Below are 72089 nucleotides of genomic sequence, written 5' to 3' on the forward strand. Positions count from 1 at the left end.
CGTATTGCAGCTAGGACACAAACTCTCTTTCACTGACATCCTTCTGTAGATATTTCCATTTGACGCCAAGCCTTTATTAAGTGTTTTCCAAATGAAAGTGTGCAAGTTTGGGGTGACCTGCAATTTCCACAATAATTTCCAGCTCACTCCAGTCCCACATTACTAATAGGTAATCTGAAAATGGCCGCGGCTTCCTCTTGAGAGAAGATGTCCTGAATCAGATGGTGGTCCCAACTTATTGAGTCCTAGAGGATTAGGTCTAAGACCATAGTGATATTGCTTGGAACTACTGTTGACGGAGCTGCTCCTACCGCTTGCCTCGTAGGTAACCAGGGGTCCTGTCTCACCCGGATACTAGTCCCATTTCTGACCTGCCATCTGAACACCCATATCAAGAACATTTCTACCCTTCAGAATACTCTGCCATGCCCACAACGCGTTGGAATGAGGGGCTGCTTCTAAAAAAGAGACATGGAAAATATTTGCCTTTCGTAACTCTTGTGATAAGAGAATCCGCCAACCTTCCTTTACTAGCAAAGCGAGATTGAAGTGCTCTAAATCTCTGAAGCTCGTACCACCTTCCTCTTTAGAATTGCACATAAACTTAGTTGAGAAACAGTACATGATTTTAAACTAAAAACCTCTGCAATTTCAGGTGATGTATATCTGGAAAACAGTAACTACAATGACAAATATAACCCAAAAAATACATACAAACCAGTGGCGGAGCCACTCATAGACGGTCTCGTCCGCCCTGCCTAGTATCTAAGATCCAAATTTCTTTTAAAAAAAAGAGTTTTGATTTGAGGCGGACCCGTATAATTGTATAAGAATAAAATAAAATACAAAAAAAATCGGTCAGCTCAATTCAGTTCTTAAAACACTCTAAATTATGTTTGTTATGTAAATCAATTGAACAGATTTTTTCATCGACACCCACATTTTCAGATATACTAATGCACATTGAGCTCAAAATAGTTTAAAAATCAGAAAACATATGGAATAATTGGAAGAAGAAACAAACCGAATTAGATCAAATTTGCAATTCAAAGCCAGAATTACACATTACATTAATAAGAACTACTCTCTAACTTTCTTAATTACACAGCATTTCAATTGAACACAAATCAACTAACTCTAACTCTAAAAGAACACAACCACCGTCGCCCATTTCACTTTTCTTGACAGCAAGACTTCTCCGACCACCACCATCACCGTCACAACCACCGCCGCTCAACCGCCGAATCCATAGAGAGTTCGTCCCTGTCTCTTCAAAGCATAAACAACATCCATTGCAGTAACAGTCTTCCTCCTCGCGTGCTCAGTGTAAGTCACAGCGTCTCTAATCACATTCTCCAAGAAGATCTTGAGAACTCCACGTGTCTCCTCGTAGATCAGCCCGCTGATCCGCTTAACTCCGCCTCTCCGAGCCAAACGCCGGATCGCCGGCTTTGTAATTCCTTGGATGTTGTCTCTTAAGACCTTCCTGTGCCGCTTTGCTCCGCCCTTTCCTAATCCCTTACCTCCTTTTCCTCGTCCTGACATTTTTGGACCTAATCGATTGGATTTTTGAGACAATTGAATTTGTTTGATTTGAATTGTGGATTTTGGGGATTTTTGTGTGGGTATTTAAGGAGTTTAATCGATCCTTGTGACGCTCTGAAGAGCGTTTTGAATCGTTGATTGAGTTTGGTTTGACGGTGAGAGATTACTGAGGTTGGCTTGTATGCGGATCGCTGACGTGGATAAATATTTGTGTTTGTTTGATTTTTTTTTTCTTTTGTTTCTTTCGTGGGAAGAAATAAACGGAACGGGGGTTTGTTTTTGTTGTTTGGGTTTTTGGCGGTAATCTGAAACTTTTGGCGAAATTAATGAGATTCATATTTTTAAACTTTAAAGAGTTAAGCGGGTTTTTTTTTTCTAGACTTTTTAGTTTTTATGGAGCAGCATAAAAATGAGAAAATTATATGAATTTTTTTGAAATTTTAATTGTTTACTTTAGTGACCCGTGTTTTTATTTTTTATAAAAAATCTCTTAAATTTTAAAAATATTTTCCATGCTTATTCGAAGTAATTTTTAATAAATTATTTTAATTTTGAAATTCTCAACAACTCAATGTAAACTACATGTCAGTACAAAGTACATTTTTTAATAACTTACTATAATTTTAAAAATTAATTTAATATCAACTAAATTAACTTATATAATTTATTTTGAGTTTACATCAAGTTGATAATAAGTTGATTGTGTTTTTAATACAGTAGTTTATAAAATTTATTTTAACTTAGTTTACTTTAAGATAATATTTAATTTATACTAGTATTAATTTAATTAGAATAAATTAATTTAAATTTTAACAAGCATAATATCTTATTAGTGTTTTAGTAAATATTATTTATAATTAACCATTCTAATAGGTTTATATTTAGTTTACATGCTTTCTTATACATTGTTAAAGAGTAAATCTATATATGTTAAAGATTAAATAAAACAACAAGCATGTCTTTTCTTGATGGTTAGACATATGAACAGAGAGTGAGAGGTCATGGTTTAATTCTTTTAAAATCTCACCACTATAGTTGACCGTTGTTGACCGGCCGGTCGGATCAGAATTTGGCCGGATGGTCGGTAGCGGTTGATTGGTTTGTCTAACCAAAACCATATTTGTCACGTGTCAAGATTTTATTCTTCAAGATTTTAAAGTCCAATACGTTCCTCATCGATTCAACAAAGAGGCACATCAGCATGCTCAAACTGTTAAGGCTACTATGAACTTTTTTCTTTAATGTCTTTAATTGTTGTTGTTGTTTTTTTGTATGATTCTGATTTTATGGTTTGGTAATATATATCTTTTCTGGCAAAAGAAAATATTTTATTGACTCAAATATAGAACAATGAGATGCTGACACATACTAAAAGAAATATTGTCTCATTTTTTTATTTCGAATTATAGGGGATTTTTGAAAAAAAATATTGGGGAAATATTTGCCAAAATGACGAGTAAAAATATAACACTGATATTTTTAGGAATTTATATAGATTGCCCAAGAATTTACTACCCTTTAAATTTTAGAAAAATATCTAAAAGAGCAATATATTAGAGCAATTCCAACAATGCATTCAATTTTAAAAAATATTTTCAAATAAATAAAGAGCATCTTTCATTATTTAACATTATTTAATGGACTTTCTAAATTTGTTTAATTTTACATTCTGAATGGGGGTGTCATTTCATTTTAAGCATTGCTCATATCTAATTTGAGAGCTAATTCAAAACACGAGCTGCCCCGCTGTAATACCCCGAATATTTTTATCGTGTCACGTGTCGTGAATTCCGACAAATTAAATCAAGATAGATTTAATTTAATATATCAGGAATTTGGATTAATCTATATTAAGCTATTTAACGGGATTTAAGGAAATAGTTAAGAAAAATCATATAAAATAAATTATAAATCCCGAGTTGGTAATTATTTCGCCAAATTCCGCAAAATATTTTAAAGTATTTATGGTAAAAGTTACAGGTCAACCGGAGACTGTTTAAAATTTGGACGCATATACGTTTTGGACTAAACTGCAACTTTTAAAAAGTTCAAGGACCAAAATGTAAATTAGACATATTAAGTCTCGAGAATAGAAATTAGAAGATTATTGACGGAAAATAATAATTTTGGGGCTAGTATTATTTATTTGGATATAAATAATACGTATAAAACGAATAATTAATCATTCGGTTAAAAGAGTAAGTTTAAAAGAGAAATGGTTTAAGTTAAAGAGTTAAAGGACCAAAATGGCATATTCGCCAGAATATATAAGAAGTGAATATGAATGAAGTTTATATCCATAAGCCTCTATCAGATGATGAACGAAATGGCGAACGATTTCGATCCGCCGCGGTTTCGCCGTTTCTCGTCCAAATCGCGCGTTCTTTATATCGTTCTTTATATCGATTTGTTCAGAATTCAATTACATATCTACCCCGAGCATCAAATCAAGGTAAGCTTGACATTTTGGTTTAGGATTTTAAGCGGTTTTATCGTTTTAGCGATTTTGAGTTTGAATTCGACGTTTCAAGCATGAATCTTGAGTTTTTGATGTTATTAAACGTTGTGGGATCGAGTTAGAATATTTTAGCACGTCGGAAATGGCCCGGGGAGTGAACCTCGGGGCTTCACGATCGTGCAACACAGCAACTGCACGAATATGCAGTACGCTGCTGCATGAACGTGCAGTCCTTTGCCAATAAGGATTTTCGATGCGGATTTTCCGGAGCTCTGACGCGACGCGGAAACTTGATTTCAGACAATTTCAAGTCGCGTAATCAATCATGATTCGATTGAAATTTCAAAACGTAAACTAGGGCGTTTAAAAGAGAAGTGTGACTAAAAGATTATCAACGTTAAGAGTCGTATTTGAAATACGATTGTGTTAACCTAAGTTTATAACTTATGGTTTGATACTAAGCCTACGTTTATGGATTAAACGTACAGGCAATCCAACTAAGTAACTTACGTACCGACAAATTACCAAGCCGCCTAGTTGGAATAGCTAGTGGATCAAACGATGTAAACTACATGTCAATTCAATGTAAACTACATGTCAATTCAAAGTAATTTTTTTAATAAATTATTATAATTTTTAAAATTAACTTAATATACACTAAATTAACTTATATAATTTATTTTGACCATCAAGTTGATAATAAGTTGATTGTGTTTTTAATATATTGGTTTATAAAATTTATTTTAACTTAGTTTATTTTAAGATAATCTTTAACTTACACTAGTATTAATTTAATTAGAATAAATTAATTTAAATTTTAACAAACATAATATTTTATTAGTTTTTTATAATAAATAATATTTATAATTAATTATTTTAATAGATTTATATTTAGTTTACATGCTTTCTTATACGTTGTTAAAGAGTACATTTATATATGTTAAAGATTGTTGTAAATAAAACAACAAACATGTCTTGTCTTGGTGGTTAGACATATGGACAAAGAGTGGGAGATCATGGTTTCAAATCACACTAAGTGCAAAATTGTGTTTAATTTAATTCTTTTAAAATCTCACCACTATAGTTGACCGTTGTTGACCGGCCGAATGGTCGGTAGCGGTTGATTGGTTTGTCTAACCAAACCCACATTTGTCACGTGTCAATATTTTATTGACTCAAATATAGACCAGTGAGATGCTGACGCATACTAAGAAATATATTGTCTCATTTTTTTTATTTTGAATTATAGGGAATTTTTGAAAACTTTTTTTTTTGGGAAATATTTGCCAAAATGATGAGTAAAAAATAAAAATATAACACTGACATTTTTAGGGATTTATATAGATTGCCCAAAAATTTACTACCCTTTAAATTTTGAAAAAATATCTAAAAGAGAATGTATTCTATTTTAAAAAAATATTTTCAAATAAATAAAGAACATCTTTCATTATTTAGAGCAAAAATTTAAACCTCATCTAATGGATTTTTTAAATTTGTTTAATTTTACATTCTGAATATTCATTTTAAGCATTGCTCATATCTAATTTGAGAGCCAATTCAAAACACGAGCTGCCCCGCCTCGTCGTTAAGTTGTGTGTCATTTCATGCGGGAAAAGGATATTGTCGGAGATATTCCGACCGTTTACAAACGCACTTTGTTGCTCAATGATAATTTTATGCATATGGGGATGCAATCTATTTGTTAAAATTGGAAATGATCTTGTAAAAAACGGGACACAAACTGATTGGTCGGAGGTCGGACGTCAATTTAGGGCTGCTAATTTTTGAAAAGGATAGTAATGGTGGTATGATTCAAACCTGTGGGGATCGAGGCTCCGTCTAAAAACGCTCTAACTGCCGTGCAAACATCCACTCTAACCGTTTCCAAATTAGTTAGAAAAAACAAACCTGTCATCCCGTTTTGACCCGGAGCTTTATTCGGTTGAATATCAAAAGTAGCTTTGCGAATCTCCGCATCTGAGACAATCCGGATTAAGCTTTAATTGATGCTCCTTGTGACTTTTGGCTAGACCGCTCTCGTGGCTTCTGACATTTGCGATGGATTAGAGGTGATAGAGATATCCTTAAAGTAATCCACTACAATGTTTATGATTTATGCTCTTGAATTGCAGGAAACTCCATTCTTATTATTGAGCTGACTTATGTTGTTCCTCCTCCTTTTTTCTACCACTTTGGAGTGGAAATGCTTAGTGTTCCTACCCCCATCCCAAATCCAGTTTATTCTCGACTTTTGGCGCCAATATTCCTCTTCTCGAATAACTTCAGCAGTCAATTCTTGCCATATGGACTTAATTGCAATAGTGTTTTGTTCAAAATCTTGTGTGTGCAAAGCGACAATATGCTCATGAATTTCTTTAATTTTTAACCTTGCACTAGAGGTTTTCGACTTTGACCATGAGAAGAGATGGTTCATGCAGTTTTTTATCTTCTTTAGCACCGCAAGGAGAGGGTTGACATCCGAGTTGCAATTCCCGCTGTTGTTTGTACCTAGCCAGGCTGTTTTTGTTATCATTTTTGCCTCTTGGTTCTTGCCCCATCGCTGATCGTAGTGAATTTTCCCTTTACACCTATCCACTGTTGGAGAGGTATCAAGAAGTAGGGGACGATGTTCTGATCCTAACTCTGCAAGGTGGAGAACAGTACTGTTAGGAAAAGTCCCTATTCAATCCGTGTTAGCCACGTTCAGCATGTTGACCGGTAGCTCTATCTTTTGCATAAAGTTGGCATAACTTTTCAAAATTCCGCATTTATTTGCTCTCCCATTCAGCGGCTTCAGGTATCATAAGTTGTGAAAATAACAAAAAACTATTGCAACATACTTTTAAATTGTAATGTGTACCTGAATTAGTTGTTGCCAGACTTTAGGTTCAGCCGTGAACTTCTCACTAATTAGATCCCAACCAAAACCACTCATGTCATTTTCGAACGAGCCATAACATACAAACCAACCCCTTTTGATGTGTTCCATGCGATTTTGAATTTTATCCTTGTCAATAGGCTTGTCAGGAAATTTTTCCTTCAATTTCTAATGGATAAGGTGTAAATTAGTTGTCGTTGCCAGACCATTGTTGCTAGAAGTGTGAATTTGGGAGCTGATACTGTTTCTTATGGTCGGATTTTGTTGACAGCTGTCGTTTCTGGCTCTGGCTGTGCGTCTGTTCCTGGGGGTTCTACATCAATAATTGTTGTTTGTGATTATGTTCTTGATCGTTCTTCATCAACATATGTTACTGTCATTGTCCGTTCTTCATCTACAGAAACAGATATGAACGCTGAGGCTTTGGGAGTAACAAACTCCACAACCATGTCTCCGTATTTGCAAGTTTAGAACTCAAAAGCACCGCCACGAGTTAAGTCTTTTATTTGGTTAGCCTTGCATAATAGAACCCTTCGTTAGATCTTTTGGCACGTCGCTCAATTATTTGGGAGTAACAAACTCCGCAACCATGTCTCCGTATTTGCAAGTTTAGAACTCAAAAGCACCGCCACGAGTTAAGTCTTTTATTTGGTTAGCCTTGCATAATAGAACCATTCGTTATATTTTTTGGCACGTCGCTCAATTATATATGCTGATAACTTTTTATGCATTCTTTGCGGTGTGGTGGAAACGCAAGACCATATTTTTATTCACTGTTATTTTGTTAGAGGTATTTGGTGTGATATTTTGCAGAAGCTTGATATGGTTTGGACTTTTCCTTCTTTATTTGTGGATTTTATGTTTTAATGACAGAATATTATTCCAAGAAGTTTTTATCGGCATTTGTGGAGGATTTTATGTTTTCTTATTATTTGGCAAATTTCAAAATGTAGGAATGAGAGAGTTTTTCAGAATAAGTTTCAGGACAAGGAAGGTGACATATTAAACTATTTTTAAAGGCACTTTTTCTTTTCAAACTTTATAACAGGGAGTTTTCTTATTCAAGTATAGGTTTCTTTTGAAATCCTCATTATATTCTTTTCTCTAGAACTTGATCCTTTTAGCATTTCTCTTAGCCGTATTCTCTAATGTGCCACTTTGAGTGTGCCACTTTTTGTGTGAAAATTTTGGACTGGTTATTGCCACATCTTGTGTGTTAATATACATATTAGGCCATGACTAAAAAAGGCAAAATCTTTCATGAAAGTTTCACAAAAATCCAAAACTTTCAATTTTATCCAATTTGTCATAAAATGCATGATTTCGTTCCAATTTTGTCCAACTACACAATTTTACTTATGTGGCGCTAATGTGTCACATTCACACATCAGCGCCACATAGGCGTCATATAAATAAAATTGCATAATTAGACAAAATTAAAACGAAATCATACGTTTCATGACAAATTGGATAAAATTGAAAGATTTGTATTTTTGCAAAAAATTTATGAAATATTTGGTCTTTTTTTTATTTTTTTTGGTCTACATGTTATTCATAAAAAAAAAAAATATTTATTTAGTCCGAGGACAACCAAATTAATCACTCTTTGAAAAAAGTTCCTTTATTGTTATTTTCTTTTTCTTCAAAAAATTGAGACTAACGCATAGGTTGTAGATTCAATGTCAGGATTTGTCTAAGGTCCAGCGTTGGACCGGTCCAGCGCAAAAGGACAAAAAGGAAAAGACAAAAAATTACCTCTAGAAAAATGTGTAGGCAAGTCACAAATAAAATGTTACCGGACCCACATATTCTTTAATAGAAAAGATGTCCAACTTCCACTTCCTTGCCTTTCACTTATTTTTTTGTCTTTTTAATAATACACATATTTTTTATTTTTTATTATCATTCAAAAATTAATTAATATATAAATTATTGAGATGAAAAAAATAAAAATATATAAATTTAAAAAAATAAAAAAATAAAATAATGCATGAGGTATAGTAAATAAATTATAAATGAAAAAAAAGTTCAATTTTAAAATATAATGTTATAAAATTTATAATTAAATTTTTATTTTATTAAAATTTAATATAAATAAAATAAAAAATACATTATGATAAATTTTATAATTACATATGTGTTTGTATTACAATTTTTTTTAATCAATTTTATAATTAAAAAGAATTGCATATATTATAGATTTGATCATGTTTTCACACATACAGCTGATTGAATGGCGATTTCGTCCCTCTTAGAGGATGAATCCGTACCGGACCTCTTCACGAAAGTCGTAGGTATTCGAGTTGCCTTTCTAGGGACGTTTGAATCGATGAAATCCGATGTCGGGGGAACGATTTACAAATTAAATACTCGGACTGGGTACATGCAGATTTCATAAAGCTGCACACATGCAGCAGCTTCAAGGGCACTTTCGTCCCTTTTCCAGGCCGAATCCGGACCGGACCTCTTCATGAACGTTGTAGGTATTCGAATTAGCTTTCTATGGACGTCTGAATCAGGAACAGCCGACGTCGGAAAAACGAGTTATGACAAAAATACTCGGGCTGGTTTTCAAAAACATACTTCTATTCCATCTGTATCGCTTGAATAGCTACCCACTACTAAAAAGTGAACTTGAAAATAATAAATTTAAGTTAAATAAAATAGCGTGGAGAAATGGGACGTGTGTTGAATTATTCGGATAGAATAGATTATTATAAATTAAGGAAAATGAGGTATATTTAAATTCAAATTAAAAATAATTGAACATATATATTTCAATTAAATAAATTATAAATAATAATAATAATAAACCATGTCCATAATGTTTAGTCAATGGGGACAAAAAGACAAAGTAAGCATATAAATCCCCCTCCCTATGGTTTTGGAGATGCTTCTACCTTTTTCAAAAAAAGATGGATATATACGGAAATAGGCATGTGTAAATTTGTATCTACGGGATAGTCCTGGAATACACACATACAGCTGATTGAATGGCGATTTCGTCCCTCTTAGAGGACGAATCCGGACCGGACCTCTTTAAGAAAGTTGTAGGTATTCGAGTTGCCTTTCCAGGGACGTGGGAATCGATGAAATCCGACGTCGGAGGAACGAGTTATGACATAAATACACAATCTCAATATATATTGATTTCACACTGATGTACAGATGCAGCAGCTTCATGGCAACTTTCGTCCATGTTCCAGGTCGAATCCGGACTGGACGTCTTCATGAAAGTCGTAGGTATTCGAGTTACCTTTCCAGGGACGTTTGAATTGATGAAATCCCACGTCGGAAGAATGATTTACGAATTAAATACTCGGACTGGGTACATGCAGATTTCATAAAACTGCACACATGTAGCAGCTTCAAGGGCACTTTCGTCCCTTTTCCAGGCCGAATCCGGACCGGACCTCTTCATGAAAGTTGTAGGTATTCAAATTAGCTTTCTATGAACGTCTGAATCAGGAATAGCCGACGTCGGAAAAACGAGTTATGACAAAAATATCCGGGCTGATTTTCGAAAACATACCGGACTACTCTTTCTCATGAGAAGGAGCAGTGGACTGCTCCTTCTTTTAGAAGGAGCTGTCCGGAGCTCCTTCTCAAGAAGGAGCAGGTGCTCCTTCTCATGAGAAGGAGCACCTGCTCCTTCCTGAGAAGGAGCTCCGGACAACTCCTTCTCATGAGAAGGAGCACCTGCTCCTTCTCATGAGAAGGAGCTCCGGATCTAAGAAGAAGTAGTCCGTTGCATTTTTTCGCGGCCGTGGTGTAGATATAAATTTTTATTTTTTATTTATTTAATTTTTTGTTAAAATTTTATTGTTTTTATAATTTTTAGTTTAATAAATTTAAATAAAAAATTATAATATTTTATAGTACACGTATGAAATTATTAGAATAAAATATAAGGTGGAGAGTACTTGAAATGATGAAATAATAAATTTATAAATAATATATTTCAATTAAATAAAGAAAAATTACGGATTAATAAATTGTTTATATATTTAAACGGTTAAAATTTAATAAGTTGGTTCACTTTAATTATAAATTGATAAAAATAACAAATATTTAAATTAAAAAACAAGATGTATCTCTTTCCTGACTAAGAAAAAGTCGAGATCAATCAAATATATTATAATATATTACTTTAAATATAATTTAAAAAAACCTATATTTAAATTAAAAAAATTAATAAATATAACTAAATTTATATTTTATTAAAATTTAATATTAATAAATTTTAAATATTTTGATGTTCATCTATTTTTAAAACATATAGTATTTATAGTACATTAATTTTAATGAATAAAAACGTATATTAAATAATATTTATATTTAACTAATTAAATTTATTCATGTCAATTAATTATTTAAAAGGAGAGTGTTTTCACTCTCTTGTTTTATAAGAGTGTGTTTATAAGTGTGGACTATTTTTACTCCAACCTATTCATTAGGTAACAGGTCAGTTTTGTCTTATTCAGCCATCATAATATGTGGCTCTCCTTGCGCTGGACCGGTCCAGCGCTGGACTGAAGAGTGACCCTCAATGTCATCACTCTTCAACTATTTGGCGTACAAATTTACCTATTTTGTGGTCACTAATAGAATATAAAATCGACAACGCATTATGTGGCATAGTAACTTGACCAAACAGAAATTATTAGATTAACTGTTTGATTTGTACAACCTAAAAAGAGGACATAAACCTTAGCATATTCACATAAATCCTGATGCCTACCCCTACCTAATAGTATAAGACACCCCAATAATGTTAACAATAATATTGTTAGCGTACAACACTGAAATCTGTAAATTTATAATTGAGTTTTGAAAGATCCGGATGCTTTAATCGGTTCCATCAACAAAGTGACAGGATTTAATGTGTTTAACCCTAAAAGAAATGAAATAGTATATATCAATTTTTTCGGACATAGAGTGGCCAAGCCAAACCCTCACCCACATTCAAATCAATTAGTTATAACTACTTAGTTGATTTAGTTTGATTTAACTTTAGTTAATTTAGAGGGTGTTTCATAATCCAATTTAATATTTAAATTAATATATTCAATACTTAATTATTTTAATTTTGGTTTGACAACTTAAGAAGGTTAAACTTAATTTATTTAATTAAGTTAAAAGTAACTTAAGATAAAAAAAAGTCAAAAAAATTGACTTATTTTTCACTGAACACATTAAATTTTACATATGAGCAAATGATTCTAAAACCCTTCCGTTTGAGGGCCCTTATCACCTACTTTAAATTAGATGACAAAGATTAAAGATGCCGTTAAGAAACAACAAATTGATATTCATAAAAAAATACAACAAATTGATACTTATCCGGCAAGCGTTATCGTTCTCTTTGACTAACTATCTGGTTCTAATTAGCATTTGGGAGTTGTGGAAAAGCAAGAAACATAAGGATTTTTCAATAAGAAGTGCAGATATTAATTCTTTCGTCTATGCAACAATTTGCACAACGGTCACTTATTGCAAGGACACAACTTGGATTTCTATTACTCGGCAAATGAAGTATATAGAAATTTGATTTTTTTTTTGTAATTTTTCGCAGTCATTATCTTTTTTCGGAAAAAATTTCGCCTTCCACTTTTTGACGGTGAGCTAATTCAATAATAATTTATCCAAAAAACGATTCTCTATGTAAATAGTGTGGAATGTAAATAAAAAGAGCAAATTATTGTGAGTGCCCTCACATATGTCATAATCTATAGTTTGGTACATTTTGTTTAAAAATTAAACAATTTGGCACCTCACTTTTTAATTTTGCAAACAATTATAACTTTCTGGGTAGCAAATCGTTGACAAAATTAAAATTAAGTGAAGTATCAAATCATTTGAAAATGAGTTATCAAATCGTTAACATAATTGATAAGTGAGGTACTAAATTGTTTGAAAGTGAATAATAAATTGTAAACGGAACTAACAGAAATCCCTAATTGTTAACGGAACTATATTAAAGTACCAAATCGTTTGATTTTCAAACTTGAGGTATCAAATTGTAAAAGATGATACATTTAAAGAGCCTTAGAGTAATTCACGTAAATAAAAATCTAAAGATAGTAAACTCTAGAGAAGGTGAAAATATAAAGTACAAATTACTCTAAAGAAGTTATAAATGAGTATGAATGATAAGTTTCATCCTAATAATTGAGGTACTCCAAGTGAGTTGCACCGATTATATAAATTCACTAGAGCAATCTTGGCCTGCTCACAACTAAATAAACACAAAAAAAATGTCAAAAGATTCTAAAGCAGACAAGGCAACCCAAGAACAAGAACTTGAACATGAACAAGTCTCAATTAATTTAGATATCCTAGGATATATATTCACTCTTGTTCCACTCATAGATCTTGTTTCCACCTTCCAAGTCTCCAAATCTTGGAAACAAGCTGTTTCTACTTCTCTTCATCATTTGAACCCAATCAAACCATGGCTTTTCCTCCACTCACAATCCACCAGGTCTCCTTTCTCCACCACCGCCTACGCTTTCGATCCCCGCTCCTCCCTTTGGATCAACGTTCAACAACCACCGTCCACCTCTTCCACCTCGCCACCTCTCCGCTCCTCTCACTCCACCCTCCTTTACACGCTATCCCCTTCCAAATTCTCCTTCTCTTTCCACCCTTTTCATGCAGACTGGAGCGTCGTTGACGCGCCGCTCATCTGGAGAACAGACCCTACCGTTGCTGTTATCGGCCACCGCATCATTGTCGCCGGCGGTACATGTGATTTCGAGGATGACCCTTTAGCAGTAGAGATATATAACATGAATACCAGCACGTGGGAGACGTGCGAATCCATGCCTGCCGTCTTCCAACACTCAGCAGCCTCTATGTGGCTGTCCACAGCAGTCACCACTGATAAAATGTACGTCGCGGATAAAACAACCGCCGTGGCTTACCGGTTCGATCCTGAAATCAAAACCTGGTACGGGCCTTATAATCTGTGCCCTAACGCAAACATGCAGAGCTGTTACGTAGGATTCGCTAACGACCGTCTGATTTTAATCGGTCTGATCGGAGAAGATGATGAAACGGTTGATGAAGTAAAATTATTTGAGCTAAACTGTGAATCAATGGAGATAACCAGAGAAATCGGCGAGATGCCGAATTTTCTGGTGGAGAAGATGAGAGGTGAGGTTTTAAGTTTGTCATCAATGGTTGTGAATGTAATGGGTGATTTTGTGTTTGTAATCAACGGTTCATATCCTGAAGAGGTGTTCTTGTGTGAACTTGACGGCCATGGCGGCGGGTGTAGTTGGAGTAGTGTAAGCAATGTTGTAGTGAATGATGATAAGTGTAGATTAATGGAGAGGTTAGTGTTCACTTGTGCTAATGTGAGCTTGGGTGATCTGTATAAGGCTACCATGATTCAGGGCAGACGATTCACTGTGCTTTGAGATTTTAGTAATGAAATGTTATTTAACTGAATATTGTATTTTAGTAATTTATTATAATTTATACTGTTGTTGTTATTTTTATTATTCGTGATTTAAATAAAAACATTAAAATTAATTATGGAAGTTTTAGTTTTTTTTTGTCGAAATGGAAGTTTTAGTTGGCAGTTTATTTTTTTTAATAATCAAAAAGGAGGAGAGGGAATGATTTGAACTTAAGATCTATGGAATTACCGTCAAACATTTATGCTATTTAAACTATAGTTCATTAGTAATCACTTAAATTGACATCGAATAAACTAAATCTTTTTAGGTCAAGGAAATTCGGCTACTAATTGTTATTGGATGACCTGTTTTAGTGCAAATTGTATGTGAATGTTAGAAAAAAAAATAGAATTTGAAAAATAGTTAGATGGATTATGTCCACCAAATAATCTATGTTTGAATTAATAAAAGATTTACCATCCTTTAAAACTTTAATAAAAATATGTTGCGAAGCTATCTATGCCGGACTCAATAGTTCTAGAAGCCGAAAAAAGAAGAAGAAAAGAGCTTAGTTATGGATGTTTGATCTCTTAAAAGAAAAATAGTACCCTATTTATCAAAAATAAAAGCACAAAAATTAGAAAACAAATTAGGTTGTATGGTATTTTTACAAATACGAAAGTAGCACTTTATAGGCGAGATTAAGTTGAATTTTTATTAGAGCTGGCAATTCGTGTTATCGTGTCATAAACGTGTCGTGTATCCATTAAAAAATAGACAAATTTCTCTAACCTAGACACGACACGTTTAATTAATCGTGTCAAACTGTCGAACCCGAACATGGCCTTTTTATTGAACGGGTTAGCACGTGTCGAGTTGTCTAACTCGTTTAATAAAACAAGTTATAATAGATCACATGTTTAACCTATTTATTACGTTTATTACAAACATGTTTAACCTATTTATCACATTTTTTAATTAAGTAAGTAAAATCAAACGTAAACCTCTAAAAATAACTATAAAGTTTAATTGAAAAAACACCAATTAGTAAATTATATACACTATATGAGTACTATATGGCCACATATAATAATTTGAATAATTAATATGATTAATAAATATGTTTAAACGTGTCTTAAATGAGTTAAAAAATTTAATTTGTTTTATCCGCTATTTAACCGTGTCATAAACGAGTTAAGCGGATTTAATTTGTTTTACTCGCTATTTAACCGAGTCATAAACAGAATGACTCGTTTATGATCCAAACTCATATAAGCCCAATCGAACCCGCTTAATTTCGTATCGTGTTGTGTCGAGTAAACGGGTAGTGTAGGAAATTTCCAGTCCTACTAATTAGGTCTAGTCGTCCACCTTTTCGATATTTTTGTTTATGGCCTTGTGAGCAGAGCGGGGTTCGAGGGAAATGGGTTTTGAAAAATGGAGTCTTCACCTAATTCAACTAGGAAATGCCTTTTAACCGACTAGGTACCCTTACTCGCTTATGGGTAAGATTACCGAGCATCGGACCAAAGACTAGGGTTTGTAGACCTCCTCGAGACTCATATGCTTGGCTTATTGGTTACCAGTTTTATTTGTCGAACATATTTGTGATAACATATATATCACCAGTGTCACGACCCAAATTCGGAGATCGTGACCGGCAGCAGGGTATGTGTATGGTTGTATCAAAATCCGTAGCTAGCCTCGCCGATAATCACACAATACAAATAAACCCGTAGAAATCCAATGCTCGGGGCAACCGAAACTCCAACCTAAGTCTAACAGTTTAAATAACAGTTATAAAAACAAATGTTCGGCTCAACCCGAGACTCCAACGTGCCTTATAAAAATAACTGAATCGAAAGTAACATGTCAACAATATAATAAAACAGTCAGATCAATCTGACAAACAAAGGTATAAATGATCATAAAATACTAACTAGTTCTACTGCGGTCTATGAATATAAAACAATTAATTAGTTTTATTAAAACAAAACAACCTCCGAAGAATCAAAGAAGTCAGAGATCAACCAAAGCTCTCAAAATCATAAACCTAGAAATTTGGAAAAATAACAAGATCAGATATACTGAGATGAGTTCATAATACTATTTACATTTATTAAGTTAAAAACCTTTAAAACATGAAATCCTTATATATATACATATATGTTTACAGAATAACAATATTAAAATGAAAACCAAAGTATAACCCAAAGTAGATGAGAACTTATCAATCTCAAAATAAAGTCAGACATTTAGTCAGTCAAAACCAAAATACTTACCGGTGCACACAGTCTCAATAATGCCTATCGAGTAACTCGTTCCAATCCAATTACATAATCATTTAAAACAGTTCTAAAACATTCATAATACTAAAATATATTGTGTTACTTAATAAAGCAGTAAATAGCACTACAAACTCACCGCTTGTGAAATCACGCGATAATCTTGGCAAGCAAGCTAACCCTGCGCAAACTCCGGAGCACGAGCAGAAGATATGTCTAAAAACAATGCACAAGTTAAAATCCATATAACCCCTAACTCTAAGAATACTAGACATCACATATGACTAACATTTCAAAACACAACCAATATACAAGCCAAAGAATCCATACAATATATAACCAAATAAACAAGTTAAATTGAGTTCTTACTTTTGAAATCAAATCCGACGTTCTTACATAATTTAAATAATCATTTAAAAACACTTAGCATTTCCAAAGTAGTGCGTTAGCCATAAACCACATTTTAGGCTTAACACAATAGGTTGAGCGACTCAAGTCTAATCCGGTCCAAGAATAAGTCAAAGTGTAATTCAAAGTAGTAACCAAAGTCCTTTAATTTAAAATCAAGTTATTTGAAAACAAAGAGCTCATTTATAAGCTTAACCCAACCAAAGTTCACTGGTAACAATAAATCAAACAACCAATGAACTATAGCTCAAATGGTATAAGTGCTAAATAACAAACTTATAGGTTGTGCCTCCCACAAGCGTTCCCCCTCCTCAAATTATCAAAAAAAAAAATATATCAAACAATTTGTCAACACTTAGCAATGTCACACAAAGTATATACAACATGTATAAATCACTTTAAATGAAAAAAAATATGATTTAAATTACTTTTTAACATACCAATTCAGATATGAAATAACCTAATAATTAACTAACAAAATGAGGGTAAAAATTTGAGTTTTTTTTCTTTCATTTCAATTTGGATAAATATCTACAATTGAAAGTGTAAAATAAAAAGTAGACTAAAATTGAAGATTTCGAAAGATGAGATCATAAATAAAAAGCTTAATTTCTTAAAAAACCCCCACCTTACACTTTTTCTTCGTTTATACCCTGACCTTGTAAAAACACCATTTGTACCCAATTTTGGGTTTTTATGTTTCATCTCTACCCAAAAGCATTAAATTGTACTCTTTTTATTTGGAAAAGAGTTTAAAACATACTTTTTTCTACTTTTAAAAATACAAATAAATCCATAAACTTAAAAAATAATCAAATACATCCAAATAATTAATTAATTTTTTTAATTTTATAAAATTTTATAAAATTATTATTATTTTTAATTTTTTTGTCGGAAATATTTTTAAAAAAATATAAAAAAAATTCGGAAATATTTTTTTAAAAATCAATTTTTTTTTTAATTTTTTTAAAGAAGATGGTATTTTTGTACTATTAATAACATTAATATCTAATTAGTAAATAAGTTAAAAATGAAGGGTTGTTTTAAACTCTTTTTCAAATGAAAAGAGTACAATTTAATGCTTTTGGGTAGAGATGAAACATAAAAACTCAAAATTGGGTACAAATGGTGTTTTTACAAGGTCAGGGTATAAACGAAAAAAAATACAAGGTGAGTTTTTTTTAAGGAATTAAGCCTAAATAAAAAAAAAATGAAAAAAATAGATATTTTTTTATAATTAAACTAAAATTTGACTGTATTTTATCTAATTTTGTTGAAAATCCTGGTCATGCTCGGCCCAAGGCGCACGGGCCTGGGTAACTATGAAAGAGGTCTATTTTGAGGTAGTTAAAGACAAAAAGAGCAAATTACTATAACACCCCTCACATTTTATATAATTTATAGTTTAGTCCCTCTTGTTTGAAAATTGAATTATATAGCCTTCACTTTTATTTTTAACAACGATTTAGTCCTTCCTTCCATTTTGGATGTTAGTTAACGATGTCAACGAAACTATATGGTCCCCCACTTTTATTTTTCTCAACGATTTCACCTCACTTTCGTTTTTGTCAACGATTTCGTTTCTCAGGTTTGATAATTAATTTACTCATAAATCCTTTAACTTCGTTGACTAATACTAAAAATGGATAGAGGGACTAAAATGTTGACGGAAGCAAAAGTGAGGAGCCATATAGTTTAGTTTTCAAACAAGAGGGACTAAAGTGTAAATTATGTCAAATATAAGGGGCTTCATCGTAATTTACTCAGACAAAAAAGGGAGGTAAACTTCTCAGTAAAACGACGACGTTTTATTCCATAATTCAAACTTATTAAACCCTAGAAAAACCGTAAAATTCAAAATCGAATTCCCCAAAACGAAGAGTATCCAATTTTGTCTGAATCATGGGGTTCTTTGATCTAAACATACCATACGAAACCTCTCAATCGTCAAAAACAACACGAGTCAAACTAGTAATCAAATCCATGGAGTTAGGTTACACAGGAATCGCATACAACCGTACGATCAAAGGCGTAATGTCCGATCAGGACCGTTGCTCAATCACGCCGTTATCCCTCTCCACTCTCCTAAAGGTTGCCCCGTCTCTCTCTTCCTCCGTCAACTTCCACCGTGACCTTCTAAGAGTCCCACGCGCTTCACCTTTCCGTCAGTACACACGCTTGACGGTGTGTGTAGACTGTCCAGCTCAGTATCAAGTGCTTAACAGTGGGAACATGATTTTAAAGAGTTATGATTTGATTGCTGTTAGGCCTCTCAATCAATTAGCTTTTGATTACGTCTGTGAGAAAGCTGAGGTGGTTTTTTTTGGGGTGAATTTAAGGTTTTTTATGTTTAATTTTGTGTTGAATTTTGAATTATTTACTTGGTGCTTATCGCGTAGGTGAATATAATTGCGATTGATTTCTCGGACAAGTTACCATTTCGGTTAAAGTTTCCTATGGTTAAGGCTGCTATTGAGGTTTGTTTTGTTTCGTGCGTGTGGGTTATTATTTTTTGATTTTGTTAATCCATGTTCGGTGGTTCTGGTAATGCAGCGTGGTGTTTATTTTGAAATTACGTATGCTGATCTAATTGTGGATGTTCAATTAAGGAGACAAATGATACCAAATGCTAAGGTGAGAAATGATTGTAATTTCTGTTAGTTATTCTTATAATCATTTTTGTTAATTTTAAGAGTTGCGCTTCTTATTTACTGTTTTAGGTAGAGTTTTTCAATTGAATTCAGTTGAAAAATTGCAACATCATGTCCTATAATTTTTTATTTGATTTTTTTGTTAGAAGTTGAATGAATTGTGTTCTAGCAATTATATAAAATTTAATGAGTTCTCGCATTTTGAAAATTTCCAACTAGAGTAGCTGCATGTTCAGAATGCCTTGAAAAATGCTCTATTTCTAATAACTTCCGTAAAAAAATTTACGTACTAGTAAAATCATAGAAAAACTTGTATCAAAGGTCTGTAGTAGGACAACTCTTTGCTATGTATTAGACGTCACAACTTAATTCGGGCCATTACTTAGTGTTGTTCCTCTTCAGTAGCGTCTTTATGAGTAAATTTTCTTTTCTTTTGTAATTCTCCAGCAAGCTGAAATATCTGCTTTTCAATATAAAATTTGAACCTTGATCTTCTGGTTTTGAATGAGTGCTAAGTTGTTCTTTCAATTCAAGATACTAGAGATACAAATGGTTAACAATAAACATTGCTCGATAGATTACATCTTGCAGCTACAACAGTGATTTTTTGATATGGAATTGTTTTTTCTGTTGATTTATTTCACTACTGGTTGAATTTATGAATGATCTCTTAACTCATCATTTGAGCTACATTTTTGTGTTATTTGCAGTTACTGGTGGATAAAGAATACATCTTGTAGTCCTAGACATAAAAATAGCTTTCTTTGTATGATATGCTGATAAGTTTCACCTCTGGCTGAAATAGTACATGAATCTTCTGATTATCATCTTAGCTATACTTTTTTGTGACTTCCAGTTGCTGGTTTCCTGGACGCGAGGAAGGAATCTCATTATATCAAGTGCCGCTTCTTCTATAAATGAACTTAGAGGTCCATATGATGTTGCAAATTTGTCATCTCTGCTTGGGCTCTCTATGGAACGAGCTAAAGCAGCTATTTCCAAGAATTGTAGGTATAACAAATTATAAAATGTCCAACTCTGCAATTACGCTGAACTTCTTTACGTATTTCTTTTTCCAATGTCTTGCAGGAATCTTATGGCTAATGTCTTGAGAAAAAAGCACTTTTACAAAGAGACTATAAGAGTTGAACCAATATATGGAAGATCTGACTCCAAAGAACCTTCATCTCTGGACTGGCTTAAATGGGATCCAGTTTCTAGCGGTGAAGGGGATTTACAACTGGAGGATATTGCAAAGTCTTTTTCTGCCACCACTGGTGCATCAAATTGTGTTAAGGCCATTGACTTTGTTGCGGTAATTGATAGTATCCAGTCGCATGGTCCAAATTTTTTGACAGCTGCTAAGGCTGTTGAGGTATCAATTAAAGAAACTGGAGCATCAGAAGAACTTGCTGAGTGTGATCTTTTTCCTGATACAGATTGCAATTTTTTGGACAATATTCCATCAAAGAATCAGACCCTTGGTCATGGCAGTTCCCAAGAGTTACATTTGCCAAGTGATTCTGCAGCCACTTTGAGCAGACCTGAGGACATTAGAGCCACTACAAACACCATCTCAGAAGAGCCAAATAATTCAAATGTCTCTGATGCAGTACTACCTTTTCTATCAACTCAGAAGCATGGTTTGCAACTAGAAGATCCTATTTGCAGCAATTTAAATACTGTGTTAGCAGATGAAGATGTATTACATCAGACACCTGCTGCAGAAAATGGATTAACAGACTCGAGTTTTGCTGATTCAGAATTAAAGAATTTGTCTGAAAATTTTGACTTTCTCGAATCTCAGTTTAAAAAGTCGATGCATTCGTATGCAGTTTTTGATGAACAAAAAGCTGTGGTGGACAAGGACATAGAAGATTTGCCTGAAAAAGATCAGGAAGATACACCTCTAACTGAACATAGATCTGGCCGAAAACAGCAAAAGGAATCGCGACATGTTATGATTACACTTGTGGAGGATATCCCGTCTGAATTGAATTCTGATGAAATGGATCTTAATGATGTCACTGCAGTTGCATATCAGGAGAACCTGGAGGATGTGGTTATGGAAGGACAAGAACATGGAGATTCAGATCTGGACCACCCAGATGAGGTGGCAATGGATGATCAAGAATCTGGCGATGCGGTTACCAAAATTTCTCTTGTCGAGGACAATGATTTAAGATTCAAAGATGACTCTGCAAGTGTAAAAGTTATGCCCAAGAAAGAAGTTTCAATGGAGGAACAAAAGCTTGAAGGAGCTGATATAGAAAGAAATCATCGCACATTTGTCCCAGCTATATCAGGTACCAGTTTAGTCAGCATTCCCAGAATCAAAGGCTATTTTTGCCAATGTTATTCTGAGAATACTGTCTTGACAAATTTCGGTTCTCGTTAATGGATTCTCATTGTGTTCATAACTCTGCAGCAACTTCACTTCCATACCTACTAAATAAGGCGATTTCCATTTTATTTCTGCTTTTGTTCATCTTCGGGATGTTTAATCATTTGTTTTTTCAAATTTATAAAAAGCTAACACAAAAGATAATTTACTGTTGAAATCTAACTATCCTGATTTGATTATTGAATCTTTGTTCGTCTCTCGAGTTTTTTTGTTTCTAGATTCCATTCTTGTTGGACTTCATTAATTTTATCGACGCTTTGCTCCGAAATCTCTAAAAGCTGTATTCTAATTACAAAAATTGACTTCAGATGGAATGTTTTAAAGCTTATTCTGTAAAAAAAAAAGTTCAGATATATCTTTTCTCTTTGACTATCTTAAATTTGTAATAACTCAACTTGAGCTTGTTTGTTACATTGCAGGGAGATCCAAGTCAAAGCAGAGGATACCTCTAATGTTGCCATTCAAACGTTTGTTGAATCCTATACCTATGAAAAGAAAATCTAAACGCAAGGTACGGACATGACCATGTTATGTTTTTCTTCCTTCAAATTTCATTTTTGGCTGACTCCGTAAAGTGTAAAGCAAGTTGAGAATAATTCTCATCTTGCAGTTATATCAGTGGTCATCATTCATGTTGAGTGGTGGTACAATTTTGTCTGGGTATGCATCTTCTGTCCAAATCTTGAGATGCAATCATTTATTTATTTATTTACAACTCTAAATTTATTTAGTTTCTGGTGTTATCCGAGAGCGATCATATGTTGTATTGATCAAAATGCTAAATTTAATTTTGTAGATATTATGAACCAAATTCAATTAGATTAACAGAATTTAAATGCAAGTCTAATTAACAATTTGGCTGTTAATTTTGGAGAGTTATATTCCTTTTCATTATGACTGAAAAAATATGAAGTGCGTGTTTGTTTAGTTGTTATTGCTGCTGGAACTAGGGCTATGCATAATCCTAGAAATCTCTGAACCTGAGTTGAAACTATCCCGAACCAAATAATCCGTTGTATTGTTTCTAAACGGTATGATTTGGTTTTGAATTTTAGTTGGATATCCATATTGAAAACTGTACGAACGTCCTGAACTCCACCGAACCAAAGAACTGGAAATTATAAACAGAATTAAAGATAATGTTTTGCTAAGCTCCAAAAAGGATTGTTGAATGTTAATAGAATTTCATTGAAGTTTTATTGATAATTTGGATAGTATTTTATTAGTACCATGAACAATATTTTATTAGTATATGATTCATGTAAGTTGAGATTTGTACTTTCTGTTCATATTTACTATTAGTATTAGTCTATTTTATTAATAAATATATATGATTAGATGTAAAATAATATTCATGATTCTATTGATATCAATTCCAGGGCTAATAATCACCCATGGCCCCTCAACTTTAGGGGTACGGGCGCTAAACCCCCTGATGTTTAAAAACGGGCGCTAAACCCCCTAAGCTTTGTGTCGGCGCTCACAAAACCCCTTTTGGACGAAATATGACCAAAATACCCCTGACGCCGTTTTTTCAGTCAACTGACATTTTAAAAAAAAAATTCTGACACTGTCATATCATCTGACACGTCAAAAATATATTTTAAAAATTTGAAAAACCCAAAATACCCCTAATTTAATTTAGAAAAAAAATCAAACCAACCCAATTTAATAGAAACCAATCTATCAACCCAAAAACCGACCCAACCACCACACCAACCGACCCGCCACCCGACCACCGCCGGAAAATTTTCCGGTCATCTTCTCCATTTTGAAGATGACCGGAAATTTTCCGGTCATCTTTATCTGTTCCTCTGAGGAATAGATTGCCGGACCTGTTCCTCAGAGGAACAGATCTGGATCTGTTCCTCAGTGAGGAACAGATCCGTCGGATCTGTTCCTCAGTTCAGGAACAGATCACGATCTGTTCATGAGGAACAGATCTGGTGGTGATGACCGGAAATTTTCCGGTCATCTTCGAATCGGAGAAGATGACCGGAAAATTTCCCGGCGGCGGCGGTGGTGGTGGCGGTTCGGGTGAAAGTGGTTTGGTTGGATGTCATTGGGTTTGATTTGATTGGGTTGGGTGTTTTAGGGGTATTTTAGGTGTTTTAATTTTTTAGGGTAGTTTGGTGACGTGGCAGCTGACGTGGCGCCACTATTTATTTATTTATTTTTTTAAAAAAAAGTCAGTTGACCAGGAAAAACTGCGCCAGGGGTATTTTGGTCATATTTCGTCCAAAAGGGGTTTAGTGAGCGCCGACACAAAGTTTAGGGGGTTTAGCGCCCGTTTTTAAACATCAGGGGGTTTAGCGCCCGTACCCCTAAAGTTGAGGTGCCATGGGTGATTATTAGCCCAATTCCATACTATCCCAATCCATTGGAACTGAATTTCTGTACTGAAATGATGAAATTTCACACCGAGCCGAACCGAACTTCTGTAGGGTTATGGAGATTTGATTTTTGAGATCTCCGATTTTCGGTTAGGTTCTGGAGAATTATAAATCTACTGCCGAACCTTGCACAATCTTAATTGGAGCTGTTGGATCAACTATTTTGAAATTTTTGTTCCAACGGACCTCTAAACCAAACAATTGTGGTATTTCTTTTTAGTTGATGAGTTGAAATAGATAGTGTGATTTTTGAATTAGTCTAAAGAGCCCGAGGGCATGGTGTGACATTGTCAGCCCCCGTGGCTGTCTTGCCTTTTCTTCTGACAATTTTACCAAATCATTGCGACCAGCAAATTTGTATATTGATTTGAAAAAGGGTTTATTTTGTCCCTGAATTTGATATAAAAGAAATAAAATCAAACTCGTGATTTTGGACAAAAATATATTTTGGCTTGTTTTACTCCCTCCGGCCGAGGTGGCAAAAAATTATTAGAATATAGTGTACAAATGGAATTAAAATGGCAGAAAACTATTAGAACATGATGCACGGATTGAAGGTGAGGGATAAAACAAATCAAAATACTTTTTTTGAGGATATCTTTGTCCGAGATTACGAGTTGGATCTAATTTAATTTTCTGCTAAATTTAATATTCAAAATTTTGTCTTTTAATCTTTCTTTAGGCCTAAAGGGTGGAATCTGGAAAGAGAGTTTTGTAAGCAGGCAAATGCTATCTTTTTGGTAGCTAGTCTTTACTCGGCCCCTACCACTTTACTGCATCTCATGTGGCAGTGAATAATTAAACTCTTTTTTCTTATTGTTTGGAAGATGATAGAATTAGCAACATAGTAGTATATAATTAGCGACATAGTAGTATATAGTATAAATTAGCAACATAGTAGTATATAGTATAAATTAGTTTACTAATACCCAATTTAATTAATTTTTCATGAATCATGATTATTATCAAATATTTTATCAAAGGCAAAATGTTTTGTACATCCAAAATTTTGGCTGTTTTATCAAATATGTCCCTAAGATGTAATTTGAAAATTCTGATTCGTTAATTTTACGAATTGCGATAAATCTATCCAACTCTCAATTTAATCTTATTTTCAGACACATAATTCTTATTTTAAACCGAAATAACTCATCCTAAACTGAAATTGGAACTGTATAAAATAGTCATTTATGAAATTAAGAATTTATAAAAAATTCCAATATAGGTATAATTATATTGCATTTTTTTTGGGGGGGGGGGGGCTTTCTTAAAGAAGTGTTAATTATATTAAAATTTCTAATTACAATCTTATTTTGTATTAAAAAATTTATAGTAGTAAGGTTATATTTATAAATTCTTCTTTAAAAATATTTTAGTTAGAATTTAATTTTAATGAGTAAGTCCGGTTTAATTGATTTTATTAATACTAGCTAGAATTTAAAGTTTTTATTTATTTAAAGCAATAATCAATGCATTTATACTAAATTATAATCTTATCATGATCTTTTTTATTTTTTATGATTATATCACGTTAAAGATTCACCACCTTTATTTTGTTAGGTTGTTTTTTTTGTAACTATATCAATTATTTATGGTATCTGATTTGTTGTGCTATACCATCCTCTGTTCGCCTCGTCAGCTATAAATCGCTGGATTTTCAAATAGTGATATGTTTGCAATTTTTTTTAAAAAACAGTGAATAAAATTAACAATTTTAAAAATCGTGATAAAATTATAATTTTGTATAGTTGGTGATTTTATATGTTTTAACCCTTTAACCATTGATTTGGTCGTGGGACAGAATGACCGAATTCTTAATGAAAGCGAGTAGCTCCTGCATCATTAGAATTGTTCTTAGAGTTTGAGCTAAATGTACAATTTGGACTCCCTAAATTTGGCTCGGATTTTGACTTAAATTTTAATGACTTTTTCGTCTGAAACTGATACCTCACATTATTAAAAAATAAAAAATATACTCTTTTTTAATAAAAAATATTTCGCGGATACTCATGCTGACATGGGCAATTTGTGACATAATAATTTCTATTTTTTTTAATGTTAAGTTCAAAATTGAAATAGATAATTGATAATGAAATTAAATAAAAATTAAATAAAATGGCACGTGTATGCCATCTGTCCTCCACATCACTAGAGATAACAAAAAAAAAATGGTAAAGAAGGATCGACTTTTTCATTTTTAGTAACGTTAAGTACCACTTTAAAATAAAAAAATCATTGAAATTTAAGTTAAGAGAGTATTAGACTAATATGAAGAACAAAAATATACTTTTGGTTCAGAATTGATAAAGTTAACATAGTATTTAGTCAAACCAAATAATCCAAATTGATAAACAATTGAGCATATTTATTTTCGATTTGAACTTAAGATTTTAAAGTTTAAAAATAGTTTTAATATTTACATTGCACCTCAATCGAAAAGTAATTAGTTAAATGCGTGAATTTACTAATTTTGGTATAACAAAAATCTAATCTTTTACTAGTGGCACCACAAAATGAAGTAATCATTCACTTAATTTGTTCCATTTAGCTACTAATTAATCATTACTAAGTACATGAGACGATTGTTGCTCCTAGAATGAAAGTGTAATTATGATTGCATTTGCTCATAATTAAAAAATTAGTCTTGATTTTAAGTTTATTTTAATAAATCTTTCTGTGCCAAGGGGCCATCCATGAGCATAGTGGGAAACCCACCGCCGCCGGCCGACAAAAGCGCCGTCCTTCCAACCTCTATGGGTTCCCTCAAGAGACAATAGCTAGCCTTTATATAATTAGCAACATAGTAGTATATAGTATAAATTAGTTTACTATACCCAAATTTAATTAATTTTTCATGAATCATGATTATTATCAAATATTTTATCAAAGGCAAAAATGTTCTGTACATCCAAAATTTTGGTTGTTTTATCAAATATGTCCCTAAGATGTAATTTGAAAATTTTGATTCGTTAATTTTACGAATTGCGATAAATCTATCCAACTCTCAATTTAATCTTATTTTCAGACACATAATTCTCATTTTAAACCGAAATAACTCATCCTAAACTGAAATTAGAACTATATAAAATAGTCATTTATGAAATTAAGAATTTATAAAAAAATTCCAGTATAGGTATAATTATATGGCATTTGGATATATCTGTCTCAATTTGCAAAATTGACGGATCAGAATATTCAAAATATATTTAAAGATATATTTGACAAAATAATCAAAATTATAGATATAAAAAATTATCTCGCCTTTATTAAACTATAGTACTGAGCAACCAAATGGTTAGAACTTAGGATTTGTTTGGTTCAACTGTTATCTAGTAGCTAATAGACAAATACCATTTGGATAAATTTGATTAGTTTTTGTTATTTATATGTTAAATGACTTTAAAGAATATGATTTTTTTTAATATAAATTATATTATATTTTATACAAAATAATCAATTTTTTTTATAAAAAACAATATCAAAATTGTTTTATACAAAAATTTAATAAATTATTTAATTATAGTTACTATAATATAAATAAAATAATTTTATATAATTTATAAATAATTATATTCTTTATGAAATAATTTAAATGATTTTATATAATATCAAAATCATCTATTTTTGTAGGGATAATTTTCTTGAATGATTAATAACATTAAAACAACTATCAACTGTTAGTAAACAATATCAAGGACTGTTGGAGATTTAAAAAATTAACAATCACTTTTAGTTTTTTTAACCAAACATTTAAGTGGAATTTTTAGAAATTAAAAATTGAAATTTTTATGGAAAAAATGAATTAAACGCCTTAGTACCCGTTTGGTTGACATAAATAATTTTTTTAAAAATAAGATATATTTTTTTCGGAAAATAGTAAGAATGTCAAATTTGATTTATTTGATGTATTTATGTTTTGAAAAGTTGAAGACGTAGTTTCGGTTTTACCAAATCATGGAACACCACAAAATTTCACATCGCCAAAAAGAGAAAGGCCACACCAAGAAGTCTATAAAAAAGTAAAAACTTCATTTCTTTTTTGTTTCTTATGTTCATTTATTACAAATATTAATACCCAAATTACCCTTTTTTATTTTAGCAGTGGATTGAACTTGGCGCCTAAAAACAAAGTTCTCTCCTATTTACATCTGCCTTGTGCAGATTACATGAATCGACTTCCTATAGCCAAAGGCGGACCTTGACTACAGTTTTTTCGGATCCATCATTTGGCTCCGGTTTGTGAGAACGACATTTCCTATAAACATAAAATTCAGTGACTGGATCTTCGAATGATGGAAACCAACAAAACCTTACTACCGGCCACATCAAAAGAAAAAGCCTACTTATCCCAACCAAAGAAATGCTCCCACCAATTCCCCTCACAAAGGAAACTTACATACCCCGTAGCCCATACACGCCACTCGTTCAAATACAAGTGAAATTAGTGGTGGTACCATTCCAAGGATATGAAACGCCAAGCCCGAATGCCAAAGAAAGTTTTGGATCGAAGTTCCAAGAAGTAGTCAACAAAACGGTTGATAACGGCTTAAGGCGATTCCACGTGGATGTAGCTATGGTAATCCAAGAAGCAACTAGTACGCTGCTGAGAAGAATAGAGGGAGGTCCGGAGGACGCGACAACAACAGGAGGAACAAGCGAACACTTGAACGTGGGACCAACGGGAATAACCCCAGAAGTAGATAAACAAAGACCAGAGGAAACGACAGACTACCAAGAGGCGGGGGGATAAGGAACAGGCGGGCACACCATCAAGGGAAATGAGGATTACAAATCGAAAATAGCGACAAAAAGAATAAACTTATTTAAGGTACAACAATTGATATCGGAGGCCATGCAATCGGCGGCGGGGGGTAAAGCAATAGAACATTTCAATACCGGAAGCTTAACTCGAGGAAAATCACCTCTGGCAGCAAGCATCCTGTCATAAAAACTGCCTGAAAGGTTTAAAATGCCCAACCTCAACAACTTCGACGAAATTAAATGTCCTGAAAGTCATGTGACCAAATTATACAACAAGATGGTGCTCTTGGATGTCTCTGATGCCATCATATGCAAGACATTCCCTGCCACCCTCAGTGACACAACATAACGCTGGTTCAACCATCTTAAAACAGGAACAATTATGTCATGAAAGCAACCGAATACGGAATTCATAATAAGGTTTTTCACGAATATTCCACCAAAGAGGAGCTCAGAGGAACTATACCGATGTAGACAAGAAGAAGGAGAGATATTGAGGGCGTATATCGAACGATTCAACAATGAAGTAATGAGAATCAAGGATCTGAACAACGATATTATTGTACATGCACTAGAAAGGAACTAAAATGGGCATATTAGGAGACAAGCTCAGTATAAAGAAACAAAATACATACCAAGAAGTCATGGCAATGGCAGAAAAGTGTATAAATATGGACGATGGAAGAAGGAAAAACTGCCAAGACACCCTGATGAAAGAAAAAAGAAAACGAACTACCTCACAAAGACAATTGTCCCAATCGAGAAAGGATAGCACTATCAGTCATCGATGCATTAGCTGGTTCTCCCGCTATGAAGAGTCTAATCACTGGCGGAACGAAAGAAAGTACGTTACGGGAGATTACAGAAGCAGAAGATATGATGAAGGAAATAAAATATTCACTCCACTCAACACTACAAGAGCCAACATACTGCTGTGGGTCAAAGAGAATCGGACACCCATGACGTGGCCCCAAAAGATGGCGCACATGACATGAACCAGGGATGAAGCCAGATACTTAAAATTTCACGAAGATTATGGGCATGAAATAGAGGAGTGCTATGATTTAAAGAAAGAAATCGAGAAACTGATAGATTCAGGAACGTTAAGAAAATTCACGCACGGAAAGGATGAAAAGAAGGAGGAGGAGAAAGCTAAGAGGAAAGAAATCGCAGAAGTCATCAATGTGATAATAGGAGGAAGAAATTATAGGCCAAAGAGAAAAAGAACGATGAATGAAATAATGCAGGTGGTGGAAGGAGTGACAAGAGAGTCAAGTGCCACAAAGATTATCACATTTGGTACGGAGTATGGAACACACGTCTAGGGGCCACATAACAATGCTCTGGTAATCAAAGGAATCATCAACAATTACTTGGCAATGAAGCTACTAGTAGATGAAGGAAAAGAAGTCAACTTGATGACCTGGCAGGTATTTAGGGACATTAGAGGAGAGGTAGGAAGGCTCAAACATTGCCGAACGCCAATCATGGGAGTTAGAGAAACCCCCATTGAACCTAAGGGGATTGGAAAACCTAATCTTAGAGTTCGAGAAGGCAGGACGCTTCCTTGAATCAGCCACCTAACTGGTAGCAACCAAAGGAAGAGCCAAAGCAGATGAGGGAATAGTGGTAGTAGTAACGGTCACCGAATCAGTAGCTACAAATGAAAACATGGAAGTGGCCACGCTCGTGGAAAAAATGACAAGAAGAGAAGCGACAGAAGCATCAATGGTAGAGGAGGGAAGCCTATCATGGTCTAAAGGACTTGTCCCTTTGTTGTCCGAAATAAGTGTTACAAAAGGGGCCGAAAGACTATCCAACATGGACAAGGTCATAGCAGTGACCTCTTCGTCGCTCCACAAGCCAACATCCATTGCATAAAATATATTGATTGCCATTTAAATGAAAGAAGGCATAGGGAAAGGAAGTTCGAGAGAAGAGGCAAAAAATGAGGACATCAGTTGAACGATAGAGAAAAGAGCTAAAAGAGATAAAAGAAGAAAGAAAAGAGACGAGAAGAAAAATACATATTTATAAAAATAGGAGAGAGAGCGAGTCAGGAAAACCAAGGGACATCGATACTCAAAGTGAGGTGAAATTTGAATTTCGAATAAAACTAAAACAACACAATTTAGGTAAATCCCACACATATTTTGCAGCACGTTACAAAAGAATTACAAAAAACGAGGCAGCTTGTGTAACTAGTCGTCAAAAATAAAGAAGCAGTAATGCTAGACACACGACACTTAGGAGCATTGAGAAGGGAAAATACGAAAACAGATGTACGACACTACAAGGGAAAGAAGAAGTAACTGGAAAATTAAAAAAGAGAGAGAGAAAAGAGAAGGCAAGCCACTAAATTATCCCTTTCAATCTTAGAGGTAACTTGGAGGTCTGAGTAACGACTAGACCTCGAGCTACCTTTATGATCAGAGAGAAAAATCGAACAACAGGTACTGCGAAGATGACAAAGTAACATTCTTCGAACTTTGGAGGTGACTTATGGATTTAAAAATTCACCAAAACCCGCAAGTATCTCTAAAGTTTGAAAAATTTATGAAGATATGTGTGGGAACAAAATGTCCAACCTAAGTATGTTGGGGAACAAAATATCCAATTGCCATTTAAGTGTATTTAAATTAACAATTTTTACTTTTTTTTTATCTTTTAAAAAAAAAAACATAAATCCTATTGCCATGTTAGTATATTTAAATTAATTTTGAAAAGTTGAATAGATTTTCAGCAAATTAATTTAAATATGATAAGTTTATAAGTTTATTAAATTGAATAGATTTTAGTGAATTTAAAAATAAAAAATATATGGCTTTTTAAGAGCATCTCTAATATACTCTTTAAAGTTGTCAAACTCTTTAAAGTTGTCAAACTCTTTAAAGTTGTCAAACTCTTTAATTTAAAGAGTTTGACAATAATTTAGAGGCCATCTTCTTCAATGACATATAATAGAGAGTATCTTTTAAAAAATAGAGAATATTTCAAATATAAAGAGTATGATTTTTAGTTTTAGTCCAATAGACTCTCCAATTTATAACTTTTTAATTTATTTTATTTTTATAAATATTAACGGATTAATGTCATTAAAATTCACAAACTTTATACATTTTCTCATTTTAATCACGCAGTTTAAATTTTTTCATTTTCATGCACGAACTACCACCTTTTTCATATTCATGCACGATGTTGAAGTGTCACGGCTCTATTGGTGTAATTGCTCTGACGATGAATCAACAATTTAAAATGCTTTTCTTGCCTATTCTTAATATATTCTTTAAAATAAAAAGTATCATTTGTATGTCCTGATCATTGTTGAGCTTAAAAACAAAAGGCCAAATAAAAAGAAAAACGGAGTAGGGATGGTAATTAAAGTTTAATGTGCTTTTCAAGCTGTTAATTAAAGTATATTATTTTTTCTCTATTACAACGTGGAGAGAGATTCACTTTATAAACTTTAAAATTATATTAATATTCTTTAAGTTTGCAGGAGAAACTAAAGTGCTTATGAGATCTTTAGTATTGAATATTGTTTTTAGTCTAGACTTTAGTTTAGAGTGGGCATAATTGAAAACCTAACAAAGTACATTCTCCTTGTAAATTAAGAGTTTGAAACATTAAGAAATATATAGCTTAAGCTTATAAAAACATGTATAGGATTTGGCCTGGCCACAATTCGTAAGCCCTTAATTTTCAATTCGAAACTGCTCGTTAACGATTTTAAAAAAGTGAAATCAGCTTTAAACTGTTCACTGGGTGGTTTTAGGTTTATTTCAAATCGGTTAATTTATAATTTTGATTTCGATCAGTTTAAAAATTAGAATAAATTGCCTTTTGTGTTTGGTTTCTCTTATAGTATTGATTTATGAATTATTAATGGTGATAATTACTATAATAGTATTGAAATGCAGAAAAATATCAAAATAAAATAGAAGAGTATCCTTTATATTTGTTGTTGATCTTTTATGAGTGAACGATTTTATAATATTTTTTTGTTGTTTATTAGTTTGGGTCCAATGATAAAATAAATCCAAACCTTTACAAATTCTTGCAATTTTAACCGAACTTTTTAGTTTTTGTTATAATGGCCAAATTTTAATATTTCGTTGCAATAATAGCCAATTTTGAAAATCCAACTTTAACCGGTTTATGTGGCATGTCACGTAAGATATTTTTTTAGAAATTATTTATTTATGCACACACGTGACATCTTATTCATCAAAATTGTTTTAGTGTTTGGTTTGTGAATTTACCATTTGCCCCTGCCAAAACACCACCTTTTCACAATAATCAAATAAGGAGATTTGATGATTGAAACCTAATAGAGATGGGTCTTCTCTATATGGTCATACAAACTTTGCACAAACAAGATATTAACCGAGTTCTTAAAGGAGTCGGCAAAACCTTAAAAGACAGATCTCTAAAAATATAAGGGAAGATTAGGATAATACTCTATTTTCTAAAATAATTTGATTTCTTACCTCAATAAAAAAAAAATAAAGAAAATACCTCATCATTTTAATGCTTTTATTTTTTTACTCTAAAGCATGTTTATATTATAATTATACCTCATTTTCTTTAATTTTTTACTCTTAGCATATAATAGCTGTCATTTTTATATGATTCTCTTTTTTATTTCTATCTCCTCTCTCCTCTCTCTTCTTCTTCTTCTTCTTCTTCTTCTATATTTCTTTTTTTCTTCGTCAATTTTTTTCTTCTTCTTTATTTCTTCTCTTCTCCATTTTCTTTCTTTCTTCTTCGTTCTTTCATCGCTCCGCCGCCGTTTCTCCATCGCTCCACCATCACTGCATTATTCTTTCATATTTTATTTTAGCAAACTTTTCTTTAATTCATGTGATTATTGCGATTTTTATAACATTCAGATCTAAATAAATTACTCTTGATTTTTTTTTCAAGTTTAGATATAAAAATCTGCATGAAAAACGATGTTATGATGAAAAAAAAAACGACTTTCTACACAAAAAACGATTTTCTGCAAAAAAAAAAACAGCATCTGATTATCATATGATTATCATAACACTGCAGAAAAAATGATTTTTTATAAAAAAAAAACAGTCTCTGATTATCATATGAGTATCACTGTATTATCATGTTGTTATCATAACACTGTATAAAGAAATATTTTCTACAAAAGAAAAATTGATTTTCATGTTGTTATCACTGTATTATCATCTCGTTATCATAATATAATCATATGATACCGAGATGATAATGTATTATTGTACCTAAATGATAATGTTATGACAACGACATAATAATAAAATTATGATAATAATATGATAATATGATACCTATATGAAAAGAATTACATAAAAATTATAATAACGAGATGATAATATGAAGAAAATAGTATGATAATGAAGTATAATAAGGTCATATTATCATACTATTATCTTCACCTTATCACCTTATCATCATAAATTTTTTGTAATTGTTTTTCATACATGTATCATATTATCATACTATTATCTTCACATTATCATCTCGTTATCATTAATTCTTTTGTAATTACTTTTTTCATACATGTATCATATTATCATACTATTATCTTTACATTATCATCTTATTATTATAATTTTTCTGTAATCTTTTTACATATAGGTATCATATTATCATACTATTATCATAATTTTATTATTTTATTATCATCTGGTTATCATACTGGTGTCATGAATCTTTTGTAATTTTATTTTCACGTACGTTATCATCCAGTTATCATAACCTTATCATAATTCATTATCATCTAATTATCATACTCTAGTGTTATGATAACGACATGATAATCAGACACTATTTTATCATACATTATATAGATATTATCATATATGTACCATAAATATTATCATCTCGTTATCATATGATAAAACATTATCATATGACACTATTTCTGTAATTTTTTTCCATGTAAGGATCATATTATCATACTGTTATAAGCTTATAATTATATTATCATAAAAACATTATCATACTATTATCATTATCGTACATTTGGATTATCATAACCTTATCATAATCATATAATGTTATGATAACGATATGTTAATACAGTGTTAATCACATGATAATCAGACACTGTTTTTTTAGTAAAAAATCAATTTTCTCAGCAGTGTTATGATACTTACATGATAATGCAGTGATGATACTTATATGATAATCAGAAGCTGTTTTTTTTTGCAGAAAATTATTTTTTGTGCAGAAAATCGTTTTTAATACAGATTTTTAGATTTAGAATTGGAAAAATTCAAGAGTAATTTATTTAGATCTGAAAGTTGAAAGAAATCGTATTAATCACCACGAGTTGAGGAAAATCGCTAAAATCAAATATGAAAAACGGCAGAGTGACGGCGGGATGATGGCAGAACAACGACGGAGCGATGAATTAACGATGAAGAAGAAGAGAATAAAAATGAACAAGAAATAAAGAAAAAAAAAGAAGAAGAAGAAGAAGAAAATGAAGAAAAAGAATGGCGGAAAAAAGAACAGAGAAGAAGAAGAAAGTCATGGAGAAGAAAGAGAAAAAGAGAGAGAAAAATAGGAAAAAAGTGACAGTTGTCACTTATGAATCACCAATAATATAGTTAGAGTAAAATAATAATAAAGAGTAGGTATAATTATAATATAAATAGGTGTTAGAGTAAAAAAATAAATATATTAAAATAGTGAGGTATTTTCTCTATCTTTTATTTGTTGAGGTAGGAAATCATATTATTTTCAAAAAGAGAGTATTTTTCCTAATTTTCTCAAAATATAATCTTACTAAAAGATTGAATACAAAATCAACTAATATAATAATTACAGAGACAATATAGAAGATAAGATCTTCTAGATATATCGAAGATTGTCTCGTAAATGAAATTAACAACTGAATCAAAAAAACATTCCTATTTAGAACTCTTCCCTGAATAAAGAAAAGGAGAAGATCATGCTATGAAATATGAATCTTTTTTCTACTTCAATCATACTTGTTAAAGAAATTCTTTTTCTTCTAGTATTCTGTTAGGTTAGATTTCACTACTATAAAAAAAGTTGAAGTATATATCTAACAATCTATTTTATTTTACAGATCACATTCGTCAACTGAAGCGCACCATCCACCAATTATTTTAGATAAAAAAGTGATCGATTATCAAAGAACAATAGAAGTTACGGGTAGTCCAATTCCAGAATTTTACTGTAATCGAGTTTTGTTCCGGAGAGTGAATCCTCTTTTTTTTTTTAAACAAAAAAAAAAAAAACTCAACCTGAAATTAGATGTGCATTTGAAATTAGATGGGCTAAACTCATCTAGAGGTAGATGTGCACTAGAAGTCAAACGGTTCAACTTACATCAAAAAAGTCAACTTTCATCTTCTACCACCAACTCTATTTTACCATTAAATATCAAAAAAATCAAAAACTCTATTTTAAATTAAAATAATATCTTCAGCGTGTACTTTTTCGTATCATATTTTATAATGTTACTAGTAAATTATTAATACACATTACTTTATTATTTATAGATTATGTCTAAATTTAATCTTTTTTATATGTCTATAAAAAAATAATTTTTAATAATAAATATAAATATTGCTAATACAAATATTAACTATTTTTAATTAAGTTAGAGATGTTACATTTTTTACTGCTGAAATATTGTTATTTGTTATTTATAAAATGTCAAAATATTATCATTTTCTAATTTGTTGTTTGTGTTAGATATATATATTTAATATTGTTTATTTAAAATTTAAATGCCGTCATTTGATGGATATGCATTGTAATTAGTTTATAAATATATCTCAATTGTAGCCTTTCATCTTTTGAAGGGGTATTGTTATAAAAATTCACCAACTTTATACGTTTTTTCAATTTAATCACGTTTTTTAAAATTTCTCATGAAAATACACCAAGTTTCATTTTTTTTCAAATTCATACACGGTGCTGACGTGATATTCATTCGTTGGTGCAATTTGCTGAGGTGTAAGTCATTTTTAACCAATGGATGAGTAACACGTCAGAACCATGTATGAATTTGGGAAAAAAATGAAACTTGTTGTATTTTTATGAGAAGTTTTAAAAAATATGATTAAATTGAGAAAACGTATAAAGTTGGTGAATTTTTATGACATTAATCCTTTTTTAAAAGTCAAACCTTTTCAATTATTTATGATCAAACATTTTGAATTTCATCTGTAGTTTAATTTTGATAATTATTTTTTTTAAGAAAGAAATGATTGAACCATAAATGATAAAATATATATATTTCTTTCTTTTTTAAAATAAATATGCATAATTTGCTTATAAAAATTGACTTTTCTGAAATGTTGGACTATACATTATAAAAATCAAAAGATGAAAAAATTTTGAATAATTAAATTCTCATAAATTTTTAGAAAATATCAAATAAAAATTGATAAATAGAACTTTAAAATTGAAGTTTCACAACTGACAACTCCAAAATGAAGTTAGATTATGAAATTGGAGTTGGATTAGATATGCACTAAGATGCTTACCAAAACCAAGCAAACCATCAATCTCTAAAAAGCAATGTCATATATACACACAAAATTAAATTAAATTAAAAATAGGGAAAGAAAATGATTGAACTCAATCACTTGTAAAATTCTTCTGACAAAAAAAAAACTTGTAAAAATTTTGGTTACTAGCTAGCTAGGGTTGTGCTTATCGAATCTATAGGGCAAAACCCATACAGAAGTCCCTCTACTTTACCATTTTTGTGCGAAAGGTCCCTACTCCAAAGTTGTTCACGTTCAGATCCCTCTACTTGCCAAAATCTAATTTGTACACCCTTCGGTGGACGGAAATCGGCGAGTGCATTACACTCTCTGTTAATGAAAGTGGAGAAAAAAAGAAAGTGACATGATGTTCATTTATTTTTGGTAAATAATGACATGGCAATTATTTTTTTCTTTTAGTGGTGACATGGTAATTTTAAGGCAAAACATATGCTGACTAGTCATCTTCCCCTTTCATTCCTTTCTTTCTCATTTTTAACGGTAGGTGAGGTCTTTTTTTGTAAGTCTCCGCTCGATAAATCACCGATCTCTGTCCGGTCACGCCTCGTCCTTCGATCCACCACCACAACAAAAACCTCTGAAAACAGAAATCCACCCAGAAAAATCTAAGAGTAATTGCAGTACAAATTTTCAATCTTAAGCTTAGACCTTAAACGGTATCTGCAATACAATTTTAATTAGTCATCATGTGTATGTATATACCTTCCATCTCTTAAGAATTAGACATCCAGAATAGTTGAAGTCGGCAATGACCTCTATGAAAGCTCCATTAGCTGATGGATGGATTCTTAATACTTCACTTGCCACATTCCATGAATACCTCATCTTTTGTATGTCCATCTGCTTCCTTGCTCTGTTCAACCATTTCTTTCTAATTAATCATAAAGCATCTAAAATTCAACTTTATCTACATTACACGATAATAAGTGCTTATCTTTAAAGACTGTATCGTACACCTCAAGCAGTTTTGCGGAGTAAATCAATCATTTTGCAGTCAATCCAAAGAATCGAAATAATAATCAGAAACTAATAATGGAGACGCGATGTGGATTCTCCTAGAGTCAGAAATTTCATACCAAGATATTGAAACTAATGAAAATAAATAACGACAGTGGCGGCGACGGAGATCGCGGTGGATCGGAATTGCAACGACGAAGGAGACGAGGTGAAGCCACAGAGTGAAATGGGAATGGCGGTGTTATTTGAATTTGTGGTCGGAAAATTACAAGGAGCGGTGACAGAATGTAGTGCTCGGATTATGGAAGTGAAGATGGTGGCGGTGGAGGAGGAGGTGAGAATCAATTGATCTACATGTATGGTTGGCAGTGGAGGTGGGTTGGAATCAGACCTAAGTGGTGGGCCCGTTTTCTCTAAATTATTTTTCTTACGTGTCAAAAATTAAGAGACTATCTTGATGATGTGTACTATCAAAACAGACTAACTCCGTTAATTAACAGAAAGGGAGAGTGTGGTACACTCGCCGAATTCTGTCCACTAGAGGGTGTAAAAATTGAATTTTGCTAAGTAGAGGGATCCGAACGTGAACAACTTTAAAGTAGGGGCCTTTTGAACAAAACTGATAAAGTATAAGGGCTTTCATATGGGTTTTGCCAATCTATAGCCCTTTTGAGTTTTTGTATTGAAAATTTATGCAAATGTCATACTCTCAAAGACCTTGATAGGACCATGACATTCCCTTCTATACACAAACAAAATAGCTTTGACAAAAGCCATTTATCTACCCATTTATGAATTATTATGTGCAATAACTTGCAAGCTAAATTGCATGCCACTTTGAGTTGTTTACTCTATTAGGCGCAAAAAGATCAAGAAAATGCAAATTGCTATAATGCTTCCTTTCAAATCTTTACTTTAGTAGTAGTCCAACAATTTTTATTTTTAGCCAATGTAATTTTTATTCATAGTCTGATGACCGGGAATTGCCAGTTCAACTAACAATTCATTCAGATTAACCGGTTCAATCCAATTGGACCATATTTTTGGGTTTAAGGTTAATTGGACGGGAAAACGGATTTGTTTTTGGTTCACCCAGCCGGTCCTCCGCTTTTTAGTCACTAAATTATGCACATTCTACGTACAAAAATGTTAAAATATTTAGTACTTAATGAGATCGAAAATATGTTAAATTTTTGTATTATTCATAAGTTTAATGTGGCGATAGAAGATTTAGGTGTTCTGGTTAGCATTTTTGGACGGAGAAATGTGCAAAATTGACAGCATGTTATACAATTTAAATATTAAGATATTTTATTACAAAATGAAATAAAAAAACTTTGGTGGAAAATATGTAAAATGTTAGGGATTTTGGGTAAAAATTACTCTTTTAGCCATGATAGTTCTTACCTTAACTATTTATCTCCTCTACATCTTTATTCTTAAAGATAATGACTTTGTTTTCACCTTTTTAAGTACATTTTTGTTTGATCACAAGAAAGTAGGCATAATTTCGTTCCACCCCAAAGGAAAAACAATTGGCATGTTATTATGTTGATTATTAATTTCCTGTTGTGTATGTCGGTTTGTTTAGGGCCAACTATTAGAGGCTAGCTAGGGGTAAATCAAATGTTGATAGTTGAAAATCACCATTTCTAAGAGATCTTGTGAGCAACTGTCACAAATAGTTCTTTCTTTTCTCTCTCTAAAATTAGCTCTCCTTCTCTCTCTTTAAAATTAGCTCTCCTTTTCTCTAAAAACTTTTATATAAAGGGTAGAAAAAGATGATTTTCAATTTTAATCAAAAAATTGTTTTTTTTTGCCAAAATTATTACTTATCTCTACGGTACTTTTTATATTTATGTTTTTTTAATCTTTAATTTTTTTTTAAATCTAGAATTTTAATTTAATGACTCTTGTGTAATTTTAGTTGAAGTTTTTTGATAATCGAAGGTATTTTGAAGATAAAGATCTATTTTTTTAGAATTTTTTTGAAGATAAAGATCGGAAAAGATGAAACTTCAACGGATCTAGCAGTTTGCAAGTCTTTTGGATCTATATTTAAGATAAGATTTTGAAGTTTCAAGCCTTAAGCGGTTTCAAGATCATAATCACAATATTTGAACTATTTAAATATTTGAGTAACCTTTTCATGGTTGAAAAAGCACTAATCGATGACTGTATTAAACAACTCTCATTATTATTGTAGAATAGTTTTTGCAATTTGTTGAGAAACTATTCATTTATGTAATTTTCATTATTATCAATGAATGTTTTAGCCTTTCAAAGAAAGAAATCTCATGTATAACTTCATTGCATACGTCTAGAACTGTTTACGGTTCTCTAGATTCCTTTTTTTATATAAAGGATAGATTTTTACTGATTATAAAAAATTAAAATTTGACCACAATAATTGATAGTGTCTGATCCTTACAACGGGTTTGAACTTGCAAAACAAGGTACATGACTGATTTGACAGTGGTTGTCCGGATAGCTCTCCGATGCTTAAATCAGCATCGAATTTAAAAGTATTATTATAAATTCGTAATGAGTTTATGTGTAGGCATTACCTCAAGTCCTTTTATAGTAAGTATGGATGAATACATGGTAGAATTCAAATAGGAAAGGGATTCCTATTCAATGTATGAGTCCAAATAGGAAAGGCATTCATATTCAGTAAAAGACCTATATAACGAAAAATCCTAAATAGAATTAAATTTTTAAACATGAATATGACTTCAAGTAGGAAAATATCTCTTGAGATTCTAGAAGATTTGAGTTTTCTATAATTTTTTTTATTATCGGTATTATAGCTGAATTATATCTATAATCTTTGATGAGTTGTACTAGATTTGATTACCGAATACTACTGGATTCGGTCATTTTATTGTTGTGCGAATTTTCTTCGATTACCTTAAGTGGGCTAGTCTCGTGGGACTCCGTCTCATCTTTAACTTGATTTTCCCTGGGGCGAGTCTTAGGGTTTGTTTCAGTGGACGAATCCTGTGAGACTCTGCCCTATATTATTTTGAAATTGAGTTTCCATCAGTAATTAAATTAGATAATTCAAGACGTGAAATTTTTTTGAAAAAATGTGCCGCTCAATATGAACTTCACAAATTTAAGTCTAAAAATAAATCTAATCAAATGAGCAAATTTTATAATTTAAATTAATTTTAACAAGAAAACCTCATATATATAACAAATATTGGGATAAAAGCTGTAAAATTTAAACTTCAAAATAAAAGTTTCAAACGAGAATATAAGGAAATTTAATTTTTGATGACACATTTGTTCTAGTCAATTTCTAGATGAAAAAATATAAAATGATCTTAAAAAGGCGAATTGTAATATTTTTAAAACTTTTTATAGAAATCAAAGTAAAATATTTTGTAAGATAGATTTAAGAACACAACAATATGATATATGATAAGAATTATTTATTTAATATGTGATAAAAAAAATAAAGAGACTTAAAGGGTAGAGGTGATTTTGACGGTTAATAATCACTCATGACTCCTGATTTTAGGGTCCTCTTACACTAAACCTCATAAGTTTCAAAAACGGTCACTAAACCTTTTAAATTATGTGTGATTGGCCTATAAATCCTTTCAGTCCAAAAAATCACGAACACCGTCAATTTTTTTGAGCTGTCACTTTTTAGACGGAAGGGGTTTATAGGCCAGTCACACATAATTTAAAGAATTTAGTGTCCGTTTTTGAAACTTAGAATGTTTAGTGTAAAGGGACCTCATGCATTGCATGCTCCACTCAACAGTCATGACCTGCAAAATAAGATAGATGGTTAATCGGATGATGGTTGTCCGATTTAACTCTCTGATGCTTAAATCGGTTTAGGTTTTAAGCTTGAAAAGTAGTATTGAATATGTGTGTATGTGCATACCTCAGCTCCTTTTAGAGTAGTGAGACTTGACCTGTTAGAATCCTAAAAGGAAAGTGATTCCTTTATGAGGTAAGAGATCCCTTCTTTATAGCATGATTTTCATTTTGTCCTTTTTAGGAAAGAGTTCTAAATAGGAATGTCTTCTTATTTTAGTCTTTTATCCCTTTTAGGGGACAATCTTTGATACATCTAGAAGATATTCTTCTATATTCTCTCTGCGATTATAACATTTCTAGTTGACTTGGATTCACTCTCTTATCGAGATTCATATCCTTAGAGTATAGTCTTTTGAGTATTGCTGACTACGTGAGGATTCAATCAATATCTATTTAGGCAAAGTTTGTATGAGCGTATTCTGAGACGGGCAAATCTCTTGGGAAGTGACCGTGTCGATACGTATGGTTGATTACGTCAAGACGAGTTCTGGGCAGGCTTTGCCGGCCGAACCCTAACAGGACTCGGTTTACCATTGTGGTCTTGATAAAACGTATTTTCATCAGTTACCTAAAATCAGAGACCATGAATAATTATTAGCCGATTTTAGCCAATACATGACCAAAACTACTTCCCTACTAGCTTGTGGGATGCTGCATTTGTGAAGAAGAGAGGGGGAGCTCGAAGAATAGCATTTTTAGAGAGCACCGGAAAAACAATACATGTTTAGAGTATTGCGAATTCTAGATACTCCTGAGTTGGAGTTGGAAAATTAATATTAAGAATCAACTTCGTTCGGAATCCCTAATAGTACTAGTCTGATTTTCATGGGTAATTTTGTATTTTCAAGTATTTTGAAAAACTTGAGGATTTGTAGGTCTAAATTCAGTATGAATCCGTATAAACTCGATTATTGGTATGGACCAGTATTTGAAAAACCAAACTGGTGGCCCTTGGCGACAAGTTTCCAGTTTAATTAGTCCAACTAGTGATTGAATTAGTTGACCAGAATTATAAAAAAATTGAGCTTAGCTTGGTGGTTTATGGTCTGACCGCCAGTTTAACCGGTTCAAACTATCGATACCAGTTCAATTTTTTTTGCTGGTGATCCAATGTGGTTGGACCATACTTTTGGTTCTTAAAGGCTAGTTGGGCCAGACAACTATTAAATCGACCAAACTCGTCTGATTCTTCAATCACTCGTATGAAAAGGAAAAATAAATCTGTTTTGATTTATCTTAAAAGTTCTTAAATCTGGTTGAATCTAATGCGACTACAACCCTTATATTTTGATTATTTGTTGTACTATATCCGTAAGAGACGATATGTAATTTAATAATTTTATATATTAGGGACCTTGTTCTCAAAAAGAATACATCTTGTCATAGTAGGGAAACAATTACATTAAAATAAAAGTTAAACAAACTATATTTACATCCCCTAGTTCATGATAAGTAATTAATCTTGAATATGCATACTAATAATGATTAATAAGCGAAACCTAAAATTACAACATTAGAAATTAATAGGAATATTTGTAACATAGGCAAGCAATTGAGTCTCATAAATCAAAGTTAATTAAGGAATTGAATTTGCTGAAAATGCATCCAGAAAATCGATCCAATTATCATCATAGTCCTCATCTTCTTCCCCACTTGCATTATTGCTCCACTGACATTGAGGATTTTTTTCAATTTCATCATTCCTCGCAAACCGCCCCCGGATCCGCGGCCGGCTATCGGCCAGCGTTTTCCGACAAGCATACTGAAAAAAATAATAATAATTCATTAACATGCATGTATTATTCACATAAATCATACAAACTTAATTATATAGATATATGGGTTTTTATTGTAGCCTAATCTCTTTTTGTATATAACAATTGAATACAAATTTATCATTTCATGTGTTGCATAAATTTGACTAATATCACAAAAGCATAGATTAAAATTGGGCTGAAAATAATACAATTAATGGACTTTATTATGATTATTATTATATATTAAATAGTCAATAGTTTGTCATCTTGATAAAATTCAAACAAAAACTATTGTAATTTCTATCAAATAGTGATACTGATTAGAAAAGTTGGATTTGACATAAAGTATTTATGATAAATACGCCAAAAAGACAAGCAAGACCAAATGCAAGTTGTGTCAAACATGTATGTGTATATTATATACTGCTCTCAATAATAATTAAATTTTGGAAAAAAAAACTAGATATTAATAAAAGAGTCATATATGCTTATGATTACAGAAAAAAATAACTTGAAGTAGAAATTATTATATGGCCCTCTAATAATGGTTTTAAAAGTGCATTTTAATCTAGAAATGGACTGTTTTGACATGCAAAATGATATTAATTAAAGTTAAAATACAAAAAAAAATTAAAAAAACCTTAATTTTCTTGTTGAAGTTTCTTTGTGTTTTCTTGCTTCTGTATCGTTCAATTCTTTCTTTCTTCTCCTCAGGACTGTATTTGGTAGCTCTGCTCATACTCTCTATTATCATACTACTCTCACTTGATAATGGAGACTCGGCCTTGTGCCCATGCTGATGCTGATGCTGATGCTGTATCACAACAAACCAACAAAATCAAAATTCCTTTCTACATTTTTTATTACAAAAAGAGAAGAAAGATTCCAATAGATTCGTATTGGAATATTCCATTGTTTTTTTTAGGTTTTAAATTTTCATTTTAATGTAACATGTTAATGTAAAATTAGTCTCTTGCTTATTGACAAAATTTAGGCTTATTTAGTTTGATTACTTCATGTCTCATATTAAAACCACGTAGCGACGCATTAACCGAAACTAATAACACGACCAACGTGGTGCTGATATAGCGCCACGTGTTCTTATTATGTAACAAATTACGCCGTTATCATGAAAGTTCTTGGGTTGTATGATATAAAAAAAGTATGAAAGACACCTTATAATTTCATAATACAAAAAATATGAAAAACTAGCTATAGAAATTCAGTACGGTGGTAAATTCATATTGACACAAAGAAATTCTACAAAAAAAGTCGGTTCGATTAATATTATTATGTAAATTAAAAACTAATTTACAAAAAGGACCACGATGGACGAGAGAAGAAAATTCAGAGACTATTAGCGCAAATTAGCGGGTAGATTAATATGGCAAATTTCCTGCATGAATAAAATTCATAGGGTAAAATGACCAAATTACCTGCAAATCACCAGTACTAAAAACCCTTCTAACAGGGCTACTATCCAAATCAAGAAAATCAGAGGCAAAATGACAATGGTGGTTATGGTAGCCATTTCTTTGAAGAGAATGGCTGCTAATACTTCTCTGCATCAAATTTGTTCCGCAGCTAGCGAGTGAACTCGGTGAGCCGTAGCTACTACTCGTCGTAGTCGTAGTGCTACTACCCACCTCGAACCCTCCGGCTAGCTGGTCGGGAATGGTTAAGTAACCTGTAGGCGGGAATTGATGAAAGGATGGCGATGGCATGGCGGCGCCACCGTCAGGAGACGACGGTGGATGGTGGCCGTTAAGCATGTAGTCAGCGCGTGGAAATGTGCTGCTGCTGTTGTAACCGTACATGGCGCGTGGTGATAGTAGCTAGCGAGGGATTAAAAGGAGAGGGAAAATGTGTTAGTGTCAGTGAGGTTTGGAGTGACACATATATATATTGAAGGTTCCAAAGGAGAAGGAATGAAGGTGGATGCATGCTGACGTGGAATCTGACGTCATTGTTTTAGAGGGCGTTGACTTTCTCTATTTTCATTCTTCTATTTTTCTGCATAGATTCTCCTTGTTTTTAAGATTTTCTTAATTTTATTTTATATTTTTAATGTTAATTTTAGTTTTATTAAGTACGTGCTCTTAAAAGAGAATGATGCAAATTTTCCCTTTTATATTTTTTATTTATTTTAAGAAAATTAATGACAAAACCCTAAAATACTAGTAGTAGACGAACATTACAGGCCACCACACACACTTTACAGTTGATTCCGTTTTAAAAAACAAGCTTATACGTACGCTTTAATTACTCAAGAACGCCCTGATGCTCATGGATCTAAAGCTGAATTCCACATTCGGATCATTAGAAAATGAGCCAAGAATTCATAATGGTACTTTCAAAGACCCGGTTATATTCTTTTACCACTATGTTATGCATAATATAGAATTGCTAGATTCCATGTTTTATAATTGCATGTTTAACTGATTTCTAGTTTTGCCATAAACTGTCACAATTGCCATAACTGTCAACTTTGATGTTCTTGCCATGATTGTCATGCAAATTGATGAGAAACATGTTATTTTTTTACCATAAACGTGTTCTTGCTTAAATTACCATGATTGCATACCAAAAACATGTTTTTCAGCTGATTTAGTGTGTTCTATCAACTGTATATCAATTCAAGTACATACGAATTAGTTTTTTTTCCTTTTTCGTTTTAATGCGTTATTGAGTGTTTTGCACAAAAAACCAATCCAAATGACGAACTTCCATCCTCCCTCGCACTGGCGCCGCCGCCACTCACTTTGGCGTCGTGGTGTCCCCTGTTCGTCGATCTAGAATCACTCCCAAATCTTCCAAACTTTGATCTAGACTTGTTTTTGCGTTTCCGGGTTCGTTTGAACTCGGAATTGGGCCCTGTTTAAGCTCACATTTATGTAATTAGTTGCTGAATCTTAATATATGTTGTAATGGGCCAGTCCCAATTTATTTCGAGTCTCGAAACCCACACTTGTAATCTTCCTAGTCAACCGGACCCTGAAGCCTATATCTGACGAAACCAACAACTTCTAGACGCGATTCTGAGTTCGTCTAAACTCAGAATCGATCCCAATTTAAGGATTTTTATCTAATTAGCTTGATTAACAGAGTCTTTAAACTTCTTTTGAAGGTGTTAGCAGACCGTCTTTTGCCTATTCTTCATGCTATTAACTTAGTTAATCAGTTTGAGTTTATTAAAGGAAGAAAACTTTATGATTATCATATAATTGTATAAGATTTTATGCTTTGCATATCAATAAGCTTTCGGAAAACCAAACATACTCTCTTACTTATTGCTTCTTTGAAGAAGAAAATTTATTCACTCTTTATGAATTGTGAAGATGATAGACAGGTCATGATGGTTTCAATTATGTTTTTTAGAAATTTTTTTTGGTCTACTCTGAAACAAGATTTTTTGGATTTGATTTCCATTTTCCAACAAACTGTTGTTTTTCCTTCCAGCCTTAACATTGTATTTATCGTTATTCTGAAGCTTATAGGGGCTCGATACATTAAGAACTTTCGTCCAATTAATTTAATTAACATTGTTGATAAATTTCGTCTGAAGGTGTTGGCAGACTGTCTTTTGCTTATTCTTCCTACTATTATCTCAGATAATCAGTTTGGATTTATTATATGAAGAAAAATTTATGATTATCACATAATTGCATCCGACCTTATTCATTTGAAAAATTGTTGGAAGGATCAATTATTCCTTATCTAGCTTGATTTTAAGAAATCTTTAATTTAATTTCTTGGGATTTTATTTGAAAATACTTTAGCTTAGGAATTTTAATAAAACTTGGATCAAGTAGATTCATCTTTTCTCAACTCCTCTTAACTTTCGGTTATGATTGATGGTAATCCTTCTTAGAATTGTTACATGAGCAAAGGTGTTAGATAAGGTGACCCAATCTCTCTTATGCATTTTGTTTTGGAGATGAAAATTTCTTAAAACTCTTTTATGCAACCTTCCTCTATATGATATATTGATAGTATCTAATTTTTAAGATATGATAATCCGATCTCAATCTTGCAATTCGTTGATGATTTATTATTATTTATTTCTAATGATTTGTAATTTACTTCATATTCTTTGATGTATTGAATTAATATCAGGTCTTCAGATTAATTTTTATAGGTATGTCATTATTGAAATTGATATGGATGACAATTCTATATATGTAGCTTCTCAAATCCTTATTTCCAAGATTGATTCCTTTATGATTACCTAACCCCCAAATCCTTAATTCCAAGATTAATTCCTTTACGATTACCTATCCTGGGTTACCTTTATCGATCAAAAAGGTTAATATCAAGATGTGGGATCCAGTTGTTACAAGATTTTCTTCTCAACTCTCTTCTTCAAAAGGTTCTTTATTGTCCTTGCTGACAAGCTAATTTGTCCATCTATTATACGAGCTCCGTTCATATGCCTAAATCCATAGTTTTATCTATGTAGCATTTAAGGCGTTGATTTCTTTAGAGTGATAATTTGAATGTAAATTATTTTAACATAGTACTGTGGCATGTGATTTGTCTTTCTTTTACCCAAGGAGGACTGAATATTACTCATTTGAGAATAAAAAGCATGACTTTTTTTAAATTGGTTTTGAAAATTTATGAATAATGATAGAAAACATAACTTAAACAATATATAAATACCAAATGATTATTCAAAAATATGTATTGAACAGATTAATTCCAAAAAAATGTGTATGTAACTCGAACTTTATCCTTATTTGTAATTACAGCACAAACTTTTAAACTTGACAATTACCACATTAACTTTCAGTTTTTGGCAAATTGGTACACCAAACTAGAAAAATACTAACATGGACATTGCAATATACAGCCACGTGATGTTGCATGAATGGTCGGTGTACCAATTTGCCAAAAAAAAAAATGAAAGTTGTGGTGGAAATTGCCAAGTATCAAAATTTGTGTTTTTATTGTAAATTAGGATAAAATTTGTGTATTAATTTACAATTAACCCTTGTCTTATCCTTATGTGAACGTGTAACTAGATTTATTTATAATTGGCAATGAAGAATGATATTAACTCTTAATATCACAAGAAGAAACTTTCTTGTTAGTTTATTAATCCCATATAAGCAACGTTCAATGTTACATATCATAATTACCCAAATAGAGATGAATAACTTGATGTATTCTTATGAACCTCCGATCGCAATTACCATGAACTTAAATCCCTTTATTACAATATTCCAATCTTGACGTAAGTCATGGTGAGTTAAACTCTTAATATCTTGATTATTTGTTCTCATATTAAGTTTAAACTCTTAATGGAATAAGATTAAATACTCAAAACTCGTTTCTTAAAATTAAAACTCTTTCCATTAATCTCATTGTCTAGGCTGAGAACTCCTTCTATCAATAATACGTTTAGATGAAATATGATATTATCCACGACCACCCAAGGTAATGAATCCTCTATGAATTGATCAACTATCCAGTATATAACTAACTATTTTCACCAAATCCCACAAGCTATTCACCACATCCTTTTTTGTTATTTACAGATTTAAATATGCGTTTTTATTTGGTTGAAGGATCAGAAAAGAATAAAATTTTATTTGAAGACCAAATATTCAAAAGTGGTAAACTTTAAGTACTTTAAAATGGGTTATTATTTTGTTCATCGCCATCGACATACATAGTGTACATAATAATTTTTCTACTTGTATTCTGATATTTGTCTTTCCAAGGTAATGAATCCTCGACCACTCAAGGTAATGAATCCTTCAACATTATATTCGAAAACACATACTTTTACTCTAAAAAACGTCATTTTTGTTATTTATAGATTTAAACATGCGTTTTTATTTAGTTGAAGAATCAGAAAATAACAAAATCTTATTTAAAGACCAAATAATCAAAAGTGGTAAAGTTTAAGTACTTTAAAATGAGTTATTATTTTGTTCATCGCCATCGACATACATAGTGTACATAATAATTTTTCTGCTTGTATACTGATATTTGTCTTTCCAATTTTTTTTGATCAATTCTTTTTTGAACTCAACATGGATTCTTTATACTGACTCTGAAACAAAACTAGTTACAATATAAGATTCAGGATAAATCTACATATTTGACAAAAAAATGGTCAATGCTACAATCATAAGCGACTTAATCGCGCTCTGTCTTATAAACATCTGAAAGGTGAATTAAATAATTGCACTGGAGTTAAATACACGGTTAATTTTTCAAGAAATTTACATATGAATACATGAATTATTACAGAAGTTGTTGAAATCAATAGAAATCTGCAATGAACAAGCTGCAACCTTCATAAAAATCTTGAATAAATCAATAAAACTTCAGAAAATAAGATTTATCAAAAATCAAAACAGGTGATTGCTCAGAATGATAAGATCTCGGTTGAACCTGAAAAACACTTTTAAATCACAAAACCATGCCATAAAATATTTTAAAGTACAAACAGATTTTCATAAAAAAAATTATTGTTCATACAAACTAATTTCTCTATAGTAAATTATTATTTCAAAAAATAAAAAATATATAATGTATATGTATGGATAGAGAGACGGCGATGAACCGGTCATAAACTAAAGATTACCACCTCACCGTCCTTAAAATCAAAGCCGCGGTGAGAAAACGAAGATAAGAAGATGGAAGCCTAGAGAAGTTTGATAATCTTGATCAAATGAAATGTTAAACATTACATTCAAAAGTTATCTATGTATGCTAAATAATATATTTAGTAAAAAAAATTAAATTGTGCCTACCCTAAACATTAATAATAAAAATATATATTAGAATAATATCAACTTTGGAGACAATTCTCCTTACTAATTTTATTTTAAATATAATTGCAATCATTTTGAATACCAATTGGGAATTTCACTTGCAAATTCGGTCAAACAATGAAGAATTGTAAAGAGTAAGGGCACTTTTCAACTATATATTTACATTTAAAATAAAATAAAAGAAATTATAAAATAACACTTTGGCCTTTCAAAAATATCAAAAGAGTTTGCCCAACTTGCATTTTGACAACATGCAAACCCTACCACTTTACTCAGTTCACAACAATAATGAATTATTTATTGCATCCCCATGTGAGGGCATTTTTGTTCCAAATCATAGATAGTAGGTTAGGGATGATTAGATATCTATAGTTTGTATTAGATAATAACAAAATTATGAATTTATATAAATTTTTAATTGTGATAATCTTGAATATAAATTATTATTATAATTATAATCTAGAACCACGAATAAAGTTTTGATAAAAAAATAATTATGCAAACATCTTATTAGTCGGTATTTCGAATTACGGAAAATAATATTATCATGATCAAAATTAAAATTAAAAGCTCAAATTAAAAACACTACTAAAATGCCTGCTTTTAGCGACGGATTTTTCCGTCGCGAAAAGCATGAAATCCCTCGGGAAGAATAAAGTTTTGATAAAAAAACAATTATGCAAACATCTTATTAGTCGGTATTTCGAATTACGGAAAATAATATTATCATGATCAAAATTAAAATTAAAAGCTCAAATTAAAAACACTACTAAAATGCCTGCTTTTAGCGACGGATTTTTCCGTCGCGAAAAGCATGAAATCCCTCGGGAAAACGTTTCCCGACGGATTTTTCCGTCGCGAAAAGCATGAAATCCCTCGGGAAAACGTTTCCCGACGGATTTGATCCGTTGGCAAAATTCTCGTCGCTAAATTTTTTGCGACGGACCAAAAAATTTGGCGACGGATTTTTCAGAAATTGCCGACGGATTTTAGTGACGGATTTAAATCCGTCGCTAATTACCGACGGATTTAAAATAAAAAAATTAAATCGTAAAATAAATTATTATTATTTAATCGGTTACACACCCGTCACCCTCCGTCACCCACCCGTCGCCCGTCGCCCTCGGTTACCCATCTGTTGCCTCCATCACCCACTCGCAATTTTTACAAACTTTCCTAGTAGGTCACCCATCCTCCCCATTGCTTCCACTCATTGCTCTTTAACTTTGAAGTTCTCCCGCGCGTATCTCCACCAGAACCAGCTCAGCTTCTTATTATATATATATATATATATATATATATATATATATATATATATATATATATATATGTATATTTATATTTAAATGTAACTAAAAAATGACAAATACTTCCTCCCACATTTTAAGATAATTTTTTTATAATTAATAATTTTTTTAAATAATTATTAATGAATAAATAAATAACAATGTTTTCAATATATATATTTCATAAATAATTATGTTATATTTAAATAATATTATATATAATTAAAAAAATAATAATTATTTTTTTAATAATTATTTTTCTAAATAATTTTTTGATAAAAATTTATTTAATTTAATAATTTATTTTTACGATTTTTTTAGTGGCTAAAATCCGTCGGTAATTAGCGACGAATTTAAATCCGTCGCTAAAATCCGTCGCTAAAAACGAATTTTGCGACGGATTGAAATATTCATCACTAAATACATCAAAAATAATTGGTATGCAATGGCTGGATTGAATGTCTATGATGGTATACAATGTCTGGATTGTACGAATATGGAGATATGTTATCGATAGGTTATTGGTCTCGTTGCGAAATGAGTTACGATTAAAGTTTACGCAGACTAGTTTGACGTTTTGCGGGAACTGTTATGCAAAACAACCATATTGCGAGAGCAATATCTTGCGTTTTATAACCCAAAATTAGTTATGTTTGTTGGTACAAAAACTTAAGGATGTTATCTGTGATTGTCTAAGTTTGATTTTCATGAATCTACCTCTAAAATGTTCATATGAGGCAAAGCATTTTGTTGTGTAAACAGCCCTGCAGTGTTAGAACAACCCATTGTATTAACTTCCGGGCTTAGTTTCCGACACCTGCGAGTGCTAATCTCAGTCCAAGATCTAAACGAAAGTTGTAGGCGACATTCCGAACTTCAAAAAAGTTAATTTTTTAGAGGTCAGACTGTTTTAGATAAGCGTTTTTTATAGCCGAAATAGGCTAGAAAAAAGCTTTTAAACGAAAAGTCGTAATTAGAATTATTACTAATTCGCGATATTATTGTAAGTGTATAGATTCGACAAGGTGACTACCGACGGGGCTCAGAATTCAAGGATCGAGATAGCATTTCGCTTATTTAAATTATATGGATAGCAAGTGGTGAGTACAATTTAAATTACTCGTCGATATTCATAAAACCACGTATTTTAATACGAGGAGCTATATGAATATAATTATGTATTGAATTGTATTTGAAAAATATATGAATTGTACGTTTGAAACGTAAAATGTATCTTATGTTTTGAAAATGACGATTTATCGTATTATGCTATTTTGATAATAACATAATTAAATGAAAAAGAACGTAAATGTTTAAGATACAGGGGAAGGGTAAAGCCATACGAAATGTACTCGAATATCGAATGATATACAAGCATCGACAATATACGATAAAGAAACAAAATACATTCTAATATATATATATATATTTATATTTATATATATATATATATATATATATATATATATATATATATATATATATATATATATATATTGAGGTTATTTGGACTTGTGGTATAGAGTTCCATTTATAATTTTTAATAGTAAAATGTTTATCAAATATTTTAATGGTTTTATACTTAGTAATTGTTTTTAATGATATGAACTCACTTAGTCTATCTGATCCTCGTTGTTTTTTCCACTTTCAGGTTTATCATTTGTGGACATGGTGTCACTTCCGAATATTTCTTCTTATAGGTTATTTTATAAAAATGTATTTGTACAAATTTCATAGAATATTTTTATGTAGGGTTGTATACAATTGTAAATCGATTTCAGATGAATTAAAATGATATTATTAATGATGTATGCTTGTTGTTGGAGTCTCTATTTTCTCCGAGCATTGTTTTATTATTCTTATACTCAACAACATTAACCAATTGATATACTATTTCATTTAAACAATTTCTCCAACACATCTAATATATTGATTGACATCTAACAATCTATGATTTATTTATTTTTAAATTTCTAGATTTTTTATACAAAGGAAAATTAGAATTTAATACATAATAATAATGCCAATACACATAGCCCTTAATTCAATAAATGATTCTAAGCCAAACAAGTAAGAGCAATAACGATTATCAATATCAACACTCAAAGTATGAAATCTCAGATTTCAAGTAAGCCAAACAGAAAATACAATATGCCATTACACCCAAAGTATTCACACAAACCACCTAGAAAACTCTACACAATCAAAACAAAGGATTAGAACCACTAACCTCTTGAAATAGATTAAGAGCAATCTAGAAGGACAAACAAAGAAAATATAGATAAAAAATCAGCCTACAATCAATTAAACACAAAGGCTAATGAATCTACCATTGAAAGAAACCTTTATTTAATGATTACTAATGAAAAGAATGATTAAAAACAGTTATCAAAGAACAAAAATTCTATGAGAAATTGATAGGAAGTAGTTTTCAGAGAGCAATAGCTGTTTGAGGGTTTTAGAAAAAGAGTAAAAATGAATTAGATCAAATTAGGTGAGTTTAAATAGAAATCAGCGAACTGAACAGTGCACGCTTCGCGCCCGCTACACAACAATCGCGCGCGCGATACACAAGTCGCGCCTGCGACACTCAAGGTGTAGCGCCCACGAAAGGCTATTGCCTCCGATGAAAATTTCAATTTTTGAAAACGAGCTCGGGACCGCTTCGAATTCCGAGATCACACCCAAGACACTTCAAAACATAAATGAAAAGATTTGAAACCTTCAAACCATAATTTAAGTGGTCAAACCACAAGAACGATCCCCAAAGTATGCGATAAGCTTAACGAATCTACTCTGAAAAAATACAGGGTGTTACACATTGAATAGAAATTAAAAAAATTGAGAGGGAAGAAGAAATGAATGAATTTTTATTAGATTTTTTATTGTTGGATATCTGTCTTTTATAGATATAAAACATTTCTGCTATTAGTTTTGTATTTTATGTGAATTAAATTAAATTCATTGCGCATAATTGTTTTTTCATCTTTAACAATTTTGAGCGTATAGATATAGGAATTATTTGTCAAATATACAATTTTGAAAAGTATTTACCATTTTTTACACTATATTTTTATAATTTTTTATTCTACACTAATAACAAACATATTTACAAAAATACCCTAATATATATAAAAACTTATCTCCATTTTAGGTTAAAATTTTATTCCTATCCAAATTTGACCGCACCAGTCTTCTGTCTCTCTATTTCTCTTCCTCTCAAAATTTTCTCTTTTTATCTTCTTCTTTTCTGCTTGCTCTTGCATTCATCTATTTTTGCCGCTCATCGCTCTGCCATTTTCTCTTTCATCTTGCCGTCGCGCTTCTTCTGGCGGATCACTCGTCTCTATTTCTCTTCCTCTCAAAATTTCCTCTTCTTATCTTCTTCTTTTTTGTTTTGCTCTTGCATTGATCTATTTCCGCCGCTCATCGCTCCGCCGTTCGCTCTTCCATCTTGCCGTCGCGCTTCTTCTGGCGGATTGCTCATCGTTTTCTTGATGTCGCATTTTTTCGGTGGATTTCTCATCCCCGCAATTCTTCCATTGATTTTCTCGTTACCACATTTTTTCGATGGATTTCTCGACACCGTTTTTTGTTTTTATAATTTTTTTAAGTTTTTTTGTGATGATTTAGATATTTTATAAATAGATTATTGTAGATTTATAATTTTTTTTGTTTATAAATTTTTTCTATTATTCATAGATTTATTTATTTATTTTAGTGCTACTAATTTTATAAAGAACGAATTGATTTATGGTGTATTTATAGTATTTTTATAATGTATTTACGTTATAGTGTATTTTTGGTGTATTTATAGTGTATTTATAGCATTTTCGGTGCATCTACGGTTTTTTGGTGTATTTCTACCATTTTCTAGTTTATCTATGGTGAATTTGTAGTGTTTATGGTGTATCTGCAGTGTGTATGGTGTATCTGCAGTGTGTATGGTGTATTTGTAGCGTTTTTATGGTATGCATCATAAAAACACTACATAAACAACATAAATACACTGTATATATACTATTGTTACACTATAAAAGGCCAAATGTCGTAAAAACCCAAACCTTTCATAAAAGTTTCACAAAAGTCCTGACCTTTCAATTTTGTCAATTTTGACCAAAAACAGATTATTTGGTTTCAATTGTGGCTAACTCTCAATTTGATTTCAATTTGCCTATATGACGCCTACATGGCATGACATATATCGAAAGGTCAAGATTTTTGTGAAACCAAATAATCCATTTTTGGCCAAAATCGACAAAATTGAAAGGTCAGGACTTTTGTAAAACTTTTGTGAAAGGTTGGCCTTTTTACGACATTTGGCTCTACAAAAATACCATAGTTACACTATATATACACCATTGTTATACTAAAAAAACACGATAAAAAAATAAAAAAAACATCTGAAAAAAATCTATAAAAAAGAGTAAATCATGTGAAAAAAAATGTATTTTTGGTAAAAGATAAAAAGAGGGAAAAATAGAATAAAAATATAAAATTATAAATAAAATAAGACAAAACTCTATAATTTTTATTTCTAAAGCGGCACTCCAACAGTTATAGCCTCAAAGTGAGGCCGGGTTTTCATGGAAGTAGCACGATTGTTTGAGTCGAATTGAAATTCATTCAAAATTCATTCATAATTGGTTTATCTTTCATTGTTCGAAGTAGTGTTTTAAAAACTGGACTGGACTGGCTGGTCAGACCGGTTGAAACGCGAACCGGTAAGTGGTTCGGTCTTAAAAGACAAAAAACCGGATCTTTTGGTTAATGCAGCTAAAGCAGCCTATCATGAATTCCTTAGTCCAACTTAGCACAATCGAGTTCAGTATAAAGTTTCTAGTTGCAGCAAAGGCCGATCCTCCATTGATGCAACAGATGCCACATCAACAAACAATAAGTTTAGCATATGTTAACATTAAGATATTAAGTACGTATGAGTTATTTAGCATTTTGATGACCGGAAATTAACGAATAAAAACACTTATTTAAAAATTTAAAAAAACAAATTTAAAGAAATAAACGTTTAAACTTTAAAATAGTAGAATCGACAAAGTTGAAACACCATTGATGAAAGTTTCCAATTTATCTCGATATGAAAAGCAAATGTGATATGTAGTATAAATCCTTTATCACTAAATACAAATCTGATTGAAATTAAAAGGTCCACAAACAAATCTCATCGGTGCTCTTTATAATTGGAGAATTAAGGGAATCATTGATTGAAAAGACATCATTATTTGATCAATAAATGCAATTTAATGTTGGATATATTGAGATTCGATGAGTTCATTTCACACCACCATATCCTACCTTTTTTTTTAATTCAACTGCTCCTTCCGTGTCAAATTGATAAACAGTTTAGGACAAATACGAATATTAAAAAATTTAATTTTTTAAATAAAATAAATTAATGTATAAAAATATATCATACTTTCCCTTATTTAATATAGTGATAACTTTTGTCTTTTTTTGATTTTTTTTATATATTAAAATAATGACAATCTTGTAATATTACTATTTAAAGGTGTAAATAAGTAACAAACAAATTTATAAAATTGTCATCATTTTAATGACGTGTTATAACGTGATAGGGTTAGTCTATGGATGACGTGGTAGACCGAGTCTACCTAAGAATTTTCCCTTTTCAAGATATTTTCTTTAATTAATGAGGGTATACTTGATAATTACTAAATAAGATAAATATTTATTGCCTATAAATTCTAGATGAATTTTAGTTGTGGACTGCATACATGAATATAGGCTTTACCAACTCGCCAGCCTCTCGTAGATAACTTGTAATTAACTTTAAATATATGTAATCTTGATTCGAATAATCAAACTTTTTTATAGGGAAAATCCATTTTTAGATTTTTAAACTATACTTATTTTATTTATCTGGTCCTTAAACTATTTTTTGTCCTTATCTGACCCGTAAACTATTTTTTGTTCTTATCTGATCCTTTAACTTAGTGAAAAGTTATTTTTCAATCCCAAAACTGACAAAAACGACGCAGATAGCAATTTGCACTTTCAAAAATAACAAAACGACGTCGTTTTTATCGATCGTTCAAAAATTTGAAAATGCATTTTCGCTTATTTGAAGGATCAGATAAAGAACCAGATAAAAGAAACAAGTATAATTTAGGACCTGCAAATGAATTATCCCTTTTTTATATGATGGAATTTGAATAGGTCATGAGTATTCTTAATTGGGTGTCAGGTCTGATCGGATTTGAGTTGAATTCAATTGAATCTGACTATTTTATATGCAAGTTTAATTCATCATGGATTTGATTCCTGCCTTATATATGTTATCTAAATTTGCCCTTAACTAAACTTTTATGGGTATAGATCTTTTCTTTTTGTGTCTACGTAGGATTTTAATAAAAATTAAAAATCAAAGCTCCTTGCAAAACTTTTTTTGAATGTATTACAGTAATTTAATTTGAGCCAAATTTGATGAAAACTTTAAGTATTCAATTTGTTCCAAGCAAGTCGGGCCTGGATGGACTGAGCAAGTACTCGAAATATTTAACATCTTTAATCGTGAGTTATCCAATAAGATATAGTTTGTTGTCTTCGTATTAACTATAAATATGATGTATTTTCACTTAAATATATATCAAACACATTTTTTTTTTACAAATTTTAAATAAGAAAACCGATCATATCACTCCGTTTGGCTTGAATGATCAAATGTTTGATAATGATGGTAATGTTAGAAAATATTTTCTTAAAGCGTTGATAACAAGTATGAATTGCCATGAAAGAATAGGGACCTTGAAAGCAATGTATATTAAAAATGTAGGTCCATGGGAATCATCTATATCACTTCAATTCAAAAAGTGGTATATATTTATTTGATGAGAAAGCTCATATTGATCTCTAATAAATTCATTCATGACAATCAAGACTTTACATAAATCAATAGTTGCTCAAACTAACTAACTAGAAATACCCAAATAAAACGTTTCAGTTTAGGGTTGGTCCATAACTAGAATTTCACTCAAGAGCCAATTGGAAGTTGATATGTATATTACCATCTTATAGACATAGATCAATAAATTACTGTATAAATGTATTGTTCAATGACATTATAAATTTTTATACAGTGCAATAATGTACAGCTACCAACTTGTGTTGTAACTTTTAATTAAATGTCTCCTGCATATACTTGGACGTATTGCGTATTTTACATGCAATTAATCCTGATCATGTGTTATATATTCTATCTTAATTGTCAAGTTGCATATGAATTTTAATTGTTTTCATCCACACAATTCCAGAATTTAAATGTGGTTATGATTAACATTAACTCCTGCTAATCCTACTAACAATTAGAGTAGATCTTTGACCAAAAAAAATGTGATTATGATTATATTTTTAATTTGTATGTATACAATTATAAAGTGATGTAATTATTTTTGGTTATCTATCCGGTTTTCAGAATTTCGCCCTGACTAATCCGTATCTGACCCACGTCGCACACCTGATATGGTGGGTAAGTCTGCCGACGTAGATTTTCTGCATTCACAAGATTCGAATCCGAAATCTTGTTTAAGCAATATCAAGTCGCTTATCGCTTGAAACAACCCCCGTTGATTAAATTTTTTATACTTAATCGAATGTAGGATAATGTTATAATCAATGACGGAACCAATTTAGAGAGACGAAATTTTGTCGCTTGACTAGTGATACAAGTAGAAAATTCTAAGGTTGCCTCTTGGTGATTTTTCTGCATATAGAATAGAAAATTTCAAAGATTCTCAGGCTGGAAAAACCTGAAAGTCACTCTGATACTTAAGTCAACAAGAATTTTTCGGTAGATAATATATGTACTAAGTATTTAGGAAAGGGAATACCTTCTCAAGCACCAGTAGTATGGTATTTATAGGCCATCAGAATATAGAGTTTTTCTTCTTAGATCGTGGTTTGGTCCCAAAATTCTCTATACGTGTATAGCCACATTTTTTACTATTTGCATGTAGTGGAGATGAGGGAATACATCGCCTATCTCATATGTCTTTAGCCGAAGTGAGAATGATCATGGAGAACCTTACTTGTGGCGACACCTTTGGCATCAGGAAGATCTCTTATGGAGAGATAAGATCTCCTTTGAAGGATTAATTTGTTAGTCAAGCAATAATCCTCAAGGGCGATTCATGGCTCGCCTGAGGTTCAGATAATATGAGGCCGGTATCAGATATTTCCAATGGTTTGCCAAGTAAAAGACTTTAGGCGGTTCTTTCGCCGTTTCAAATTTCAAAATTTTAATCTGTTTAAATTTCAAACATTTTCAGCAGTTACACAGAATATTAAGAGTCATGTTGTAGGGTGTCATAAAGCCATTGTGCCGGGAGTCTCATACCTCTCTCTAATCCAAATCAAGACATTATTTCCCAAAACATAAGGATATTCAGTAAGGAGAATTTGCTATTTCTTAGCAGTAGAAGGGCGAATTAAAGATTTAGAATTTTTTCCGCATTTCATTCTGACTATTTCATCATCTTCTTCTTCACCCTCTTTTTCCTTTCCTTCCTCATTTTCACCCTCAACATCTATACCCTCAGTATTGGTAGCATGAACCACATCTTGCCCCAACATCACCATCGGTTAATTAGAAAATCCTTCTTGACTATCCTGCACTATTCTATTTTCTAATTATTTTAAGTCAAAAACAACATCTATGACGCTAGCATGAATATAGAAGGCCGACTTATCACTAGAACCTTTCGAAGAAGATGAAAAGAAAGAGGAAGACATAGTTTTCTAGCAACAGGAAGATATCAGTAATAAAAAAGGATAACTTATTGGTTCTTGAAAAGATGTTGAATCCTCACATGAATGAAATGAAACAAAGAATTAGAACCTACGAATAAATAACAGACTAGAAGATGGTGAAATGAGAGAAAAAAACTAGAGCCAATCAAGAGCAAATATTCGAAAGCGTAAATAAAAGAAGACAAAGAATACTCACCTCCTTCCATAGGGAGAATCAATATGAACGGTTTAGTGCTTGACAACGTATCTTGACTTCCTTGACAAGACATTAATTTCAGAATAAACAACGAACTAGTGGAGCATTTCCGTATCTTTACCCCCCATGGATGTTATGAATATGATCTCTAGTACTTCTGAGGAACTAATCATAAATGAAACCAAAATAGGGCCCAAAGGGGGGCGAAGTCAAAGAAAAGGGGAAAGGCGAAGATGAAGTATTCTAACCCTGTTAACCTTCCTTTAACTGGCCTTTCTCTTGCTGACCCTTCTAGTATCTTGTTTGTGTCATGAAGTCTATTTTTTGCAATGTCGCAATTTTTGTGCTTTTATTTATTTTTTTCCTTATTTTTTTGCATTTGTAAATTCCAATTAGCTCGCCCGCAAGAAGAGGAAGGAAAGGGAGACAAAAAAGCAGAGGAGGAAGAACTCCAAGAGCATCCCTACCAAAGAGAAGGACGCATTTGGAGAACTCCTTCCCCTCGCGCTCGTCTGATGGGCATCAAGTTCAATGAGCTTTCAACTAACACTCCTCGTCCTCTTCCATCCTATATTGGGAAGGAAAAGGACAAGATGCCTGATGTGGCTGAAAAGGATAAGAGGAATTCCTTCCTCCTTTGCCTCCCTCATCTATTGGTTAGAAGAGGGAGACTCCCCCATTTGATGGTTTAGGGGAGGATGTTAACGAGGGGCCTTCTATGAAAATGACCAAGAAATATGCCCGAGTCACCATGGTGGACCTGTTGATCGGGAAGTATGGTGATAGTGCTAGTGCTCGCCACCCTTCCGCGGCACTGGACGTTTTCAGGGGATCTGCTCTACCCGTGGCCGTTGACTTTTTCGGTAAGAAGAAGGATAAGGAACTTGCTGACAACGTCAAATGCGCTTTTATAGAGGTAAGTGTCACGACCCAAATTATTGAGTCGCGACCGGCGCTAGAGAATGGGAGTGGTAGCTCCAAATCCCGTAGCAAGCCTAAACCGCTATAAATTTTTTGCAATTAAAATATATCAATATGTATAATACGTTTTCAGAAATCTTCTTTAAGTAATATATTTACAAATGTCAAAATCTCGTATTCCTTTTCTGAAAACGTTCGCAAAACAATTCTTAGAAACCAAGGTCTTACAGCGCGATATCTCATATCCAGCACTGCCCTGTTTCTAGTCATAATCACAACCAATTCCAATCACGGCAATTGCTACTAAATTCAAACATATAAAACGTCATCTTTATAAACAACTTATTTATAAAATTACATCAGAGTTTACATTTTAAATACCGTTTGAAATCAAATCATAAACCTTATTTTGACACCTACTGACTACTGCAGTTTTATAAAGACTCGTACTTTGTGCAAGCCAAAAGACTGCCGACACAAACGAGATGGTCTGTCTGATCCGACTCCGATTACCTGAAAAACGACAGTGAGGCAGTATTTAGAAAAATACCGAGTGAGCTTGCAAATTACTAACGGTATTATAAAAACATAACATCGCATATCAAATAAAGCTTTAGTACAAAAATGCATATAATTCAGCATTTGATCCGCTCGCAACTAAAAGCCTAAAGCATAACCCGACTTACAAATATTCAAATCAAACTGATCCAAATGGTCCGACACGGGAGGTATTCTGACTCAACCACGTCAGCCGCGACCAATCTTTTAATCCCAAAGTGTGTGTCCAACCCACTAGATACGGGGCTCAGGTTACTTTAACCGAGTTCTCACTCGTATCGCATTCATATCATATGCGCATTTCATAATCTCAATGACAATCTAGACACGTTAGACTGACTCAATTATAGGTGATCACCCAGCCTATTGACACCCAATAGGTAGCTAGTTTCTTCGGATCGCATACTAAAATCTCATACCTAAAATAATCAATAAACAATATAGCGTACGTTCAAATAATATAAATGCGATGTATCTGATATTAACATTCATAATATATGAAAATAGCTTTTATAAATAATACGCGAAAATAAAATGTAACTCACAGAACCCGCTATCCAAAACTGCATTATCGTCAATCAATCACGTAGGTTCCACGCGTCATTCAATCTCGTAATTATTCTAGCTCGTCGGCCTGGTAGCTCGTCGGTACGTCCGTTACTTATCCAGATTACATGTACGTTTAATTCATAAATGTAAACTTAGTACTAAAACTCTAAGTTATAAACTTACGTTAGCACGATCTTATTCTAAATACGTTCTTTAGCTTTGATCGTGTTCTAATTCATCGAGATACTTGGTATATCTCTTGTTAATCGATTTTCAATTATAGGTTCCTTATACCTCGAAACCCTAATCGAACACGTCACGTTCGATATTCAAATTTCACATTTTCGGGGTCTATGTTTCCTTTTCAATGTCCGACGTACTTGAAGTTGGAAAATTAGGTCAAAACGGGGCGGAAATGTTTAAACTGGTGGCTGTCTCTATGCGCACGCACAACCTGGTGTGTGCCCGCACACATTTGTGTGCGGTCTTTCACACAGCCCGGGAATCTATTTCTGGGCATTCCGACGTGCTCCGATGTCCTAAAACAATCCTAATACCATTTCTAATAACAGCCCGTAAACTCCCAATTTCAGAAATAGAAGACTCATTTTTACCTTAATTCGAAGCTTAGAGATGATAGAGGATCGAATCCTTAATCCAACGGCGCGAGAATTACTCGATTTAGACGAGAAAGCTAAACGGCGGCGGATCGAAGTGATCGTCATTTTCCTTTTCTTTCTTTTCCTCACCTTCTGATAAATAAAATTCATATGAATTATGTATATAAACTTTGACCAATATACTCTTTTAATTCTTTATTTCTTTAACTTAAACCAATTCTCTTTTAAACTTTTTTTATTCGATTTAATCAATGTTTAATCGATTAATACTTTAATAAATTCGTATACGTATTATTTAATACGAATCCAAAGATTTTTTTTCGTCGATAATCTTTTAATTGTTATTTTCGAGACTTAATTGGCTAATTTATGTTTTGGTCCTTGAACTTTTCAAAAGTTGCAATTTAATCCAAAACGCATCTGCGTCCAAATTTTGAACAGTCTCCGATTGACTTGAAACTTCTACCATAACACTATAAAATATTTCGCGGACTTTGGCGAAATAATTGTTAACTCGGGCTTTATAATTTATTTTATATTAATTTTCTAATCTTTTCCTCAAATCCCGCTAAATCGCTTAATAAAATTTACTCTAAATTCATGATACTATTAAATTAAATCCATCATGATTTAATTTATCGGAATTCGCGACACGTGGCACGATTTAATTACTTAAAAATATTTAGGGTACTATATATATATATTAATTATATATGTAATGAAAAGAATATAATTGTAGTTGAAATGTAAAAAAAAAATTAACATTAAAATTAAATTTTTTTTATCAAAAGTATCTAATCATATTTAGACAATTTAAAAAAAAATTATTTAGACATAAAAATTAATCATATCGTTATATTTTTTATAATGAACAATTTGAAAAGTTATAATGCAACATCTACATATATCAATAGTAATTTTATTTTACAATGACAAGTGACAAATATTTAACTTTATTATTATTATTGTTCTTATTGCTTTTCCTTAATATAATACCTTTAGACAAAAAAAAAATACAATCCACTTGCATAAATAATTTTGTCTTATCTAAATGATAATTTCTTATTTTATTAAATTTAAATGAGAAAATGTCAAGTTTGAGTGTCAATTAGGAAACCAAATTGATTTGTATCAAAACTCAAATAGCATAAAAGTATGAGAGCAAAATTGAAAATTTGTCTTAATTTAAATAAGCAAAGGGTCAACCTTCTATTCGAATTTGCATATCAACATCAAATAAATAATTTTTAATTTTTTTAGTCAATCAGATTTCAAAATTCATCTCTCAGAATCAAATAAATAATTTTTAATTTTTTTAGTCAGTCAGATCTCAAAATTCATCTCTCAGAATCAAATAAGTCATTTTTAGCCTTTTTAGTTAATTAAATCACAAATTTTCTTAATTTAGGTTAAATAACTTCTAATCTGTATACTTCAAACTCCTAATTTATTTAATTCGATATATAAATATTGAGATCTGATTGACTAAAAGAAGTTTAAAGATAATTTAATTGATTCCAAAATATAAATTTTAAATATAATTGACTAAAACAATTTAATTTTTTTTATTTAATCTCGAGACACAACTTCAAAAATCTGATTGATACTCTTCTCAAATTTAAATTGCATGAAAAAGAAAGGCATCTTGTTTCATGAGGGTCCAACATATACCCAACTTCTCCTAGGCTATAAAGAAAAAGGCATAGGCCTATGTGTATATACTCACATAGGCAATGATGGACTCTTTTCTCATGAGGAAGGAACATGGGAAAGGAAAATGGAAGGTGGGGTTTCTCCTATATGAGATGGGTGTGTATGATCCAACACTCCCACTCATATATTAAGCTTGTGGGCAATTTTAATGTCAAATGGTATCAATAATAATAAAAACAGTTTCTACCACTAGATTGAGTGTGCTCAATGTGGTATCACCTTCAATAACCCTTCCTTATGATGTAAAATTTTATACTCATGGTATTGTATTTATTATATGATTAGTGTTTTAAGAATCGAATCCGACTGGTTGGTTCATTAATTCGCACAAATTAGAGTTTAGATGAGTTATTTCTTAAAATTAAATTTTTAATTTAATTTCTTTAAATTAAAAAAAAAACAGCAAAATTGTTAAACCGATTAAAAGATAAAAGCCATCAAGTTTTTGGTTTACTAATTTTATTGTAATATATTTACTAGTTTTTAAAATTTATTTGCTAATTAGAATTTTATATGTGTTTAAATTTTTAATATTTAAAGTTAGTTTATAAATATATGCATTTTTACCAAATTATTTTTTATTTAAATGTTTGTAACGGTGATGGACAATTTTATTTTTAAAATAATGATATGATCAATCAAATTACAAAGTTATTTAAGGCCCTTTTGAAACAAATAGAATTTATTAAAATTATACGAAATGTATTTGTAATTTTGAATTTTTGTGTTTAAAATAAATAAATGGATAATATAATTCTAAGAATTAAAATCATGGATAGGACACAATTTATTATTTGAAGAATTGTAAATCTCAAGTTCAGTGGCGGATCTAGAAATATTTTAATAAAGTGGAGGAAGATTGTACCAAAAATTTATAAGATGGACAAAATATAGATTTTAATGTGCGCTTAAGGCGGCTAAACTATACTACTAACTTATATATTTATATTTTTCAAAAATTCATATCCGTCCTTAAATTCAACCAAAATAAATTGAATTTACAAATGACTTCCACAAACTTAAGAAAACAATTTCGTTTCACTAAATTATTTTTATTTTTTCTCATTTTTTTATTTAATAGCTGACATTTGTTTTCTTATTTTCTCTACTTAGTCTTTTTTTTATCTCTATTTCCACCTTTTTCTCATGTTTATTTTATTACAACTTTTAAAATTTATTATTATATATATTAATTATAGTATTAATGACTTTAAATATTGCTTATTTTGAAATATTTTTACATATTATATTATATAACATATTCATATTATAAAATAAGCGTAGTGGACTGTTTCCATCTTTAAAACATCTGTAATAAAATGCTCATAATATTAAAATGCTAAACTTTATTTCAGACTAAAATTTATGTTCTTTCATTCTAATGGGTGAAATTCATTTACCTATGAGTTTTATTAGACAAGTGGAATTGATTTTTTTTTAATTAACAAGTGGAATTGTTTCAATGGAGGTAAAGATTAAAAAAGAAAAAAAAATGCTAATGGATTTTCTTAAATTGCTATGTTGATTTGGATCCTAGCTAAAAGCCTTGATTTTTGCAGGTGCCAAAAGCCTTGATAGAGCCCTTGTTTTGGATACTCAATGACTCAATTCTCTTTAGCGATTGTTTAGATGGACTTCCAAGTGCAAATCAAATTCCATCAATGATGCATTATTTGGATTGTTTTCATTTTCTTGTTTTATATATAAGGGTTAATTACATATAAAATCACCACCTTTACACGAATTTTCAAAAATAATACGACCTTTAAAACGTGTCAATTCAGGGCATCACCTTTTGTTTCTTTTCAAAAATAACATGAGCACGTTTTTAGGTAAAATTTTGCGGACTTGGACACCCAATGGGAGTGCCACGTGTCATGCCACATCAGCAAAAACGCCACTAAAAATGTGTCCATATTGTTTTTGAAAAGAAATGAAAGGTGGTGTCCTGAATTGCCACGTTTTAAAGATCGTGTTATTTTTGCAATTTCGTGTAAAAGTGGTGATTTTATATGTAATTAACCCTATATATAATTAGAGTAATTACAACTTCAACAATACAGAAGTTAGATATATAATCTTTTCTTTTATTATAAATGATAATTATATCAACTCATTCACAACATATGGAAGATAAAAAAAATTCATACTAGATTCTAGTAAAGAAATCAAAATTTAGATACATCATTGCCATTATAAATAAGAGTCGGGCTATGATACTCGTAATGAATCTCTCTTTTATTAATGTTAAGAAAAATCAAATCTGTGTAATTTGTATCCTCTTATCAAAATATCTGTATGTTTTTTACTTTCCAAACTTCTCAAACAAACAAAAAACAATTGTTTCCAAAATTTTCTGAATTTGTAACCTTTCAAGCACAACCATTACAAGTGAAAAGCAGTAATATCAGTTGAAAAGAGAACCAATCTTTTACAATAAAGATTTTAAAAAGTTACAAACTTGGTTGCAATGTAAAATGATGTAAATCCATATTTAAACATCGGCGCAGATTTGGCAGAATTTCTAGTCAACAGAGAGCAGTTATCTCTAACAGAGGGATGAGTTAGACGCAATACGATCTTAACGTAACAGCCAAACAAAGAACAAAATTCTTGGCGGGACTGGGTTTCCATAAGCTGAAGTAAAAAGGGTCCAGGACTTTTGTGTTTGCAGTGTTAGTCTGAAGAAAACTTGTTGCTGAAAAAAGGTTGGAGCTCAACCAGCAAGTTTGGTCGTTGCAGTGATGGTGGAGGGGCATTTGCTGGTAACTAGCGATTAGAATATCAAGCTCAATTCCTTTGCCTATCCGCAGTTGATGCTTCCATTTGAACTCGGATATGACGCTTGTACTAGGATTAACCATGTTTGCGAAAATGTCTTTCAGATATAAACATACATTAAAGAGACGATGATGAGTAGTCGATAAAGGCTAGATCCAAAAATGTATTTTTTGTTCATTACAAACTCTGAAGTGAACATTGGATTGAAAAAAAAAACCGCAAACCTTCATATTCAAAACACAAATTTTCTTAATTCCACGCCACAATAATGATAATTTCATGCCATCAAATTGAAGTAAATCATGCCAAAAAGATAAGTTGGAGCTATCTTGCATAACCGAAAACCATAGTGAGTTTCATCACAAGAAATCAATTTTCACACCCATTTTGAAAACAAACTATGGTTTTTTTTTGAAAACAACAAACTATGGTTTTATAGACATAAAGACGACACATTTAAACCACCAAAGCGACTAGGAAGACAAACTTTGTCTCACGAGACTTTATAAAACCTCCATATGATTTCAAATCAGCCCATAAAAAAAATCCTTATATTACTCTTCATTGAAGTAACAACCGAGATTGGAATAGCAAAGCTACACATTGAATAAATTGGACGAGTACATAAAACTGATTTGATGAGAACCAAAGAGCTAGCTAGATAAATAAGGTTATTTTTCCAAAGTGTCAAATGGTTTGAAATATTCTGAAGCATCTGACAATAATACGTCAGAGAAAGATTTTTTCTTAGAGAGTGGCATGCCAAGATAACTAAAAGACAGTTTTTCAATTTTGCAATTTAATATATCGGCTGCTGTAGAGGTATTCTCGTTATTACAATCAAACTGATAATGGACCTTTTGTGAAAATTTATATATAGCCCATAAATAATCTTAAAGTTGTAAGGGATTTTGAGAAGATTTCTGACTAATACCAAATTATTTGGAAGAAAAAGAAGTGTATTGTCAGCATACTGCATTAGAGAAATGGATTCCTGATAATCATTTATTTCGATACCATCAATAACAACGAAGTTCTTAGCTTTATAAATAAGACCTTTGAACCCTTCATTTGCAACAACGAAAAGCATATGTGATAGTTAATCGCCTTCTAAAACCCTTTTATCCATGGTGAAATTATCTGAAGGGCTACTGTTTAAAAGAACCTAAAAGTGCGAAGAGCTCAAAAGAGAGGAAATCTAACTAACTTATTTGAAATGAAAATTCAAATTTTCAAGAATATCTAGAGTGTAATGCCAAAAAACACTATCAAATGCCTTTTGAAAGTCCAATTCGATAATAAAATTTTATTCTTTATGCCTCGAGGATAGGTGAATAATTTCAGTTGAAATTGAGTGGCATTCATGAATGCTCCGTTCCTTTATAAAACTGAATTGGTTCAATGAGATAATAGCAGGCAAAATGGGAGCAAAACGATTAGCAAGAAGTTCCGAGAAAAAATTAAAAGTCCTATTAATAAGACTTATGGGCCTAAAATTATAAACCATAATCTTTACTTGCTTTAAATAAGCAACTTTAATTGGTTTATAAACTTTTATAACACTTTGATATCATTAGAGAATCAAAACATATGCAAACTTAAACTTTAATAAATCTAAAAAATTTCAGTTTGCATCAGTTTTATAAAACACTCGTTTTGATGTCATACCAGTTTTGTTTCAAAAACTGGAAAAATTCATTTTGAAAGACTCAAATCAGTATCAGTATTAAAAAAAATATTATGGCTCCCGTAACTCATTCAGAGCAAAGAGTTATGACCGATTTAATTCAGCTGGTTTGTAGTGGTAAAAACTGTGAATTATAACTTCAAAATTCTGATTCTAACAATTACTATAAATTACAAAAGCAATTCTATGTAATTTGTATAATCCAAACTTTAATTTTTTTAGAAAATCAAAATCCTAAACACCCATTAATGGTAGTATATATATGAAATTTTTCATGGCGAATGAAAAGCATTATAACTGCTCTGATGCCAACTGTAAGCAAAATAATACTTTGATGCAAATATAATGATTTGTTAGATTTATATCGCAAATAAATTCAGCCATACATACATACTTTGTTCCATGCTTTCAGACCTTAATAAATATGGCAATACAAAGTATATGCGAAAATCTTTCTTGTTCGATCAATAGATAAATTTCTCGCTTCTCTTCCTTCAACCCTTCTTGCTTCCTTGATGATTAGACAATGCTGTAATTTTGTGTCGTACATGTTGTTCTTTTCTTTTCACTTTAATGTGATATTTATAGAAGGGAGATGTGAAAGTAACTCATAAAGCCAACAAACATCACATTGAGTCTGTACTGTTAAAATTAATTATAAGTCACATGGGTCATATATTGAATTAATAAAGTAATCCAACACAGATGTTATAACGGGTTCTTGTTAAGTTTGAAATTAAACTTATCCACTGCTTGAAAGTTTGCTCCTTTTTGTTCGATTTCGTGTTGGTAAATTTGAATCATCAGTTGTACTTTTTTAATCATTTGAAGAGTTCTTATTGTTTGATGATCATATGATTTTGATGCGGTTGTTGGCCAATAAACCCAATTTCCAGGGTGGTCAACTTGAGGTGTCCCCGGCACAACATTATCATTTCCCATCCATGCATGGTGGTCTAAACTGATTTTGGTGGTCATTATGGAGTTAGTGATTCTGGTGATGCGGTAAAAATCAGAGCGGTGGTAGGTAAGAGTGGCTTGCCATATTCGAAGCCATATTACAAAAACATATTATCATAATTAGGTGAAATTTCACATAAGTAATTATTGACAATTTTTATTTTATTTTTTAATGACGTGTATCCATCAATAGTCACACACTGTTGATATTCTGTTAACACGCTCACCTGGAGAACTTAAAATAGATGTTCACGATAGTGTAAGGCACATTTTAAATGTTTTGTAATGTAGGAACTCAATCTGCAAAAAGAATATAGTACAGGGATCAAAATATCGGCCAGCCTTTACTTTTCCTACTACAATTATCACATGAACAAAGGATCAAATCTCCCCCTCAACTTGACACGAAATATCAAATGAGTCATTCTCGCCGTTTTTGGTACAGACAAACCCAAAAGTTGCATTTTTTAATCGAAAAAGCCCCCTTGGAGAGTGAGTTTTATAAGTTCATTTAATTATCTGAATTAATCATAATTAACTATATTGTAATTGATCAAAATTCTAATTATACCCTAATTTACCCTAATTAAACTAACAAAACATTATTAACCCTAATTAATAAAAAATACGACATCCTAACATCTTCTTCCTCACATTTACGCCGCCGCCGCCGTCATCTTCTTGAAATCTCAGCCATCACCCACCACCTTCTTCACATCCATGCCACCACCACCTTCTTCACGTCCCTACCACCACCTACCACCTTCGTTCTCAGGCAAATAAATGAACCCGTTGGAACCCAACAATGGATCTTATGTTTGCCTGAGAACACATGACCCGTTGGAACACAGCTGGGTCCCAACGGTTCATATGTTCTTCGCCTGAGAACAGATGAACTGTGCCAGCTTGGTTCCCACGGTTTCATCTGTTCTTCGCTTGAGAACTTATGAAATCGAGCTG

The 72089-nt window shown here is 31.7% G+C and overlaps 5 protein-coding genes across 7 annotated transcripts; 2 read left to right on the forward strand and 3 right to left on the reverse strand.

Annotated features, from left to right (window-relative positions):
* Positions 1-1006: 1006 nt before the first annotated feature.
* LOC126665745 (histone H4) lies at positions 1007-1608 on the reverse strand. Its single transcript, XM_050358637.2, has one exon. It carries the CDS (start codon positions 1543-1545, stop codon positions 1234-1236), a length of 312 nt encoding a protein of 103 aa, XP_050214594.1. The 5' UTR covers positions 1546-1608; the 3' UTR covers positions 1007-1233.
* An 11504-nt stretch (positions 1609-13112) lies between these two features.
* On the forward strand, positions 13113-14420 carry LOC126664662 (F-box/kelch-repeat protein At1g23390-like). Its single transcript, XM_050357169.2, has one exon. It carries the CDS (start codon positions 13139-13141, stop codon positions 14303-14305), a length of 1167 nt encoding a protein of 388 aa, XP_050213126.1. The 5' UTR covers positions 13113-13138; the 3' UTR covers positions 14306-14420.
* Positions 14421-18817: 4397 nt separating this feature from the next.
* LOC126665480 (protein GAMETOPHYTE DEFECTIVE 1) lies at positions 18818-22765 on the forward strand. The gene is made up of 6 exons (XM_050358297.2): positions 18818-19293; positions 19380-19457; positions 19534-19614; positions 20488-20642; positions 20721-21937; positions 22455-22765. Exons 1-6 carry the CDS (start codon positions 18883-18885, stop codon positions 22556-22558), a joined length of 2046 nt encoding a protein of 681 aa, XP_050214254.1. The 5' UTR covers positions 18818-18882; the 3' UTR covers positions 22559-22765.
* A 15292-nt stretch (positions 22766-38057) lies between these two features.
* Positions 38058-39117, reverse strand: LOC126681598 (beta-amyrin 28-monooxygenase-like). The gene is made up of 3 exons (XM_050377147.2): positions 38812-39117; positions 38438-38588; positions 38058-38312 (listed from the first exon to the last, which is right to left on the reverse strand). Exons 2-3 carry the CDS (start codon positions 38573-38575, stop codon positions 38172-38174), a joined length of 279 nt encoding a protein of 92 aa, XP_050233104.1. The 5' UTR covers positions 38576-38588; positions 38812-39117; the 3' UTR covers positions 38058-38171.
* Positions 39118-44018: 4901 nt separating this feature from the next.
* On the reverse strand, positions 44019-46207 carry LOC126681588 (two-component response regulator-like APRR9). Of its 3 annotated transcripts, none has more exons than XM_050377141.2 (3): positions 45723-46207; positions 44927-45088; positions 44019-44291 (listed from the first exon to the last, which is right to left on the reverse strand). In XM_050377141.2, exons 1-3 carry the CDS (start codon positions 46101-46103, stop codon positions 44106-44108), a joined length of 729 nt encoding a protein of 242 aa, XP_050233098.1. In that variant the 5' UTR covers positions 46104-46207; the 3' UTR covers positions 44019-44105. The 3 variants fall into 3 exon arrangements, with proteins under 3 accessions (XP_050233098.1, XP_050233096.1, XP_050233092.1); XM_050377139.2 differs by having other exon boundaries at positions 44927-45094; XM_050377135.2 differs by having other exon boundaries at positions 44927-45100; positions 45723-46204.
* Between the last annotated feature and the right edge of the window lie 25882 nt (positions 46208-72089).

The sequence above is a fragment of the Mercurialis annua genome, linkage group LG1-X, assembly GCF_937616625.2.
Source record: "Mercurialis annua linkage group LG1-X, ddMerAnnu1.2, whole genome shotgun sequence".
Lineage (NCBI taxonomy): Eukaryota > Viridiplantae > Streptophyta > Magnoliopsida > Malpighiales > Euphorbiaceae > Mercurialis > Mercurialis annua.

Excerpts from the sequence above, each read along its gene's own strand:
- LOC126665480 (XM_050358297.2), top strand. The coding sequence starts at position 18,883 with ATGGGGTTCTTTGATCTAAACATACCATACGAAACCTCTCAATCGTCA. Across the intron at positions 19,458-19,533 it reads TGGTTAAGGCTGCTATTGAG|CGTGGTGTTTATTTTGAAAT; the intron begins GTTTGTTTTGTT and ends CTGGTAATGCAG. Across the intron at positions 19,615-20,487 it reads AAATGATACCAAATGCTAAG|TTGCTGGTTTCCTGGACGCG; the intron begins GTGAGAAATGAT and ends TGTGACTTCCAG.
- LOC126681588 (XM_050377135.2), bottom strand. The coding sequence starts at position 46,103 with ATGTACGGTTACAACAGCAGCAGCACATTTCCACGCGCTGACTACATG. Across the intron at positions 45,101-45,722 it reads TTAGTACTGGTGATTTGCAG|CATCAGCATCAGCATCAGCA; the intron begins GTAATTTGGTCA and ends GTTGTGATACAG. Across the intron at positions 44,292-44,926 it reads ACTTCAACAAGAAAATTAAG|TATGCTTGTCGGAAAACGCT; the intron begins GTTTTTTTAATT and ends TATTTTTTTCAG.
- LOC126664662 (XM_050357169.2), top strand. The coding sequence starts at position 13,139 with ATGTCAAAAGATTCTAAAGCAGACAAGGCAACCCAAGAACAAGAACTT.
- LOC126665745 (XM_050358637.2), bottom strand. The coding sequence starts at position 1,545 with ATGTCAGGACGAGGAAAAGGAGGTAAGGGATTAGGAAAGGGCGGAGCA.
- LOC126681598 (XM_050377147.2), bottom strand. The coding sequence starts at position 38,575 with ATGGACATACAAAAGATGAGGTATTCATGGAATGTGGCAAGTGAAGTA. Across the intron at positions 38,313-38,437 it reads TAATTCTTAAGAGATGGAAG|AGGTTTTTGTTGTGGTGGTG; the intron begins GTATATACATAC and ends TTCTGTTTTCAG.